Consider the following 65,231-nt stretch of genomic DNA (forward strand, 5'->3'; position numbering starts at 1 on the left):
AAAAAGTATACCTTAGTTTTACGGTAGACCACTGAGCTGATTAACAGCTCTCCTAGGGCTGGCCCGAAGGATTAGACTTATTTTACGTGGCTAAGAACCAATTGGTTACTTAGCAACGGGACCCAGCTTATTGTGGAATCCAACCACATTATAGCGAGAAATTAATTTCTATCACCAGAAATAAATTCCTCTAACTCTTCATCAGCCGGCCGGGGAATTTAACTCCGGCCCATCGAGTGACAGTCCGAAGCTCTACCGACTCTCCCAACGAAGGGCTATCAATGGTAACGGTGGTGGCTTTCGTGACGAGGGATTTCATAGCCATTTTGAGTGCAGAATAAATACACAGCGGATTGAGCTACAATAAATTATAAGTAACTTTGAACGTCGAGTGTTTTGTGGTAGACAACTTTTTTGCTCATTAACTGAATTATGTTCAGGAGAGTTTTATGTGGCCACCTTGTTTATGTATGATGTGATGGAGTAAGATATGCTCTCGGTTTTGTGCTTATTATTATCTAAGAACAGTACTTAGCAGAAATAAAAATTAAACATAATAATTACTGTTTCGAAGAGAAAAGATGGAATTAAAAGAACTTAAATATTTGTACTTCTTGTTTATGATCGTGAGCGAAAAACCTGTACAATATCAAATTTATATAATAAATGTTTCTAGTGATTCTGTTTGATAAATATAGCGGTCCATGCATATTTTTTCCTTTCTACGATAATAATAATAGCAAAATTGTAGGTTTTGGGAACGTAAAAAAATAAACAAAAATATGTTTTCCTCATTTGACAACTTGGTAGGTTCATATCTAAAACTACCAAGATGTGTTACCTCGCCTATCTGAGCAACTGCGGATATTACAGATGAATCACTTCCAAAGTTATTTCCTTTGCAGAATCAGATGTCTCGGATATTAATGTTCAGTAATGGTTGTGAATGAGGGGATTTGGCAGGAGTTTCTCTGTAATATTTTAACTTAATTCTTTGTACATTTAGCAAGTGCAAAAGTCTTTCTCCATGTGGAAGGCAACTTTCTCCTAATAAAAGTCACCTTCTCAAAGAAAGCTCAGTTTTGCTCGAGTTTGTTTGTCTGTCTGTCAGTCTGTCTGTTTGTGTTTTAGCAGGGAGGGTTATGGGAAAACTTACAAACAAATTTGTATCTTGGAGAAAAGACGCCTCGGTTGACTGACGAGAAAGGATTAGCTTAGTGAATATCGATGAAGATTTGAGAGTATTTTGCCACAGAAACCACTCAAACCTGCATCGATATCCACGAAAGGTTAATACTGAAGGAAGTCGTCCTAATGAATGTTTTCACCAGGTTTCACCAAAATCCATTTATCCGTTCTCGTGGTAGTGTCACAGTACAGCAGATCATTATATTTTGGCCATATTAATGAAAATGTGATAATTCGTTCCTAACGAATTCATTCATGATTTTTGTATGTTTATTTTTCCAACCTTTAAAAACCATTACCCTGGCAGGAATTCACCGCAGGTGCGTTAATTAAGTATATTAATAATAGTACAATGCATTTTTTAGTAAAACTTGATTTATTCACGATGCGCTTCCTGGGTGGAGGTATATACTCATTGATTGCTTATGTATATAACTGTAAATCGTCGATTAAAACACCTCAGATTGTAACACTTCCGTATATGTACACTGATGTAGAAGTGTTGCTCTACGAAAAAACCATATGCAAGTAAAACACATAGTGATCATTTAAAAAAAGATTTGTCAAAAATATCTTGAACGAAGTTCATTTCTTTGCCGACGCGACGGGGAAAGGCTTATTGCCTTTGATGAGAAATTTGAACCAGTTCATGACCAACAAGGCAAAATGTCACCAAACTTACATTTGTGGGTGACGAGAAAAAAAATAGAAAGAGAGTGACAAAGGAATGTTATCTTTCTGTCATGAAACCGTATCCTTGTTGGAATAGACAAGATGTTATCACAGATCTCTGCGTTCAACAACAAGCACTTGTCATGTTTTTCATAAATAAAAAAAGTGAAATAAAAAAAACAAAAAAAAAAACTTTAAAAGCGACAAATAAAAATTTCGAAAACTCTATATCTTGCCCTTCCTTACGGGGAGAGTGAGCCTTCGTGTGTGATGGCATATGCATATTCATAAACGTTATTTTCCTTCGGCAGATGAAAGCAGGCCCTTCTTGGCAACACCGGGGACTGGACCTTAATGAAGAGCCAGTTATGGCGATGTGTGGCAGCTCTGGGTTGTGTCCTCTGAGGCGTTTGTCCTTGGAAGTTTCGGCCGCGGGATATTTGTCTTTGGTTCCTTTTTCCTCTCTTCATTTGGTGGCATGGCCTTGTATCCTGTGTTTGTTTATGTTTGCTGTTTCATGTCATTTACTTGTTATTCTCTTCGTCTTATTTACTGTTATCACGCATTGCTCCATTCTGTTCTGTGGGAGCCCGCTTTGCTATTTAATAATAATAATAATAATAATAATAATAATAATAATAATAATAATAGTGCTTAAAAGATATTATTATGACGTTTTCTGTACTTACCTGTTAAACCAAATCAACATGATTATTAGACGAATGAGAACATAATTCAGTCTTTTCATGGTTTAATAATAGAGATTTACTCTATACCCTTGGTGATTGGCTGCTACCTAATTAGCACTGCAAATAATTATCTTTCCTTTGGATGTCAAATGTTATTTAACAGGAGACACTCAGATGATCTGTGACTAGAAATTTTAGAGTTTCCCTCAGTTTTGTTTTTTAGGATCGTCATCTTTTACGTTGTTTACTGATGGTACAAGAATCATCAAATAGAATACAGAAATGATATAATTAATGAGCTGATTAGTTATTCTTCAGCAGCTTGTGGATTTTCCTGTTATCATTCTTTGTCTTGCATCAATGTAAACATAAATACATACACATAAAACTTGTATGCTTGAACACATACATACATACATATTTATATATATTATGTATATATACATTATATATATACACATTATATATATATGTATATATATATATATATATATATATATATATATATATATATATATATATATATATATATATATATATATATATATATATATATATATATGTGTGTGTGTAATATGTGTGTATATGTGTGTGTGTGTTGTATTTATAACAGGGGTGGCACCAGAGAAAAAATGTTGCAATGGTCACTGCCACATTCATATCTTAACTGCTGAAGAATCGCTAGGATAAACCCCCTTCCCACTAAAACTACAACTCCTTTTTCATACGCCTACACAGGAGGCTTATCAGCAATGTGTCAAACCTTTTACATACACTGCGCCATTCATCTTCACTTTCTAAGCCTTCTGGTACTTCTTGGATATTAAATCCCATCCCTTCCAGTATATATATATATATATATATATATATATATATATATATATATATATATATATATATATATATATATATATATATATATATATATATATATATATATATGTGTGTGTATTTGTATGTGTGTGTGTGTGTGTATAAAAATGTTGCATGTGTGTGTGGGCGTGATATCGTAAACTGGTTAATGACTGAAAATTATTAAACATCAATGTTAGTGATGGCATTAAACAAATTAATATTTTACACCAACGTCAAATGAAAAGCGAATAAACAAAGAGTTCGCCTTCCATTCTGTAAAAAATATTTTAAACTCACTGGAAATGAAACATTAGTATTCGTTATAATATAGTAAATATAATCATCGGATATTCTTCCAGTTAATATATCTGTTTCCTTCAGAAACGGCCCTCATTCTGAGTCATTAAACATCCAATATTAGTCTTGCATATAAACAAATTAATATTTTACACCAACGTGCAAATGAATTTTCCAATAAGATAAAGATGCTCATATTCCTCTGTAAAAGTATTTTAAACAAATCGGAGAAATGAAACGTTAGTATGTGTTATATATATATAAATAATCATCGGATATTATATAGTTAATATGTATATTTCCTTAGAAAAACATTACATATACATTGGTTTAATACATACACACACACACATTACACAGCACACACACACACACAGACATATATTAGATATATATATAAGATATATATATATTATATATATATAACGGGACCTATATATATATACATATATAACCATATATATATATATATATATATATATATATATATATATATCGCCATATATATATGTATATAATACTTCATTTACGGCGGCCGTGGCTCCCTGTTCTCGACAATTTTTTAAAGATAGGGTTGCTGCTAACTGCTCTTTTACACAATTCTGTGACCCATCTTACTCATTTAATTACCAGGTGAATATACTACAGAGGTCAACTAAGGCTCAAAGAGTCTATGAAAATGTACTTACTGTCATCATAGTGGCCCTGTTCTGGATCAGAACACCCACTCACTGGTGAGGCAAATACTTCTGCTGTGTATATATATATATATATATATATATATATATATATATATATATATATATATATATATATATATATATATATATATATGTATATATATATATATATATATATATATATATATATATATATATATATATATATATATATATATATATATATATATATATATATATATATATATATATATATAAACAAAGTCTTACATACCTTGATAGATTGATCGATGTTTGCAAACTGGTAGTACAAAATTCTAGTTCAAATTAACCCCTTCAAAGTTGGAATATTTAAACAATTCTGGACCAGAAATTTTTCAAAATATTATATAACATGCTTACACAAATGGTTTTTACCTGATACAAGTTTTTATTTATGGGAAAAAATGGTATTATGCCTCCATAGAGCATGCCCATACGTTCATAAGTATTGATTTCAAGAGATACAATATAGTTTTGTGAGTAATTATTGTTTCCTCTGTCTAGTTTGGATTAGTTAAGGAACCAACTGTTGTATGGACGAGAAAGTTAGATAAAAATGCTCCATAGTTTTGGGTTTAACTCCAAACCAAGTTTGGATCTCTCTCTCTCTCTCTCTCTCTCTCTCTCTCTCTCTCTCTCTCTCTCTCTCTCTCTGACATAATTGTTAACTGGCTTGTCTCTGAAATTAGTAGACCAGCGTTCGATCCCCTACTCGACAGTGGAAAAGAACAGTTTGGGAACATTTCCATAAAACCCCAGTATGTTTATTTTGACTCAAGCTGTCAATTATGTATAATTGTATATGGTTATCCTATATATGATGAAGGTCGTAGCTTAGAGAGAGAGAGAGAGAGATAGAGAAGATCAAGAAGAATAGAGAGAGAGAGAGAGAAATAATAGCCGTGAGATATTAGTATTCCACCATCAAATACTTTTACATTATTACATTTAAAAACGGAAGATTTCACCCAGAATTTTAATCAGCGAGAGGGGAGAGTAAGTGAGATGAGATGTGATGCTGGAAACCTTGCCTACTTTCGTTCTAGTCATAGGAGACTTTTGTTATTCTCTCTCTCTCTCTCTCTCTCTCTCTCTCTCTCTCTCTCTCTCTCTCTCTCTCTCTGGCTTCGTCGCAGAAATGTTGTCTGTCGGGCTCATTCTGCAAATGAGTCGACCCGCTGAATGTTACAGACTTACTGAGACAAACCAGACACAAAAAATATTAGGGTCATTCGACCAAGATGTCGGTATATATCAACTAAACATTTCATTAATCAATAAGCTAAAATGAGCGATGATGAGGTTACTTTCTTCTTCATAAGGAATATTATAAAAAAGGGGAAATATATAAGGAAGATATATATTTTACAGAGAACTGGCTGAATTAAAAAGAAACAAGGGACAGCAATTAACGTGAATAGCCTGCAGATTACTTACCAACGTAACACTGCATTACATCAAAATTTATTGCATTAATGAAAACTCCCTTATTTGGAGTAAGCAACAGGACTCTTACTGAGTAAAAATTCCTCCAAGACAAACTGTTCTTGCGGTGAGATTATAACAAATTCTCCGGCTAACAGTAAGATGATAATGGCTATCATCTGTAGTTTTCTGTAAAAGAAAACTATTGAGATATATTTGTCTGTCCGTCCGCACTTTTCTGTCGCCCTCAGATCTTAAGAACTACTGAGGCTAGGGTTTGCAAATTGGTATGTTGATCACCCACCCTCAATCATCAAACATAACAAATTGCAGCCCTCTTCACTCAGTAGTTTTTATTTCATTTAAAGTTAAAGTTAGCCATAATCGTGCGTCGTTCACCGCTATTATGCCAACAACACAGGCTACCACCGGCAGTGACTGAAAGTTTCGTGGGACGCGGCTGAAAATGGACCGTGGCTGAGAGTTTCATACAGCATTATACGCTGTACAGAAAACTCGATTGCGCCGAAGAGACTTCGGCCCATTTTTTGTGAGTATATTGAGAGATGAGGGCATCACCGGTTTGTAACCGTTAGGAACTTCTCTGTTATAGCTTTCAACACACCGGTTTTTCTTTTTGATATATTATCGGTATTCAGTTTTTAAATGTATCGAATGTACACCCGGCAAGAAAAGTGAAGATACAGTTTTCTTTAGATTTCGTTCATCGAATTTTAATTTTTCTTACAGAAAACACATAATCTCAGTAAATTTACTCTAGAATATGAAAATACAATGCAAATTATATCATATATTGTTAAATCTGCAAAACAAAAACTTTCAGATTGTCTTAAAAAGACCATGTTGTCCCCTAATCAGAATTTCTCAAATGACTTCAGTTCATAGAATCTAAAAGATAGTTTGTATATCTCCTGTAGTGCTGTTTTTCAGAACGGCAATCTGGTTTTCCGTTATGAACAGGCTTATTATTGCATCATCATACTTAGGTAATGATAATTTCTTTAATTTTTACAGATTCATATTTGTATTTCACGGTGTTAAAAGTCAGCTGGAATTAATGGCACCATCAAATGTTTGACAGCTATTTGATTCAATCTATTTAAATCCGAAAAGCGTTCTCTATGATGTGCGGAACCGCGATAACTTCAGCGGGATCGGCGGGAAAACACAAGTAACTGGACGTTTCTTAACGTTGTTTTTCTCTCTCTCTCTCTCTCTCTCTCTCTCTCTCTCTCTCTCCTCCAATGCTAAAACATACTGTACAAATATAGTATCGCCCAGTCTCTAAAAGAAAAAATAATGAAATGTGCTCTACATGTCGGCCTACATCAACAAATGAGTCTCTCTCTCTCTCTCTCTCTCTCTCTCTCTCTCTCTCTCTATCTCTCTCTCTCCATGCTAAAACATACTATACAAATATATTATCGCTCAGTCTCTAAAAGAAAAAATAACGAAATGGTAGCTCAACATATTGGCCTATCCGTCCGCACTCTTTCTCTCTCACTCTCTCTCTCTCTCTCTACTCTCTCTCTCTCTCTGCTCTCTCTGTCTCTCTTGACATCACACACCATAACATTGCATTCATTCCTTTATTGTTCCCCAAGTTTTTCTTGGACATAGCTCAAATTTAACTCTTGATTTCATTATGGAAGATCGCGTTTCCATGATTATGCAAGCATTCCGTTCATTGTGGCGCCAAAATTCATATACAAGACTTCCACCAGGCAGTTATGTGAAAAATGTTTCTTTTGCTCAGAACTGTCGCTGCAAATTACAACTTGAACCGTACTGAAAGCTTATACTGCATTTAAGTATCAATGATTTCAGAACCGTAGAATATGACTGAAAGTTATTTTTTCAAGCAAAAATAAACATAATAAGACTGAAGCTCCTCCCTTTCTAAAAAGTTGCCAGATGTCTCATTATTTAAATATATGGTTTTTCTTTTAAAAAATCTGTATCCTCACTTTTAAATGCCAAGTGTACATTAAGAACATGATATCCACCGAGACCGGCTGGTCATTACTTTTGTATTTTCTACTGATTTTGACTTTGACTGTCCGCTAAGGTGATTTTTGAGGAAAACAGCACTACCCCCTTAGAGGGGAGAGTATCGTCAGTGTACCTCATGCGGGGCACTGTAGGCATTGCATAAAGTTCCATGCAGTGTGCCTTTGGCCCTAGCTGCAACCCTTTCATTCCTTTTACTGTACCTACCTTCATATTCTCTTCCTTCATCTTACTTTCCACCCTAACAATTGTTTCTACATTATTTTCAGCGCTGAATGGCCTCAAAGGCCCAAGCGTTTGGCCTTTGGCCTAAATTTTATATTACAGTTCCAATTCCGAAAAATAGCACTAGACCTAGTAGTACGATGTACAGTCATGTTAATTAATGACTGAACCAGATAAGCTAACAGACGAAAGACTTTAAAAACAAATAAACAGAAAGCAAACGGTACATGGTAGAGAAATGCTTGAGGAAAAGCCTCAGAAGAGAGAAAACCACAATGCCACACGCCACCATAATTGGCAGTTCATTAAGGTGCAACCCCAGGTTGGCGATTAAGGGGAGACCTTTATCTAGGACCGGAAAATAGGAGATTGAGAATATGCAAATGTCATCATATTGCGAAGGCTCACACCCTCTCTGTAAGGGAGAACAAAAGATAGCACTTTCAGACATTTCTTAGATTTCGGGAACAAATAAGAAACTCTGATAGTTATATTTAGGTTTCAAAACCGAACAGTATATAAGAAGGTCATTCCAGGATTTCTCTTTTTCTTCTGTTCTTCCTTTCTTACGTCATATCGTCGTCATTGGCCATAAACCAGTTAGTGCTGCATATTTATTAAGAGACATCGACGCTATTTTTTGGAACGGAAAATGATTCAGACCTCAAATACGGAAGCAGCAAAACTTTTACTGATTGTAGAAAAACTGAAAAAAAATGAAATGAATAAATGTCTGTTGCACCCGGTGTCGATTCTGACCACTGGGATGATTTATGAGCTGCACGAACAGCTTCATCAATCCTGTCGGTATTGAAGGAAAGTTACGCAAATAAAATATAAAACCAACGGCATTTTTGGGCAGACAGTTTCAATCCGTTCAGACGTGATCGGATTCCGATTCATATTGCAGGTTCCTCATTTATACGTAGATACTTTTTCACAGCACAAAAGAGAGGCTCGAAAATCTAACACAGTAACAGTTATTATAAAGTGAAGATTTTTTTTTTTTTTTTTTTGTCGTCGAAGAAAGCTTTTCTCTCTTTGTTATGAAATTGTTCTGAAGTTTGTTTGTGAATTTTACTGAAAGAGCCGTTTGATAATGAATATGAAAGACCACTTGCTTTATTATAGATTCTTCTATTCTGCGTACGTAACTGCTGATCAGCATTATGTCGACAGGCATAAGAAGTAAACGTTAATATATGTATGTATGTATATATATATATATATATATATATATATATATATATATATATATATATATATATATATATATATATATATATATATATATAAATTTTTATCATACCGTGATTTATATATAATCATGAAGCTATAAATGTCGTTTATATATCAAATTCATATATATTCTCCGATGGATATTCCTCACACGACGTTTATATGTGATAAATGAAAAGTAAAACTGGGACGCGAACCGAAGTAATTAACCCATAAGGCGAATTTGGTATGATTCCACCGCGCCAAGAAATTCGGCGCGGTGGTAAATCTCTCTCACTGGACTCGTTGAATGGGTCCAGAACCCTTTCCCAGTCCCTTTCATTTATCCAAAGTGCTGTCGGAAATTCCATCGGAAATACTCGAGGTAGCGGAATTTGATATTAAACGACAATCGTCGCCCATGATTGTATATAGGGATATATATATATATATATATATATATATATTTTGATTTTGAAACCACGTATATATAGTATATATATGGATAGAGCGATCAAACGCCACCAGGAAGTGAAAGCTGTAAGTTCCGATATATATAAATATCCTGGACGATATGCTATGATTACGGGCTATATATATATATATATATATATATATATACAAGGCCAGCCATAATATAAAACAACAACGATATATGCCTCAGAATCACTTTTGTACGTGATTCATTTATCACAGACTATAAGAGGTGAAAAATAAGAAACTTGTGGTCCTGATCCACTGACTTTATTTCAAGCCACGTGGCTGGCAGAGTAAAAAAATAACTTTTGATGTACTGACGAACATAACAACCGTTAGAGACTCCATTCACCCACTCAGGCCGGTGTCATAAGAAGAAACTGGCACCTTAAAAACTCATTTGGCTAAAAATCACAATAGACTCTCAGGGGACATTGCTGATAAACAGACCACGTTCCACCTCAGATTTCACCTGACAGGTGTTCATGGAGTGCGGAAACTCATTAACAGTACTACCTGTCGTTGTGTTTATAAATTGATAATCTAATTTGCAAAGCATCTTATGAGAAGAGTAACGTTTAAACAATTTACAAATTTCTTTGGAATTAAAGGATCAGTTTATACATCCCTATGACTGATATTCCTATTATGATTCCTTTCATTTATAAAGCTAGATTCAATGATGTTCTTTCCAGTGCATTATTAGAATATACAATACTTTTTGCCCAACTTCCCAGTTGATAGCATGATTGTTCTCCCTCCTGAAAATTACCACTGTTCCTTTGCGCTCGCCATTACTCACAGAAATTATGTTATTCAATTCTTTTTCCAGTGTTTTCCAGTTTGTAAATATAAAATTGTCACAAGACTTAAACCCCAGAGTTTATCTAATCACACCCCTTTAGTATTGTCTGCCCTTCTTGATAAATATTTTGTTGTTGTATTGTTCTTAAGCTGTCCCTAACAAAAATTCTTAGAGATCCTGGATATCTTTCATATTATTATATAAGGTAAAACAAGTTTTTTTGTGTTGTATTCTTTCTGGTTTTATAAATAGTCTTTTTTTTTTTTTTTGCAACCCAAATGCAGCTTTTAATATTATAACAATATATAATTTTTATGCATTCCTAATCTTATCTATTTATCATATAATATATTCAGGGCTACATACCCGTAATGCTCTTAAAAACATATATATATATATATTTAACCTTATATATATATAGAATATAAATACATATAAGAAATATTAGTGGGTTTTCTATATACATATATTTAAACCCACTACTATTTCTTCGTATAGGACATCCAAAAACGGTAAGTCATTTTCCATTTCCATCGTGAATTTAATTTTTGTATGTTAAATGAATTAGTATATCAATTAAATTCACGATGGAAAAAAATAATGAGGCTGGTTGTTGGATGACCTAGAAATAGTAGTGGGTTTAAATACTTTTTATAGAAAACCCAAAAATAAACTTTTCCTATGTGCATGCGCTAAACAATTAAAAAAAAAAGTGTTGTTTTCAAATTGTTTTAACAGCAACAATGAATAAAATAGTATAATGTTGATTGATGATGAAAGTCATAAGTTAGGAATGCAGGCAAAAATTGAAATAAAGTGTATTGAGTGATTTGAGTTTATATGTATAAAGACTATATCAAATAGAAAGAACCTACAACACAAAAAATTTGCTATTTTGCCTATAATAATAATATGAAAGATATCCTATCTTCTTAAGAATTTATATATATAACCGCATTTAAGAACAATACACCAATGAAAAAAATGTATATATATATATATAAAGGGTATATATATATATATATATATCTTATTTACAATTTTATATTGGCCATATATATATATAAAAGAATAACAACATATAGATATATATATATATATATATATGGTATATTTGTATATATGAGAACAATATATCAACTGGAAGGGGCAAAAGGATTGTATATAATAATGCACTGGATATATATATAATATATATAAAAGAAAGTATATATATATATATTATATATATAAATATATCCTTTAATATATAAATAAATATATAAATTGTTTAAACTTTAAGGTATATAGAGATGTATGAAATATATTATATATTTATAAACACATATATATATAATATTAAAAGGACAAGATTTGCCCATACACCTGGCAGGTGTGGATCTGAAGAACTTTGTAAGAATCGCAGATTATGGCCAAAAAGAATTTTAAAGGCCATACACCGGCCTGAGTGGGTTATGGAGTCTCTAACGGTTGTGTATGTCTATGTTCTTGTAGTTACTGTATTTGTCTTCTCACACTCTGTTTCCTACCAATGAGCTTGAAATAAAGTCGAAAACCGTTCATTTACACCGGAATTTTTTTTCACCTGATAAAAATAATATATATATATATATATATATATTTATATATATAATTTATATATATATATATATATATATTATAAATATTTATATGTATATATGACATCACCACAGTTTGAAACAATGTGAGGCTTTGTAATCACCTACAGCCAGTCTCTTATTTTCACCTTAGAAATAAACTTTTTAAAAGTGCACTAAACAATTAAAAAGTTTATCAGTGTTGTCATTCAAATTGCAATAGCAATAATAACGGCAATGAATAGAATAGTATAATGTTGATTGACATTGCACGGAAATTACATCGTGATTCATAAACCCTGAATGATCAGTTTGATTTTTTACCTCAAATCAAGTAGGTATTTTACAACTAAATTGTTCAGCAGTTTTCAGGTTATGCAAATTTCGTTCACTTCACAAGTGATGTTCAGTGTAATTAAAGGTGAGGAGAATTAAAAGTGAATTGAAGCAAAGTCACTTACTAATTAGAACTTCCCTGTAGAGGGTAATTGCCGTCAGGCACCTCTTGTGGAAATTACTGTTCTTATTTACTTGAGGTTCTTTGCAGCGTGCCTTCGGCCTCTAGCTGCAACCCTTTCAAGTCCCTTTAAAATAACCCCTTCCAGTATTCTCTTTCTGCCATCTTACTTGCAGCCTCTCCTAGCAACCGATTCATAGTGCAACTGCAAGATTTTCTCCTGTTACACCTTTCAAATCTTTTATGTCATTTTCCGTTTCAGCGCTGAATGACCTGATCCCAGTGCCTGGCCTTGGCTAAATTCTATATTCATTTCAACTAAGCAGCAATTAGTGAAGAAATATCTAGAAATGGTATAAAAGCCTTCCCAGAAATCATCCCATATGATATCGGATCTTTTCTAGATAGTGACCCCAAGGGTTTTCTCAGGGTCGTTATCTAGGACTAATATTAAATTGGGGTTAGAGTTTATGATATTTACAGTCTTTTGTTTGTGTTTTTAATCCCCAATGGGCTTGTAAACACGCTGCAATGGTGGATGCATTATCAACCCTGACGGGTCACTGTCTAGAAAATATGCAATATCCAACCTAGATACACTCTTGCCATGACAGAATGATTGCACCAACTGACTTTTTAAAGGATAACAGATGTCTGTGAACTGGACTTTTTAAAGGATAACAGAAATGTTGTAACTGGACTTTTTAAAAGATAACAGAGATGTCCTGAACTGAAAATTTTAAAGGATAACAGAGATGTCTGTGAACTGGACTTTTATAGGATAACAGAGATGTCTCATGAACTGAAATTTTTAAAGGATAACAGAAATGTCTGTGAACTGGACTTTTAAAGGATAAGAGAATGTCTGTGAACTGTACTTTTTAAATGATAACAGAGATGTCTGTGAACTGGACTTTTTAAAGGATAACAGAAATGTCTGTCACTGGACTTTTAAAGGATAAAAGATGTCTGTGAACTGGAAGTTTTAAAGGACAGCAGAGATGTCTGTGAGCTGGGCTTTTTAAAGGATAACAGAGATGTCTGTGGACTGGACTTTTAAAGGGTACCAGAGATGTTTGTGAGCTGGACTTTTTAAAGGATAACAGAGATGTCTGTTAACTGGACTTTTGAAGGAAACAGAGATGTCTGTGAACTGGACTTTTAAAGGATAACAGAGATGTCTGCATCTGGACTTTTAAAGGATAACAGAGATGTCTGTGAACTGGACTTTAAAGAATAGCAGAGATGTCTGTGAACTGGACTTTTTAAAGGATAACAGAGATGTCTGTGAACTGGACTTTTTAAAGGATAACAGAGATGTTTGTGAACTGGACTTTTTAAAGGATAGCAGAGATGTCTGTGAACTGGACTTTTTAAAGGATAACAGAGATGTCTGTGAACTGGACTTTTTAAAGGATAACAGAGATGTCTGTTAAAGACTTTTAAAGGATAACAGAGATGTCTGTGAACTGCAAACGATTGACAGTACTTGAAACTTCAAAAAAAAAGTCGCGTTCATCCTGCCAGAGAAAAAATCACATCAAAATTGGATACTGTTGTGGAAAAAACTTGTACAAGATTTCTTCCTCTTCTCCCTCCAGTTTCTTTATTGTGAAACCATTACGGCTACTGAATTTTTAGTGCAGCTAAATCTAATAAACTGTGAAATATTTTAGATTAGCAATGATTGGCACCTCTTTGAAATTAGGATTTTGCAGATAAGAATTCTTATTTCTTTGCTCGAACTGTTGTTCTTTTATTCAGATACCAGTGGGATACAGAGACTTAGCCCATTTAAACACACACACACACAACACACACACACACACACACACACACACACACACATTTTATATCACACATTACTGGTGAAAAATAAGAAACAGGGTGTAGGTCTGACTGGTTTCCGACTTTATTTCCAAGCCATTGACGAAGGACTGATACAGAGTGTGAGAAGTCACAAATATATATACTACAAGAACAGTACTGACGAACATACACAACCGTTAGAGGCTCCATATCACCACTCAGGCCGGTGTCGAGATCATGGACTTTAAAACTCATTTGACTAAAAATCTGCATAAGTCTTGTAAACTTATATTATCTTAAGCACTAAAAAGAATTGAACAACATAAGAAATGTGTGAGATATGCACAAGGGAACAGTGGTATATTTGTACATGATAGGAGAACAATCATGCTATCAACTGGGAAGGGGCAAAAGGATTGTAAATTCTATAATGCACTGGAAAGGAACATCATTGAATCTAGCTTCATAAAAGAAAGTTACAAAGATATATGAATATCAGTCAAGGGATGTATAAACTGATCCTTTAATATCAAAGAAATTTGAAATTGTTTAAACTTTAAACTAGGCAGTAGAGATATATGAAAATAGGATTATCATATTTGTAAACACAGTCGGGGGTTAATGTTAATGAGTTTTATGACACCTGTCAGGTGGGATCTGAGGTGGGGTATGGTGTGTTTATCAGCAATGTCCCCTGAGAGTCTATTGTGATTTTTAGCCAAATTAGTTTTAAAGGCCATTTACCTCGACACCGGCCTGAGTGGTGATATGGAGCCTCTAACGTTTTAGTGTATGTTCGTCAGTACTTTCTTGTAGTATATATATTTGTGACTTCTCACACTCTGTATCAGTCCTTCGTCAATGGCTTGGAAATAAAGTCGAAACCGGTCAGGACCTAAACCCCTGTTTCTTATTTTTCACCTGTGAAATGTGTGATAAATGAATCACGTACAAAAGTGATAAAATCAATAATATATATATTATATATATTATATATATATATATATATATATATATATATATATATATATATATATATATATATATATATATAAATATATATATATATATATATATATATATATATATATATATATATAAATATATATATATATATATATATATATATATAATATATATATATATATATATAATATATATATATATATATTCTATATAGATATATATATAGAAAATATATATATATATATATATATATATATATATATATATATATATATATATATATATAAATATATATAAATATATATCATATCATATATATATATATATATATATATATATATATATATATATATATATATATATATATATATATATATATATATATATATATATATATATATATATATATATATATATATATAATGTTTAAAAGAACAAGGTTTGACCTAGCACTCGAAGGCAAGAACGTTATACTATAGGAATCGCAGATTATGGAGGCAGGAAAAAATTCCTCTTATCGGTAGTTGCTAAACAAGTGGTTGGTGCCATGTCTATGTACTGCTTACTGTATATCCTACCAGCTTCCCTAGAGATAGGACCTGCCGAAGTTCATTTCCCAAATTATGATAAAAATAATTGCAATACTATGACAATTAGTTTTCTACCTCAATTTTGCTATGACAATTAGTTTTCTACCTCAATTTTGCATCATAAAAAATGAATATATTCCTAAATATTTTCACTGCACAGAACATTCACGAACCCGTTTTATGATTTCAGTCTTACAATTCATATACAGTTTGTAATCTCTGACAATGGGCTGCATGTTAACTCTTGTTATAACCTCAATAAAATTTAATTTCAGTGCGTTTTTTACTACTTTTAGCAGACAATTGCTTGTACCGCAATAAATAACCTTTTAATGACACCTACTTTGTTCTGCATAAAAATAGGAGGAAATGTTTTCAATTTCCGACTTTGGAATCGGGTCGTCAATTAATTATGGTGAAATCAGTCAATCAAAGGCCATAAATTCTTAAACTGGAATAATTGCTGTGAAGCGTCTCGAGTGAAATTACATATTCTCATTATCACTGCGGGTCGCTTAGAGCCTACACTCCTACAGCATAACAGATTCAAGTAATAGCTGGATTAACATAAGTGTTATTATTCCTCTTTAGAACCTGTAGGTAGGGAAGAGTAAACCGGATAGACATGGCCGTCAGATGTCGTTATCGACGCTATTCAGACAGTGAATGAAAGGCATGTCATTAACTTGATAAAACTGAATTAAACATGGATAACGAAATAACAGACTGATTGTTTGCCGACGATAAGGCTTGAAGTAGTGGAAATCATAATAAAGAATTCATAATTTAATAAAGGAAGTTTTGATCTGCTAACTGGTAATATTAAATTGGCAACGAAGAGTTTGTCGCTGGGACAGTTTTTATTGACTGAATCGGCGTCGTTCCGCTTGCCTGAGCGTCATCAACATGACGATGACCTTTCTTCTGCCAAAGAAAGAAGCGAACCACAAATGAAGTTCAAACATCGGCTAATGAATTCGCCCTTTGGGAAAATATTTATAATTGAAGGGACAACAGACGCCCTGATGGAACTGAAGATGTAACTCATACCTTGGTAATACTACCATTTCTGAAGTCGAAGACAGACAGACAGACAGACAGAGCTAATACCACTAATCTGCTTACCACCAAGAATTGGATCAGAGAGGGATAGTGAACAGCATCACATAAATCTAGTTCATAATAGAGGTGTGTGTTTTCATACTGGAGGACGTGTCCTATGGTATGGACGGAAGGATGATGGGAATCTAGTATTATTTATATCGTGTTTTCCGCAAAGGATACAGAGGAAGGCTAGTAGAGAAAAAATCCACAGAGAATTAAGGCAGGAATGGCTGTTGCATCAAATGGGAAAACAAGAGCTAGAATAATCTAGTTATCTGATCTAATTTCATGCTCTAGAACAGTTGTCTTCATCATTTTTAAGACCATGGTCCACTTCTGGCATTCCCAAATACTCATAGCCCACTGCCCTTCAGTTTTAGACTAAAGGATTGTAATAAGTAAAAAAATGTTGCAGTCTATCTTTTATTAAAGAAATTAACCACTACACTGCAATCCCTGTAAATAAAACTCATGTACAGCACTTAAAACGTGAAAAAACAGTACTTTTAGGGCCAGAAAACGAATACACACAAAATTACTCTGTTCTTTTACATGTAACTGCTAACAAGGTCTAGCAGCTAATGCGATGGCTGAACTTGCTTTTCCATTAGGCTGCTACCCTTCAGATTTAAACGAAAGGATTTCACAAATTTAGAATACATGATTTTTATAAGTTCCCGAGTAAAACGTACTTATGAAATTGTACTACACTTTATTTTTTGTCTGTAAAAGAAAACTATTGCGACGGCTTTGTCCGTCCGTCCGCACTTTTTTTTGTCCGCACTTTTTCTGTCCGCCCTCAGATCTTATAAACTACTGAGGCTAGAGGGCTGCAAATTGGTATGTTGATCATCCACCTTCCAGTCATTAAACATACCAAATTGCAACCCTCTAGCCTTAGTAGTTTTTGTTTTAATGAAGGTTAAAGTTTGCCATAATCGTGCGTCTGGCAACGATATAGGACAGGCCACCACCGGGCTGTGGTTAAAGTTTCATGGGCCGCGTCTAATACAGCATTACCGTATACCGAGACCACCGAAAGACAGATCTATTTTCGGTGGCCTTGATTTACACTGTACAGAAAACTCGATTGCTCTGAAGAAACTTCGGCACATTTTTTTACTTGTTATTAAAGAAATTAACCAATTTACTCTCATCCCTTCGTCGGGTTCCTCTAGTTTTATGCCCTGTTTTCAATGTTGATTTTATCTAGGTAATATAACAATAATTATATTAATAATTCTCATAAATTATGATCAAAATTCACGTAAATTCTTATAGAAAATTGATGTTTTAGGGGATTTGGATTTATTGTTGTAGGTTAATCATACCTCTGGCAGGGCCAGGAGAAAAGGTGAAACGTCAGGTGAAAAATAATAATAAACCCAGAAAACTGAAGGAAAAGATGACGTAAAAACAAAAATTTCATTTGCTTTGTCTGTGTTTGTATGTCTGTCACGGGGTAGGGGTTTTATTTTTAGTTATAAACCTTTCTGGGGTGACATACAGGCCGTGTGGAAAATTTTGTCCAGGTCTGTCAAGCGGTTGGGATTTCTATAGTGAACAAACAAATATACAAATATGCACTTTTATATATATATATATATATATATATATATATATATATATATATATATATATATATATATATATATATATATATATATATATATATATCTGATGGGCCATGATCATTTAGTATATATATTTAAAAATATATTATTTTTCTATTATTTTTTTATATTTTAGTTTTTAGTCATGTTCCACCTTTTTTTCATTAGATTTCTCCGTGGCCCACCTGAGAACCAACCCATGGCCCACAAGTTGAAAACCACTGCTCTAAAAAATGGTCGAGTAAGGGCAAGAAGGTTATATGTTACAAGTCGTATAAAATTTGGATGATATACAAGCAGTGAAAATCATTAATCTGTAACACAGAGCCAGCCTTATGTAACATAGTTGCTAGTAGACATTCCATCCCTGCTCAGGCTCTAAGTAATGGACATTTTTACATCTAGATATGTCTGACGACAAGAAACAATTTAGTACTGCTTGACAATACGCACAACCAGCTACAAAATCTTGGCGTGATCAAATGATCTTGCAAAGAAACCACATTGATGTAACCAGCCTCTTGTCTGAGTCAGGAATGGGCCTAAAGAAAGTTAAAGATCAAACTTAACAGCCACGCGGCAGCAGCAGCTATGCAGACCTCACGAATGGTTAAAAGTGATATCATCAGGTGACATGACTCATTTCTGTTGGGTGGAAGGGTTTGGAGATCCACACTAGGCTTTGTATTCCACTTGACACCTTACCATATTTACGGAGCAATTGATCAAATTGAGCTCCAGCCACCAGTCACTCAACCATCACGGTTAGTTAGAATGATTCCTAAGGTCCATAGGCTTTTAGGGACACTGCATGCAAAAGGAATCAGCAGGGATATCAACTGAAGGGGGTCAGGTTTTAGTAATTATTGCATTTTAAATAGCCTAAGTGTTAAGTGGTTGTGTGATGAAGTGATTTTGAGTGCCGGAACACTGAGTGTCCAGATATGTACACCGAATTTAGGTTGTAAGATAGCTACTGTAAATGGTTTGAAGCGCTTTCAAGAGCTTAAGAGATGCTGTAAAGTTGCTTTAACGCTTGAAAACAGGCTGAAAAACTGCTTTGGAAGGTTATAAGAAAGGCATTAAAGCTACTTTAAAGTAACTGAAAAGAGGATGCAATGTTTCTTTAAAGCATTGGCATACAGACCCTAAACTTACTTTAAAGCACTGAAGAGAGGCTTTAAAGGTACAACTTGAGTGTTTAAGGTAAACTGTAAACAGTAAACATACTTTAATTCATTAACTTGGAAGGCTGTAAAGCATCTAGAAAGACAGGCTTTAAAGCTACACAAATGTGTTGTATAAAGTCTGTATAGCTACTTTCAGATGTTTAAATTTAAAGCTTTTAAGGTGCACTGTAAAGGCACCTCAAGAGAACTTAAGATTGGCTGGTAAGCTAATTTACAACATTTAAGAGGGGCTGTAAAGTTAAAAATAGCTGTAAAGCTACCTTAAATCATTTAAGAAAGGCTGTAAAATTGCTCTAAAGCCCTAAACGACCTTGTACTTTATTTTAAAAACGTTTAAGGCAGGATGGCAAATTTATGTTAAAGATTTAAATTTACAGCAGAATGTAAAGCTACATAAAACCTGTAAGCCAACTGTAAAACTATTTGAAACCATTTCAGAGATCAGGAAAGCTAAAAGAAAGTATCTTATATAAGCTGTAACGCTACTGGAAACAATTAAGAAAACTGTCAGCATCCTTCAGAGCATCTCATAGAAGCTATGACAGTCAGGAGCTGTGCAAGCTACTTTGTAGTTTTTATTATATGCTGCAGATCTTGAAAACGTTTAGGACAACCGTGAAGCTACTTTAAAGTATTGAAGAGAAGCATAAAGCTACTCTAAAGTGTTTAACAGAGGATGTAAAGTTACTTTATTTCATTATGCTACTTTTAAGGATTTAAGGAGGGCTCTAAAGCCTTTATAAAGCGTTAAGACAGTCAGTAAACCATGAGAGGCTGGAAAGCTACTCATAAACGTTGAAGAGTGGATATAACGCTACTTTCAAGCGTTTGGAGCCGTTGTAAATCTGCTGCAAGAGCCTCCATTTTGCAGATGTTTCTTAATCGATGTTTATGCTTCTGTATATCTTAGTCTCTGCTGATCTGTTTTCTTTTTTAATTTTGCTTTTTCCATATTTTATTTACAACACTGTTCTTGTTCTGCTTTTTTTCTCTTCATATAAATAAGCATATCCCATATTGTGAAAGCTCGCTCATCAAGGTAATGGTCATTTAGGAAGGTTCCAAAGAAACGTTTGAGCATTTTGAATGATATATAACAACCTCACTTTATAGTAATCTTGGCGCTAAAAGGGAACATAGTCCCTGAAATAACTTGGCAGTCTGTTCTCACTGTTTCTACATTTACGCTTGGTATTTTGTCCTTCCTTTACCAAAATACTGATCTCCGGTGTGGATGCCTGCCTCTGCTAGAGATTTGTCTCTTTTAGATAGAGTGGTTCTTGGTGTTAGGTTTCTGTTTCCTAACTTCAGCAGTTATGACTTGGACCGTCGGCGGATGATCGTCTGTTTGTCAGTTTTTCATAAGTAGTATTTTAACAGAGATCATTCACATTCACAATTGATCCCTGATCCTCTTTTTCTGCCGTGAGCGACCAGATTTGCTGAATAGCTACACCATTATGCAGTAAATGTGGCTCACTGTCGCACTTCTCAGTTCCTGAGGTCCTTTATTCCTCACACCGGTAGACTGTGGAACAGTCTCCTTGAGCATGTTGTGACACTGGAACCTCAAAAGTGCAGGCGAAGATGCAGCGCATTACTGCCCTAGGGAAATTCTTGTATTTTGCAGTTCACTTACATTTTTATCTATTTGTTCATTAACTGGTTCATTTATTTTTTTCTTTTCTAATAACTGACCTCTTCTGTCTGTTTTTCATGTCACCTTCTTTCTGTTACTTCTTTCAAATGAACACCATATTCTATGGAACCTTGAATTTCAAGTCAGCGGCTTCTATGAGCTTGTTCAATATGAATAGGATTCATCTTCTGGATAATAATAATAATAATAATAATAATAATAATAATAATAATAATAATAATAATAATAATAATAATAATGCATAAATAACGAGACAGGCGAACCGCAATTTATTATTTCGGCGCTTAACCGGAGTTTATCTTGTCTTTAACTGGTAATTAGTAGGAAAAAGTACACAATCTAATTATAGTGTTAAAACAGCTTTTGATTCGCGTTAGAGAAGGCCCACCCCTTAGCTTCATGAGTAGTTCTCTCTCTCTCTCTCTCTCTCTCTCTCTCTCTCTCTCTCTCTCTCTCTCTCTCTGTCCAGTGAAGAGCAATCCTTAATAGTTGAATCATCATCCTCACTTATAGAGCACCGAATGATAATACAAGATTTAAGTCTTAAGTCTTTCAGTTCATGTTCCTATTTTCTTTTGGTTCTTGGAAGCAAAAAAGTTACCTCACTGTTTCCTTTCTTTGTATAATATACCGTTTGCACTGGACCTCTAACGGTTTGACAGGCCTCCTGATTAACTGGGAATTCGAAACCTGAATTATACTAGATCTGTGTATGAGGATCACATTGCCGTGCCGACGAAGATGAAGAAATTTACAAAGCTTGTTTATTTAACCAAAGTGGAATGGCCATATTTTTTTTTGAAGGAAATCCTGTTGACCTTAAAAATTACAGACGGGGAAATACTACGGAATTATTTAGGTTGAACACTGTAAAGAACAGTTACATTCTTTATTTTATCCCCATTACCTAAGTTATCGGTTACTGAAAGTTTTTCTTTTGTGGTCTGAAGAAGTTCGTACGAGTAAGGTAACGTAAATAAACAACAGGTCTATTGACACCTTGCATTGATTTGGTTCTTTCTCGATAATCTCCGTCAAAAAAAAGGAAGATTTTAAATAAAAGGTTACATACTCTTTGATAACTTTGGTTGGTGATGCGGTAATAATAATTTTGTTTAATTAAGCAAAATGAAGATGTAATCTCGCGCGATCAAACACAGTTCATACTGTGTTACAGTTTCACAAAATTACAAAATTGAAATAAATGACATGTACAGCAAATATTACAAAACATAATGAAAAACAAATATTAATATTAAAGAACACGCACATCTGAGTATATCTCCATTTGTTGTAAAAAATGAGGTCTGGCAGAATCTAGTCAGTCCTAAATTAGTCTTTGCCTCACGGCTATAGAAATCATTGAACAACGCAGTTTCGTAGATTAGACTCTCCCCGGAAAGAATCGACATCAAACTGGTTCTTCCGTCTTTTCCGATGTTTCATTCTCTCCTTGTCACCATAGGCCACAAAGACCATTATTCTCTCTCTCTCTCTCTCTCTCTCTCTCTCTCTCTCTCTCTCTCTCTCTCTCTCTTGCAGCGGTGGCCGTGCTGAAGTTTAGGCCTTATTCCCCCTGGCGTTTCTGCAATACAGAGAATGTTTCATTATACAGATAAACAGCAAGAAAAAGGTGAGAAAAAAGGAATGATAAATACGACCTTGGCATTTTATAGACACTAAGTGGAACATAACAGTGCGTAAAGTAAAAACTCAGTTGCATCAGTAAAATCTCTTCAGAGTAATACCCAAATCGATTTGAAAACTGTTTTAACCCAAAACTGCATTTTTTGCAAAGAGGAATTTCCTGCATAATACGAATAACCTTAATTTTAATGTTTAAAGTGTCAAATCTTGTGAATTTCCTTAGATGTTATACAGATTCGGACGTCTTTGATCAATCAGGATGCCTTACCGGCAGCCCTATTCTCAGTTCAGAGTCAACAAAGTTGAACTTCACAGATCTGGGGCCCAGACAGAAAGAATTCCAACCATTTCACAGTTTCATTAAATTAATGATTCCTGGATCCTATTCCGAGAGGCAATCACGTTTCTGCTTTCTTTGTAAATCTTAGAATAAAATTCTATTCTTGGCCATTTTTGGGAGGCCTCAAACAACAGATTTTCCCCAAAACTTTTGATATGTGACCAGATAACCATAACACACTCTTATTCAAGCTTTGTTGTCATCATTTTAGGCTTTTTCAGTTTTCTGTAAAGGAAAATTATTATGCCGGCTTTGTCTGTCCGTCCGCACGTTATTCTGTCCTCACTTTTTCTGTCCGCCCTCAGATCTTAAAAACTACTGAGGCTGGAGGGCTGCAAATTGGTATGTTGATCATACAGCATTATACCGAGACCACCGAAAGATGATCTAATTTCGGTGGCCTTGATTATACACTGTAGCGGCTGTACAGAAAACTTGATTGCGCCGAAGAAACTTCGACGCATTTTTTACTTGTTATATTTTTTTTCACATTTGCTCCGCACACAGATCATTTCATCACCAGCACTTTTAGTCAAGACCCTTTTTTCGATCAAACTTTACTTCAGCCAGTGCTTCTTATCACAACAATCCCTTAATTCATTGCAGCTTCTGCTATGTCTTTCATGACAACGATGGCAACAGTAATAACAGTACAACAAGAATGAGAAGGGCAATAATGTATTCATGGGCTTCAGCCCATTCACACTTGGATAATTGGCTTGCGGTAATAGCTTCCACCGGAGAGATCAACATTCCGCCCCCTTCCCCTGCTTTGTGGAGGCCTCGATAAAATACATTAATTCCTTGGATTGCTGTCCATTTACATTAAAAAAATTAATGGAATTGATTTGAAAAATGTCAGTTCTTTTTTATCGCTTCGTTGTTTTTGTCATATTCTTCACCATTATGCGAGGAATATGTGGTTGGTCTTCTCTAAGAAGTCCCTTCAGTAATCCAAGAGAAAGCCGTTTCAACATCCATCCTTCATTTGCTGTGTGAAGGAAGAACCTCTGCGTGGAAAACCCTCAGACCATCAGTGGCATCATGTACCCACCTGAACCTCCTGAACACTTCGCGAAATTCACTTCTACCTGTCATGCCCTCTTTCACTTCCTTGATATTTATCACTTCTTTTGTAGTGTCTCTTCTCAAGATAACCTATTCAGCACTTTATGGGTTCTTTATATTTATGCACGCCGTTCTTTGCGTTGTAAAGAACTGAAAATACTGCTTTTGTTATGTATTACTTTTATTGGTTCATCATTATATTCGTAGTCCGTTTCTTTGACTTTATAAAATTTCTGTTAAAACAACTTAAATTATTAATCACTCACCCTAGGTAAGGAAAATGTTTTACAGTTTAGATTAAAGTTTAAATTGAACGTCTACCATAAGTTTTTGAAATCAATATCTAGATATTTAAATGATGACTATGTTTATCAAGAATTGTTCGCGATTTACATTTTTCTTTTGTAGTAATTGAAATCTCCTTCGTTTTACTATCTGTTCTCTTATTCTCCTTCAAAATCTAGCAGCCTAAAACAGCACGCTGAGCGAGTATTTGATTATCACATACAGTGTCTAACTTCGTCCACTTCACCATCTCCGATGGTAATAGCTTGCACATGCTTATAATAAACAGAGACCATGTACTGAGGTCGGGGGTCGTTAAGGCAATATTTGGCCGTCCTAACGCAGGAGCAGAAGGCACAAATGCATGCTTGATTCCTACTAAAAGTCAGCTTTAAGTTTTTATCATTGCCTGCAAGCTCCCAACTGCCATGAACTTGATTTATTTCAGTCCGAATATTGGACACATTTATGACGTGTGGTGTTTATGGGTCCTCCTGGTACACTGTAATTCTCGTTTATCAATTTTCTGAATATTATGGACATGTATTTTGGAAAATATACCTCGTTATACCGGTTATTTTCTTGCCATGGCAGTGTGACAGCACCAACAAAAAAACATAAACACAAGCTTTCACTTCGACTTTTCCGTTCGATCGGTGAAATTAAGCAACTTGCGTCTGGTTAGTACTTGAATGCGCATCATTCGGAAAAGACCAGATTCCATCAGTAATCCCCTAAATATCGTCATCCCAGAAGGCGAAAGCGAAATGGGTAACGACTTTCTATTGTTAAGTCTTTTGAATATAAATTATATACACATATATATATACATACATATATATATATATATATATATATATATATATATATATATATATTTTATATATATATATATATATATATATGTGTATATATATATATATATATATATATATATATATATATATATATATATATATATATATATATATATATATATATATATATATATATATATATATATATATATATATATATATATATATATATATATATATATATATATATATATATATATATATATATATAGTCACCATACACGTGTACCTTTTTACAAGGTTGGTTGTTGAGCCATAAATATCTGTTCATATCGAATTTTTTTGTTTTTTGCGTTGCTAATAGCTTACACCTAAGAAGGAATCATTACCAATAAAACAGAAAATTATGGGCGGTTTATCATTCTGTGAGAGCACAAGATGCAGATAAGGGGCATCGCCATTACTGAGAGAAGAGTTACTGAAAAGGAGGGATCATCAGAGTGTCCTAGATTCCTTTCACCCTTTCAGAGAGGCTGGAGACTCCCGGTTCTCAGCAAGTCTTGGAGGACGAAGTTGCTTTCCCCCTACACTTGATTCCAGAGGAAGCTTGTACCCATTCACTTCTGGGTTAACTGGTGGGTGGTCTGCCAGGATCACGGGCGTTACAAACAGTAGCGCTTTTCATGCAGCTAATGTTGAAGTTTTCTGAGCAGGTGCCTCATGAACGTGTCTGAAGTTGAAGCAATGTGGTAGAGACTATTGTATTGTCAAGGGAAATTGTTTAATGCCAAATTATATATATATATATATATATATATATATATATATATATATATATATATATATATATATATATATATATATATATATATATATATATATATATATATATATATATATATATATATATATATATATATATATATATATATATATATATATATATATATATATATATATATATATATATATATATATATATATATATATATATATACATTGTATATATACTGGGCTGGATTTCCTCATAGTATTACAAAACCCTTCCCTAAGTGTCAAGGAAAATGCAGACGTTCATATTTAAGAGGTATTACCCACCAGCTCACTGAGCTGTATATGTATATACATGAAGAGTAACAAACACACCAAGAGCTTCACAACAAAAGCTGAAGTACTTCTCAGAATAAATCCTGGATGTGAGTTTGGTTCCCGTGTTCCTTTTCCCAACCGGCTTATGCAGAAATCTTAAAATATGCACCTTGCATTAAGTTTAATTTCCCTACATGTATTGGATTGTAATGTTTTAATGTTAATCCCACATAATCCCAAGGAAGTGGCTCCATGCAGCCTCTGCCATGGTGTCAGTGAAACCAACCCTTGACATTTGCGAAACTTTTATGCAAAAATGAGATCGTATGTTATCTAAAAAGAAACCCCCTCTTTTCTCTTTTATAGCCACTGCATTGCTAGCCAGCGTATTAACGCTGACGGTGATTAGCGTTGGTCGGGTAGTAGCCGTCATGTTCCCTCTACATGCCCGAACCTCGCCTGACCGGGCCCATCGGGTCATCGCAGCCGTGTGGATAACGTCCGCCGTGCTTGCCTGCCCTTCTCTCTTCTATCGGGAGCTCTACAGCATCAAGGTAAGACGACCGTGTGGGAATTAATTAAGGAGAAAATCATTTGTTTCAGGCAAAGGCTAAAAGAACGGACAACGGTCGTCCTGATACACTCAAGGCTTATGGAAAAGATCAGATTAATTTTAGGGCAAGAATGGGATCTAACCCTGGAGGAAGTGGCAAACGACTTTTAATACTTTCTTTGATGGTAGGGTTTGGGGAACAGAGAGGCAGGGGGATCATTCTAAAACCTGCCGGGCAAGCAGAGTGATTTTTTTTTTTTTTTTTTTTTGGTATAGATCTATCAATATTATTGCTTCCTCTTAGTGTTTTGAATGTCCATTTTGATAGCTTACACTTTACAAACGTCCAGTTTACATATGCTAGATAATTACGTTTATGTTGATTGGCTTCAATTACAGTGCATAAAATTCAGTGAAAACTGTCTAGATTCACTTGTTATTTCCACAGTGAAATTTGCTTTTGAAGAGAACAATAGTTTCGTTGAAATTATAATAAGTTTGTGCAGCACACTTGAACACATCAGAAACATGAAAATTATGCATATTGTTGTAGAAACGCCTCAGCATCCAAAAAAAAAAACTATAATCGGAAAGCTTTTTGTTTCTCCATACAGTTTTTACTTTTTTCGGTTTTTATTTTTTCGGTAGCATGCGAGGGCTTCCCGTTCTTGCGTAAGTGGTTTTATGACGTTCTGTTTCATTGAGAATTGGGAATTTATAGCTCTCGGAAGTTTTTTTAGGTGGAAATTAACTTTTCCAGCCACTGACCTTCCTAACTTAGTGGCATATGAAGCGGTCCATTAGGCGATTCTTTTTTAAAAACATAGAAGACGCCGAAATGCCATTTTACACTTAAAAGATTGTTGAGCGAGGTTTCCTTGAAAGTTAATGATGTCAATTGTGTTGTTTTCCATGAATTGTTTCTTGAGAAATTTGTTCGTGGTTGGCTTCACATTTATTCTCTCTAAATCTACATCCCCTTAGGGGGATAGTGCCATCATTGCACCTCACTTGGTGCACTGTAGGCATTACTTGAGATTCTTGGCAGCGTCTCTTCGGCCCTTAGCTGCAACCCCTTTCATTCCTTATATTGCACCTCCGTTCATATTCTCTTTCTTCTGTCTTACTTTCCACCCTCTCCTAACAATGGTTTTCTTCTGGTTATACCTTTAAAACCTTTTTACTCTCAGTTTCCCTGTCAGCGCTGAATGACCTCATAGGTTCCAGCGCTTGGCCTTTGTTTGGCGTAAATTTTATATTTCATTCCATTCTATTCTAAATCTACGTGATTTTATTAGATATGGTATAGCACTTGCATGCTAAAGAATTCTGTCCCATCATTTATAAACCAAACGCCTAGAGGAAGTGATGGAGAAATGGGCACAGAATCGTTTAGAAGGAACAACAAAGATCAAAATAGCAGTATCAGACAAAATGACAACTGAATAATTTTTTGAATAAGATAAAATAAAGTGTGGCAGAACAATTACGAAGGCTTATGTATGGTTGCCAAATGTCCAGTAAATAGAAACTCATATCAATTTCTCTCAAAGTAGTTGGATAACCAGTCAGAATTAGTCAGTGACGATAATATTTCTATTTAATCAGTAAGGAACAGAAAACTTTTAACTTATGGAAATTTATTTTCAAGAAATGAAGTTAAACGGCCGGAGGTACTTACCTTGATTTCCATAAGTGTTTTCAAGTTTCTGGAATGTGCATCTGTGGACTAATTTCTTTTCCTGAAGGCACTCTACGCGGGAAGTCTAAAACCCCATAACTTTCGTGAGTGAGCTGACTTTCCTTCATGAATCCAAACACCTTTAAATAGCTGGCCCAAGGAGATCTGTATCCTTGACATATATGGCTTAAGGTTTCAACATTCAGCAGTGGAATAAAACAATTTAATGAAAACCAATTCCTCTCCAAATGCAGTTGCTAGAGATTGATTCCAAGGGAATCTGATCCTCATCAGGAATAGCCAAACAAGCGCTGTAGTGAACATCTTTATTACATACGGACGTTTCGGCTTCAACTGTTAAGCCATTTTCAACCTAAATAGAGGCAAAGCACCCAAAGCATAAGATTACTGTATATACTAGTAAAATACAATCCAAAGGAAGTTAACACTCGAGAATAAAATAAGTATTGAAAAAACTTTTAAACTATGTTACCATCAATAAAAACACTAATCAGAAAGAAACAAAAATGGATTAAACTAACACAATTAAATTAATTACAACAGTCATTAAAACTAAGTCAAATAAAATGAAATTCAAGACGAATAAAAAATTAATAAAAATTCACATAGGCCAAATTAAAACAGATCTAAGAAACATCCATAAAACCAAACACGAAAAAAACGAAGAAAAACAAAGAAAACTTAGAGACAAATTAACCAGATGACTGGAAAGTGAGAGCGGTTGGCAAATCAGTATATTATGGGTAAAGGAAGGAAAGATTGATATCATCGATTCTAAAATTCTTAAATCTGACAATTGTATATTCTTATTCAAATTTGGCAGATTTAAGGATTTTAGAATATATATATTCACAAACTTAAGCCACAACTTAACGAAGATCAGTCTTCCATAATGTACTGATTTTTCAGCCCCTCTTGCTTTCCCATTTATTTATTTATTTATTTATTTATTTATTTTTTTTGTATTTGGTTGTATGGATATGCTTTATTTTTGCTTAATTGAATTTTTATTTTTTTCCTCATCTTGAATTTTATTTTATTTGGCTTATTTTTAATGACTACAGCAATTCATTGAATGGTATTAGTTTAATCCATTTTTTTTTTACTTTACGATCAGTATGATTTTATTGACGGTAACGTAGTTTAAGTAAACCATTTTGTAAATATTCTCTTAATTCTCGAGCATGAAATTTCTTTGGATTAAACTTTACTAGTATATAATCTTATGTTTTGGTGTTTTGTCTCTATTCAGATTGAAAATGGCTTTATGTGTTCAAGCCGAAATATCTCTATGTAATAAAGACGTTCGCTATAGAGCTTTGTATGGTTGTTCCTTTCCGTATTCAGTGTAACTTCACTCCACAAAAGCCTTCTCTTTCTTCTCTTTCATGCTTGTGACCTTCAACCTTTTGCCTTCTTGAAACGGCTGATTTCGTTTCAATTTCAAAGCCTTCTCCATATATGACTTAAGTCCCAACTTCTCCCAGTGACCAAGCTTCATTTCGTGAAAACCTTCACGGGACTAACTTTTCTTCATGAAAGGCTACTGCTTTATACTTCCCTTTCAGTTTATTACTTTTCTCAGTACACTAACTAAACGTCAGGAAAGGCTTTGTAACCTATGGCCCTCAGTGTTATGATTTGACTTCATGAAGGCCTATGATACGGGTAACCTAAAGTCTCTTCACTTTCTCAGTGGACTGATTTTATTTCATGAAAGCTGGTTTCTTTACATGTGACCCAAGTCTCTTACTTCTCTTAGGGGTTTGAATTCACATTACGAAAGCCTACTGTATACAATGTGACCTAGAGTTTCTTACTTTCCTCAGTGAGCTATTTCTTACTTTCCTCAGTGAGCTAACTGTATTTTGCAAAAGCCTACTCCTTTACAACTGTTCTAAAGGGTTTTACTTTTTTCAGTGGTCGTACTTCACTTCATGAAAGCTGCTCCTTTGCCCAATGACCTAAATTCTCTTACTGTTGCGAGTGCACGGTCTTCCGTTCATGAAAGTGTAGTCCTACATTTATAAAGTAATTTCTCTTATTATCTTCATTTTACAATCTTTGACCTCCCTCATAGGATTATCTCTACTTGGTGAAAGCCTGCAGCTGACCTGAAGTCTCTTGCTTTCCTCAGTGGGCCAACTTCACTTCATGGCAGTGCGACGAATTCTGGCCGACAGAGAAGCACTTCGACCCAAAACTCGAGCAGTGTGTGATCACTTACGATGCACGTAAGGTCTTCTACGTGGCCCTTACCATCGCTCTCTATTTCCTACCTGTGGCAGTGATGTTCATCAACTATAGGTGAGGTCCCAACCTGGTGATTTCATTTAATTTCTCGTGAAGAATTTATTCAGCTGATGTTAATAGATGCTTTCTAGTGGCTTACTGTTGTATACACCTATATTTCCAGGTATTTTTAGTAAGCATAGAGTCCTGTTGCAAACTTATGATTATTGTGTAAATTCAGCAGCATTGTCACAAAGCTCATGGCCTTTTGTCTTGTTCGAAACTAAATTATGCATTGATTATAATTGTAATAAGTAACATTTATAATAAGTGATAGTAATAATTATTAGTAAAGAACTTGATTAATGATAAAATAAACAGGTAAATAAATGAGTATAGAAAAATTTGTAGGTCTTCTATCCCAGAAGACCCGCGTGGGTTAAAATGCATCCACTGTAGTCCTGAGTTCTTGTCTTCGCTGGTTCGAGCCCACGAGACGACGAACTTATTATCAACTAAAAAATTCCCCTTCGGTAACATATATGAAAATATATTATTTCCGGAGAGCGAATATTAAAGGACGTTTGTAGCTTACTGATTGAATATGAATCACGGTGATTTGATAAAAAAAGTCATAAATGTAAGGAATACATTTTTAATCTCCTCCATCAAATCTCTTTTTGGGAGATTACCATCTTTCTGTCTCCTGCCTAGAGAACTTTTAGGCTGTTAGTTTCTCTCTCTCTCTCTCTCTCTCTCTCTCTCTCTCTCTCTCTCTCTCTCTCTCTCTCTCTCTCTGCTTAGTACTCCTTTCCTCGTCAGCTTGGTTGTGTGGAGGCTGTGGATGTCGCGGCTGCCAGGGGAGCACTCAGCACCCGCCCGTCACACAGCCACCAGAGCGAAGAAGAAAGTGGTCAAAATGGTGTCAGTGGTTTTGATCATCTTCGTGCTGTGTTGGACACCTCTTCAGACCATCATTCTCTACGATTTTGTGCGTGCTAATAACAATTCGGTAAGTAATGATGATACCGTGTATGTTTTTTTTATTTGCGGGTGGAATGCCTATACACACGCACTCATGTGTGTACGTATGCATGTATGTATGTATATATACATACATACATATATATATATATATATATATATATATATATATATATATATATATATATATATATATATATATATATATATATATATATATATATATATATATATATATATATATAAATGTGTGTGAATTTTTTACGTAGGTCGTGACATTTTTTATATTCATAAATATTAAGCCACAAATATCGTTTAACATCAAATTCACTATGCCTTGAGAATAACTTATTCTCAAGAGGAATTATGATTGATAAGTGCTTCGTCACAAGTGGGTTTTGAACCGTTTCCTGATTTAGAAACAAGCATTTACAGTGATTTCCCAATATTGGTGGCGAAGCTCTTATCAATTATGATTTCCCTTGGGTGTAAGTTATTCCTGAGGTATAGTGAATTGGATATTAAACTATAATTGTGACTTAATGTTTATGTATGCATATATATATATATATATATATATATATATATATATATATATATATATATATATATATATATATATATATATATATATATATATATATATATATATATATGTGGTGTGTGTGTGTGTGTGTATATATTATGATTTAACCTGGGGAAATGCTTATCATGAGCCAGTTATAGACTCTAAATGAATGATTGCGTTACTTACCTCTTTTTTTTGTATTAAAGCTGACTGCTGTTGATTCAGGAAATCGTAAAAACAAGAAAAAAAGGAGGAATTTATCTGAACTGAGGACTCTACTCACAAGGTATTTGTAAGTAAACACGTTAGGGTAAGTTTAAAATTGTGTGTATTTACATGAAATGAACTATCAGAAGATGAAATGGACTAATCAGGCAGGCAGAGCCTGAGGGGTTAATTATAACTGGGAAAACTTGAAGGTATATCTGTCGGTGTGTCGATGCTGATACAAGGCACAGTCAAGAGAGATTTCCAAGGCTAACAAACCCTCTGTAAACGGAGAGATTCACGAATTAAAAGCCAGTAAGGACGCAGTAAATTGTGCATAGGACAAGGCGAGCACAGAGGGTGCCAAAGAATCCTTGAACACACGATTTTATGTAATTATTTAAACATAGGCATTTACCTAACACTGCCCTAACAAGGCAAGGTTGATATGGAAATACTGGCACTTAGAAATGGAAATAGGAAGTTTAGTATGAGAATTAAAATAGTGTGACTGGCTGGAAGAACCTTTGCAACAGATCACTTTACCTTGTAGAAGAGGTGGCTTCAGCAAGGGTAATGGCGGCGGAGGAAGGGCTAAGGGCTTCACTGGTAATAATACTAAAGGTCCCTACAAAATAGGACCACGTGGTAGGGCATGGCTCTCTGAAGGGGGAGATGTGTCTCGCTCGCGTCCAGCAATGTCTCTCTCGCTTGTTCCTTCAGTGAGGCCCTTATATGACTTCAATCAGGGGTCAGGGGTTACCCACAGGTAGATGGGGTCGGTGTCGTTTCCCTGTGTGCAGGCATCATTTATGACTCAAGGTCCAGGTGTTCATTCTCTTAATCCGTGTCGCCAGCTCTATTCTGCCTCCGGCCAGGCTTAGGCTCTTCACAACCTCGTATCTGTGTAAACAAAAGTTTCCCGCAGCGTCACATTTGAGAAGAGAAAGTTGAAAGGGATATACAGAGTGCAATTAACAGAGTAAGGGAAGGGCCAACATTCCTTTCGCCCTTCCTTGTCAGGCAGTGCCAAAATGCACTGTTGTATTTTCTAGCTTTAAATTAAGCATTTGGTGGCTGGGATGCTTGGGTAGATATAGAAATATATATATATATATATATATATATATATATATATATATATATATATATATATATATATATATATATATATATATATATATATATATATATATATATATATATATATATATATATATATATATATATATATATATATATATATATATATATATATATATATATATATATATATATATATATATATATATATATATATATATATATATATATATATATATATATATATATATATATATATATATATATATATATATATATATATATATATATATATATATATATATATATATATATATATATATATATATATATATATATATATATATATATATATATATAAATGATGTAAGTTTTCCATTTATTATATAATATCATATAAAAATGGATGTATGTATGTATGTATGTATGTATGTATGTGTGTGTGTATGTTCCAGCATAACTGAAAGGCAATGAGCAATTTCAACCAAACTTGGTATACACATGACTTACTCTCTGGGGAAAGAATGCTGTGGGGTTAAGACATCACTGATACCAAAGGGGATGGGGGTGAGAAGGGGGTGACATGTAAAAATAACCAAAATCGACAGATATGAGTGTCCAGTCTATAGTTTTCAAGGTCACTGAGATGAATAGTGACACTCCCGATGCCCTTTAAGTCCAAGTTCAACCCCAATAGGAATGGGGGGTTGAGAAGGGGTGAAATATAAAATGTCAACAGTGACAGAAATTAGTGTCTAATCCATAGTTTTCTAGATCACTGAGATGAATAGTGTCACCCCGATGCCCTTAAGTCCAAGTTCAGCCCCAATAGGAATGGGGGGTTGAGAAGGGGTGAAATATAAAATGTCAAAAATGATGGGCAATGTATTTGAAGCAACTATGTTAAAAGAAAAGAGAGAGAGAGAGAGAGAGAGAGAGAGAGAGAGAGAGAGAGAGAGAGAGAGAGAGGAGAGACTAGGTATTAGGGAGGAGAAAGAGGAAAGAGAGAGAGCATAAGGGAAAGAGAGAGATTTTATCAGTTGTCATTCAGAGTTCTCCCGGGCAGTGCTGGGTTGGTGAGTTAGTGTGTATATGTATATATATATATATATATATATATATATATATATATATATATATATATATATATATATATATATGCATATAATGCATGTGCTTGATTCTGCTGCAAGAATGCTGACTCAGGAAATATACGTTGTACATTAATAACTAGTCTGAAGACGCCTCCTTAAATGAAAGAGGGCTGAAGTCTTTAATGAAGTAAAGATATTTTCATCCTAAAAGTTCTTTCCAAATTGGGCAAAAGCCTCTGTCTCTCGTATTTCTTTTTTATCCCACAAGTTTTCCAATTACAAAGGCTTTTATGCATTCTAATTATAACTACGACTGAACATCGATTATGCCTCTTTAAAATGAGCAGAAAGACACAGGTTTACGAATCCTTTAAATTAGCCAGTAACAAACGCTATCAAAAATGTTTTACGCTATATATTCTTTCAAAACAAATGTTTTCTGTATAGCCTATCTAAATTAACCCCAGTTAAGCATTTTTGTTTCTACATTTCTTGCATTTTCAAAACGGATTTAGAAAGCCATACTTGGAGTCAGATGGATTGACCTCGAATCTGGGCTATAACCTTCAGATTAGGGATGCTGGCGCATCTTTCATTTCATGTTCCTGGATAGCTAAATACATTTAAAGAGATGAATCCTTTGTTAAAAGAAACTAGAACAAAAATCCATATGACTGTTATCGCAAAAGAGTGAGAATCTTGGAAGGCCTGAAGTCCTTTCTCAGGAGTCAAAAGAATCATAGCTGACAGTGGGTAGACCATCTTTACGTAAATGGCACTTGAACTAGAAACAAAAAGGGAAAGAAGAAAGTTATAGTGTTGTATATTGGGAGTTGAAAAAATCTATCAAGCCATTTCATGTTATCAGCAAGCAACATCACTCAGCAACAGAAAAGACCGTGCATGGTTTTGCGGTTCATTTCTTAAAGATTTGAACTGGCTTTCTCCATGTTGCAGATGAATTCTTCATTTACACAGTCAGAATAAAAATGACATCATTTGGGATGCAAAGTTAGATAATATCAACAATGACGTGCGCTATTGCCAAGTTGTGAAATTTCCTGAATGTTTGGGAAATTTTCTCTGTTTCACAGCCAAACGGTTAATGTGGATCATCAAAGAAAAAGGACAGTCATAGAGTGGAGAATACTTCAGAAAAACTGTGCTTGCTGGTGGAGTATTTGCTTTCCTCAAATATCCTGAAAATGTGTTATCTGTTGAAGAAGTCACATTTTTGCATGATAAGGTACCATGTTTCAAGGCTCTTCAGACACAGGAGCTGCTTCGAAACAGTGGTAATTTCTTGTCATCAAGTGATTTCAGGTAGCTCCTGACCTTAATGTGTGTGAAAACATTGGTATTATCTTAAAGGATTGTGTTGAAAACAGTGAACTATGATAATATACCAAGCCGCAACGACCTGCCGAAGAGAGGTGACCGTTTCTCAGGAAATGGAGTTTGAGTCTCAGCTTTTTGCGGTTTGCTGAAATCATACCCCTCAAGAATGCAGGCTGTGGTACAGGCAGATGGAACACAAAATATTAAATACTCAGAGAGAAACTTAAATAAATACCTGTTCTGAATTACTTTTGTTTTTGTCCATATCAATTTTAGTTTATGCTGTAGAGCCACTTTCAAAAACCCTGTGTAATAACCCCCATGATTGTTTCCATTTAAAAAATGAAATTAATTTGTGTTCTTGCTCGAAATAGATTATTCATCTCAGAGTTCATCCTGTCGAGAGCAAATCATCACGCACTGAGAGCCTCTTGGATTAAGATTTCGTCCGCAAACAGAAAAAAAGGACTCAATTTTTAAATGTCCTCCCTGAACCCTACAGATGTACCGAAAGAATATTGAGAAAATATTTTGTATCATTTTCATTTGAACAGCGAAACTAAGGCAACAACGATCAGTACTACATCTGTTACTGGATTAAATATTGTTCTTCCTAACTTTCTAGTAGCGTATAGTTATAATAATGCTGAAATATACCAACTCATCATTTGAAGCATTCCGTGGCAACACGTTGGGGGAAAATGCTGAAATATCTTAAAAATATATTATTGACAGATTTTGCCTTGAAATGGGAAATATCGTCCTCCTTTATTAGTTCCACACCACACGCAAACTTTGCTGCAATTCGGCAAAGGCAAAAACAGGTCATTGATAATTTTTAGGTTTCCACATATACCAGGGCTAAAACTCCGGCTTTTGCGTCAGAGATTTTAATCTTTTATCTCCTGGTTTCATCGCTGAAGGCACTTTCATGTTCAAATAATCCGTTACACTTTACTCTCGTAGATTTGTAGCTTTTTTTTTTTATTGAAAGCAGATTTCATCAAAGCGCTGAATGTCTGAAATGTTGCGTCAGTAGGAATGAGACAGAATCTGTGAAAATTAAATTGCCTTAATTGGAAGAATCAGGTTATACTTTAAACCTCTCTCTCTCTCTCTCTCTCTCTCTCTCTCTCTCTCTCTCTCTCTCTCTCTCTCTCTCTCTCTCTCTGCAGAGGTAATCACTGTACACATCCAAGAAGACCTACGTTCAATTCTGCCAAGAACGGAACGAGTTGGGCATTTCTTGAGAAAGTCATTGTGCCTCTTTCGACCTCATCATCGAGGCGTGCACTTGGTGGTTAGTTGACTGCTGGAGGTTTCATCAAAGTGCTGCGTATCTGAAAGGTTCCTTTATTAGGAATGAGACAGAATCTGTGATAATTAAATTGGAAAAAATAGTTTTGCTTTTAAATATACTCTCTCTCTCTCTCTCTCTCTCTCTCTCTCTCTCTCTCTCTCTCTCTCTCTCTCTCTTGAAGGCGCGCATTGAAATTACTCCTTGCTGAAATCAAGCTCCATACTTCAAGTTTCGGATTGTGGGTTGCAATGGGGGAAAGTTTGGAGCAGCGCGTGTTGCCTTGGTTTGCAAGATGAGATGCCTTTTATGTCACGCTCTGTAAAGGAACGTAATTTTGTGAAAGTTTAAATTTATTAGTTTTTCCTCTTTGTATGACTTGTGGTTGCTTACCCTCTTTTATCCTCTTTTATGGCAACGCTTTGTAAGAAGGTTTTTTAGCCATTGCAGCCCTTAAAAATGCGACGATAGCAACTGTCGTGAAACGTTGGCATAATAAACTAATAGTAACAATGGTGCCTTTTCCCTCCACCTTCGAGATTATATATATACAGTATATATATATATATATATATATATATATATATATATATATATATATATATATATATATATATATATATATATATATATATATATATATATATATATATATATATATATATATATATATATATATATATATATATGTATATATATGTGTATATACAGCAGGTGTTAGTGCGTGTTCCGGATCTCAAAAACTCTATAGATACGAGGTTGTTTGCTTACCAGGTATCCAATTCACCTTTAGATGAACAGATCGACAACGTTTTTCGTGCATATATTGTTCTTGCACTTGAGTGTGTGACTTTATAAACATGGAAATCATCCTAAAAGAAGCACGCTTGCTGTAGGAATATAAAGAAAATAGAAGTATGTTTAGTAAAGATTAAAAAATAATGCTACGAAAGGCGTACTGAAGTCAGTCATGAAATATTTTATGACGAAAATTCATAAGAAGTCAGCCATCTCTTAACCCCTTAGGCGGTTATGAGGACAACCGTCACATTTTTATGTCAATAGTTTAGTTTTATCTGCCTTCCTTGGCCAAACCTAGCTTTTCCGCATCTTCTTCAAAGAAAATAGCCTATATGAACTCAGAGGAGTGGTCCAAACACTCCTTTGCTTTATATTTTTAAGGAGAGAACGACAGCAATTAAGACCCTTTGGGGGAAGGATTGGTTCCTTCTCCATATTTGGGTTTAAATGTCATATGGAAATAAAAATGCAATCTTGTATTTCAGGGCCTTCAAGAATTCCTATGATAAATAAATCTCTGGTTACATATAAATTAATAGTTCTGCAATGCGTGTCAGCGTCTCAGTGCTTCTCGGTAATATTGTTAATATTGTTTCATATTTGTAAATGTTTGTATGCAGGAAAAATACGTTTTGATAAAGGGTACCCCAGACGAATACCAAAATTGCCCTGCATTTTTCCTCATCCTTTGAATGTATTTTGAAGTGAAAGTGAACGACGGAAGCCTAAAACTTTATTTCTCTTCATTTTTTTTTTATTTCGCAGTTGCCGGAGTGGTTTTCGGTTGTGGAGTTCTCAGCCTATTTCGTGGCCTATTCCAACTCGGCTTTGAACCCAATTATATATTGCGGCTTCAACGCCAATTTCAGGCAGGGTCTCGTTTCTCTCCTGACGTGCAGACGTTCTTCCACCGGCAGAATATACCACCAACGTGAGTATAGATATATACCGATATTGTGTGTGTGTGTGTGTGAGAGAGAGAGAGAGAGAGAGAGAAACTTTAGAGGATTAGGCGAGTGTGAGAGTGGTGATAGCAGGAAGTTAATACCTTCGTGTTGCCTTGGCAAGCTCTTCGTTCCCGCAAAATAAATATATATACATATATAAAAATAACATATATATATATATATATATATATATATATATATATATATATATATATATATATATATATATATATATATATATATATATATATATATATATTATAGATATTTTTTTCTTTTATGTGTGTGTGTGTGTGTGTGTTGCAGGGGGGGGTTGTTGAACCTTTTTTTTATGACCAGTTATTTTAGAGCAGACACTGTTAACCATAAGTATCTTTAAAGATTATATAATTTCTTATGCCACAAATATTTAAACAGACTATTTACAAATGGCCTAGGTGCTTTAAGAGGGGTACCAAACAAAAAAGTGCAGCAGAACGGTCATTCCCAGTTTTCCACACAGCAGGACTGAAGTCTATGAAAAATGAGAAAAGGATTTTTTTAGATAAATAAGCAAAAAAATGACAGTTTAGGAATAATAAAATTAATCCAGTAAAATCTTGGGAACAGAGCTTAGCAGTTTCATTAATCTATACAGTTTACCTTTAATTCACAAACACCAGCATCCATGAAAATGCTATTAAGACCAGAGGTTTACAGTGAAAGGGATTTAATCGTTTTTATAGGATGTACACAGTTCAGGCCACTTATTCCCCTCGGTATTCCACCACACTTACAAGGGCACCTTGCGGGCAAAAGGCCTGCCTAATCTAGACCAACCAACCAACCAGAGAATTAACGACTTCTGGAAGTGGGCAGTTCGACATCGCAGTTACTGTACTTGTGTTCTGCCTTTGCGCTACAGTGAACACTATTTTACTCTTACTTTTGCAGGTTGGACAACCAAATGGACCGTTGGCCATGACAGGATGGATCTCCCAGGTAAGCGGAAAAGGAGCAACGTTGCACAGGGTTTCAGTAAAGGTAGCATTGCTTGATTGGTGTGCAACGGGGGAAAAAACAGCAAAAAAGTTACAGGCAAGATCAGTAATGATATAATTTTTTGTGATTCAGTGATATCTAGAAGGCAGGATAAAGGTAAAAAAAAAATCCCAGAAATGAAAACCGTATTCCAAACTGGAATGAACAGTGTACAGACATTAAAAGCAATTATGAAGACTAGAACTTATGACATCTCAACAAATGCTTGTAATTTCTGAAAAATATTGAGCAGTTTAAACTGTTGTTTTTGTACAAGTACTTCGACTTAATGAAATAATGAGATGGGAGAAGAAGCAGAAAGTGGTAAGCACTCTTGAAGGCGCTGTATTCTACTTACTTATGGGATCCTAAGCTACAAACGATCTAATTTAGAGATAAAGAAAAATCATTTCGAGAATAAGTCCGAACAGTATAATAGAGGGAATAGGTAAAGATAGAAGAAATGTGGAGGGCTCAATTATCACCAAATGGATAAATAGGGGAGAGTTTAACTGGTGAAAGTTTTTCATAAGGAGGAGGGAGTGAGAGGAAGGAGCCCCTAGAAACAACACCAGAGTTGAAAATAGGTGCAGGTGTTGCGCCATCAACAACTGCAGATACAAAGCACTTGGATGAAAAGATAATGATAAATTTTCCATGAGATAGAATAAAGACATCGGGAGGATTTTTGGCTCAATGGAAATTATACCTTATCTTGTCAGATGCCTTTGAGATACCCCAAGACTCCAGAGGGATGCAAGAATTGTGTAGTAGAAGAGTTTGAGGTAGAGAAATGATCAATTTTATTTGCTGCATAACTGATGCTTTGAAACACGTGTTAGATGTTGAATAATTTATTCCATGCCGTTTGTAATAAAAATTGGAGGGACCTCATCTCCTCCCAATTTGGTGTGGTTGTGTATTAAAGTCTCCTTAGTAGAAAACTGTGGTGTGTGGGTGAGCAAAGACTATTTGCCAAAGTAAGGTGGCCGTAGCAAGAAATAGTGACAAATTAAAAAATACTGTTAGAAACTAAAAAAAAAAAAAAATAAATAAATAAAAAAAAAAACCTAAATGGTATCATAGAGAAGAGGTTCTAAGAGCAAGAGTCTTTCTGAATGTGTGTTTATGTTGAAATGATTGCAGAAGTAGACTGTTGTGAGTTTTATATAGGATCTTAGGATATGCTTTTGCACATTCAGTTTTCGGAGGCTAGGAGAAGACTGGGGGAAATTCACGTTAAGTGGTTTTCAAGATAGGGAGTGAGAGGGGCCTGACTGATGAGAAAAGGAGATAGGCTTCTGCAACAATGCATTGGAACCAGTACTAGTTCCTGTCATTAAAAAAAAAAATATATATATATATATATATATATATATATATATATATATATATATATATATATATATATATATATATATATATATATATATACATATATATATTTGCACACACAGGCAGAATGTTGGAATGTATGAAGGCGAAATTGATGAAAGAAAGGAGGTGAATGCTTAAGAACTGGTTTATGTAGCACTTTGTGGTTTGAAAAGAATTCCAGGGCGAGAAATCTGGATTATATGTAGGAATGATTAAAGGGTTGGCGTAGGTAAAATAATGGATGAGTATTTTTTTAAGATGGCTCAATCATGTCGAAAGAATGGAAGTGCGCATTTTGGATGTGTTGAAAGGAAGGAGAGGATGACCTGGATGGGGAATGGATAGATGGAATGAAAGAGGTATCTGGTGAGGGAAACTTAATATTCAGGAAGTGAGAAAGAGCGTGCGAGAAAGAGGTGGATGGCGTGCAGGAGAGTTCAGCACCTTTCTCGTGAGCTTTCAACATAGTTGTATGAGGCGTCTTTTACGTGGAACTTTTCAGCCCAGAGATTCGTCCACGACTCACCAGTTTGAGTGTGACTGTCGTTATTATCTTTTTTTTTACTGGGAAGCCATCCACCCTTAGGGAAAACGGCTTCATGATGAAAAAATGTTCATAGGTCATCTTTTGTTCTCTTTTTCAAGATTCTTAATCAACCAGTGATTCTAATTTTATTTTTCTTCTATTTCAAAAGGGAGCAACTGCAAAGGCATGACCATAGGGACCAGAGAAACGACCGTAGGGCTCTCCGGCCCAGAACCTGCTGTCCTGCTAGAATTCAACTCCCTTCGGAACAGCAGGTGAGTAGAAAGAACAACTTGAATAGTTGTAATTAAGAGTAATTGGACAGCTCAGTAAAAAAAAAAAAGGGGGGGTTCATTTTGAAAGATCAACTCATTAAAATTATTCATATTAGGCTGAAAATATGTTTTGTATGCATGTTTCGGAGATAGCTTTATTAAAAGTGAACATTGTAGGTCAAAATGAAATAGTATTTATGTGTTCATGAGAGATCGGGGATTAAGTGTGCATTTGAGGGACAGAAAGTGCACTAGTGCATGTATTCAAAGTGTACAGATTATTTCTTAGTCAAAGAAAGATTGTTGTTATGCTGCATGCGGAGCAGAACGCTGTAATTAGTCAAATTGCGAAAAAGTCTATATTTAAGGAAATGACGTTATACGTTGATATACAAGACAAACTCGCTTGTTATTTTCGGTATTCCAGAAATCAGAGCTTCAATAGTGGTCCTGGGGATTTTAGTGGCACCTGAGCATTTAAGTGGACATTTCAGACACGGTATTAGGATGGTAATTATATTTTAAATGAGCATTTCAGAACAACAGCTGACTGTTATGTATTTTTGCAAGAGATCGAAACTTTATGAGAGCATTTCATGCAAATTATGTTGTAAACTGCCTCCATTTTAAGTAAAAATTTAGTCATTGATGTTTAACGTTCTGAAACAAAAATTAGAATTCACCTTTGGATCCTTTCAGCTAAATGATTTCTGAACAGAATATTAATCTAAAAAAAAAAAAAAAAAGCTTGTGCTCTTGATAGTGTGAAATAAATTTTCACTGTAATCTTTAGTTATTACTGGTATGTACTTTATCTAAAAGTTCCAAAATATTTTATGGATTTGAGAATGAAGCTTTAAGAAGACTTAGGAGTCAGATGGTAGGGTAAAGTGAGAAATGATATAAAGCTGAGATAATGATGAATGAGAGATGGAGGTGGCTTGGACTTGTCCTTCGCATTACCCCCGCCAGAATAGCACGTGGTAGTGCCAGCGCCAGAAGCTATGAGACGGAAGGCTGGAGATAAGTGGAGATTTATGTGGAAGGTCAAACACAGGAAACACATGAATGGCGGATTTTCACAGAGGCGTCGGAAGCAATGATGATGAGCTTGTACTTATTTCATCCGCATTGCTTTCGAGAGAGCGCGAAAGGGTCAGGATTTAGCCAGAGCCTCTCAAATTTCAAGCCTCTTTAGGCTGCTTGAAGTTAGTAATAGAGTTTGCTCGTGATTTGGCAAAATATATATGTCAGATTAGTTTCACATAAGATTACTTCCAAGGTGTTCAGACCACTGAACTTTCTGGCGGTCTCTGTTTTCCCTGAATCGTTTAATTTATTTTTTGAAGAAAAAAGGAACCCGTGTTATCATGACTTGTGGATGAAGCTCACAGTAACACTTCTCCTGTGAACAAGGTGTATTTAAGCAGCCATACCTTCCTTGGTCTCTACTATGAAGCAAGGCACCAAAATTCCTTCCAACTCCTACAAACCTGAGTCAGGGGTGAAGAGAAATTCACTTTAAGGCAAATAGAAATAATACCTAAGAATTAATTTCCCTTCTGTACTCTACCTCGAAGTCATTTGGGAAATGATGTGCAGCACGAAGGAGATAAAATAGAGGAGAAGAAAAAGCACCAGCCCTTTTACACTGCTGATCTTATTTCCTTGTAAACAGTGTGAACTTGAAAACTGTAGAATAAACTACGAAAGTACTTGTTCAAAGTCCCGGTTTTCACTCACCTTCTGACGTGGATTTAGTGATATTCTCAAGCGCGCATTCCTTCGTGTTGCATTGGATATATATATATATATATATATATATACATATATACATATATATATATATATATATATATATATATATATATATATATATATATATATATATATATATATATATGTATGTATGTATATATGTATGTATGTATATATATGTATGTATATATATATATATGTATATATATATATATATATATATATATATATATATATATATATATATATATATATATATATATATATATATATATATATATATATATATATATATATATATACATATATATGGGTGTGTGCATGTGCGCACGCGCGCCTATATGTCAGTGACTTAAAATACTGTTTTCCGCACATCTTTTTAACATGTTCATCGTAATAAGAATCGACATGAGATTAGGAACATATGAAGAAACTCCACCTCCTTCAATGGGATTCGGATCCATGTACCATAGTTCAGGATAATGTTAACCTAAACCAATTTACTATGAAAAAAAACTTCATCTCTCACATATGAATATAAAAGTATCGATTTCACTTATATACTTCACTACAGCTGGAAATGACCCTTCATTGTCATCGTGTCATTGTGTTTTTAGCTTTTATGTCTAGAATGCTGGTAACTTTTACCAGATAAATGTCTTCCTAACAGCCACAATGCTTCTTGATCATTCACACAGTTTTATATGATTTCCCCAACAACCATTAAATATAGATGGATAGGTTATATATATATATATATATATATATATATATATATATATATATATATATATATATATATATATATATATATATATATATATATATATATATATATATATATATATATATATATATATACATGTGTGTGTGTGTGTGTATATGTATATATATATATATATATATATATATATATATATATATATATATATATATATATATATATATATATAGATCTGTGTTTCTGTATTTATATTGTCCATTTTGAATCATCTCGCACAAACCAAAGATCCTTTGACCTGACGCCATATCTTTGGAGTCACATTCATCGATGTGAATTTAACGAGAGAGTGCAAGATTCTTTTGTTTTGCAAATTCGTGTTTCAGGGCCTTATGCCAGTTCGAACATTCTGCCACACTTGAAGTTCATAATCTGATGTGAAGCAAAAATTGACCTTTCCGAAAGACACTCAGTAACCCAGGTCGAAAGAGTTATAAATAGTTCATATGCTGTAGCGACGCAGGGATGTTTTAGAGGCCGTTATAAAATCGCTAGATGTTGTCTGCTGGACATGTAATGGTATGCCGCATTTTTTAAAAGTTTAGGATGGTTCTTTTGACTGCTGTGGATCGTAGGATGGAAGAGAGAGAGAGAGAGAGAGAGAGAGAGAGAGAGAGAGAGAGAGAGAGAGAGAGAGAGAAGCTAACGTGGGTAACTAGCTCTATGTTCAAATATATATACCATCGTATAATTAGGAGTGGAAGGACCATGAAGAAAATACCCTTATTTATAGGGGGGAGGAGGGAAGCTTCCATTATTCATTAGCTATAGTCTTCGTTGTTCTCTCAACAATGGCAGTTCGATGTCGTCACGCATTCAGAGGAAGTTGCCTCACAAGAATATCGTATGTTGTTCCATGGTCACTATTTTTAGATTTGCTTCTTGCAAGTGTGGCGCAATATCATATTTTAATGCCCAGACTTCTCCTTTATCACAAAACAGTTTGCAAAGTCGAGTGTCATCTTATCCATTAAGAACTTCATCTGATTTCCCTCTAGACTAGAATTCTATCCTCGTCAGTTTGGAACTTGAGATGTTCAAGCGAAGATACAATGCATTACAGTTCTTCTTGTATTTTAATAATTACGTACATTTTTATTTAATTATTTTTTATTCGTTAATTTATCTGTTTCTAATAACTGATCTCCTTTTTCTGTATTTCCCATTATCTTCTGTTACTTTTTCGAATGAACACCGTATTCTTTGGAAGCTTGAATTTCAAGTCAGTGGCCCCTGTGGGCTTGTTCCATATGAAGAGGGTTTCCTTCTGAATAATAATAATAATAACAATAACTTTGTTTTAAGGCACAAGTTATGTTTTGGCAGTCATATCCGCCTTACGCTAACCTTGTAAAATAAAAAAAAAATGCTTTTCAAATTTTAGCGCCTACTTAATGCCATTAACGAGGCACTCACCACAACGAGAATATCCTTATTTAAAGACGAAACTCTAAGAAAGGGTAAAAAAAAAATTCCGTTGTCTTCACTTATACTGATTGTTTTATTAAATTGAGCAAATGGCGTCACTCACCCCAAGGGTAAAATGCCTTTGAAAAGAACACAAGCTGCCGCCAGTGACACAGCCTTTATGATTAGATGCTGATCATCCGGTAATCTCTAAAAGGAAAAGATGAGAACTTTGTATCCCAAAGGGAAACTTCCAATGATTCGTTATTTAAACGTTCAGTCAGCCGCGTCGGTTCGAGGCTTCATTTTTCATGAGCTTCTTTTAAATGACTTTCTTCTTTTTATGATACAGCACACCTCATTAAAACGACGACTAGAGATGTGATAAAAGAAGATGCCCAATAAAAAAATGTATAAGCATACTAAAAATATATTATATAAACGTTTACTGAACTTGTGTGTATAAAACAATATTCACTTAGCCTAACACACACACACACACACACACACACACACTTATATATATATATATATATATATATATATATATATATATATATATATATATATATATATATATATATATAAATATATTAATTAATTATTATTTAAATTAATCTCAAGATTAAAAATATACCTCACTTCAGTAAAGATAGATTATCTCATAACATTAATTGTTACGACTAAGTAATTGTGAAAGGTAACAGTGATCCCTTAAGAAAAACTTATTTATCAATCACTTGAAAAATCAAATGGTTCAAAATATGTGTCAATTTTTTAAAAAACAAATAAAATCTTCTAGAGTAAAAGGGCATCACTCCATCAAAAAATTCTAACTGTTTCCCTGGTCTTAATTCAATTTAGCAAAACTAAAAGAAATAAAACATAAAGATCACTTTAATATATTTACATTTCCTATTCACTGGTGATCATAAATGAAATGTTTTTATAAAAAATTTAAATACAAAATTTATTTTTAAATTCAAAGTTTATAATTAAATTTGTCAATTATTTAGAATTCACAATCTGAAAAATTTATGAAATTAGTTGAAAATAACACAAAAACTCAATGAATTCTTGAATTAAATTATGAAACAAATCTAATTCACAAAAATTTATCAGGAACTTAAATTAATAAATGGAAAATTTAAACTATCATTTATAAGATTTAAAAAGAAAATCTCAATAAATTATAAATAATGTTATAATGTAAATTAAGTATGCAAATTTAAATTATATAATATTAAATTGACAGACCATATTTACAATGCTATCCAAAATAAATGTTAATCACAAACATAAAAAATGTGAAAATATGGAAATTGTAAACAGAAAAACACAGTCAAAAATACACATAAGATTTATCAATAATCAATTCACTGTTCAAAATAAATGACATCAACTGAAAAGCAGGAAAACTTATCATACCATGGTATTATAAGTAAAATTCGTTACCTTACACAAACTTGTGAAAACCTCTTAAATCACTTTCGAGCTGCAGCTGTACAAAATAAATAACATAAATTACAAGGCGCCGTTACCAATTAAATAACTTAAGATTCAGATCTCAACAGTTAATGTTAAAAGTGACCAAAAAATTAGTTAAAAGTAATCTCTCTAATTAGGAATGAGGAGAGAGAGAGAAAAAACCAAATAGACTGGTCTCAGAAAAGAATGAAAAAATTTTAGGATTCCAGTAATACGTGAAACAATTGCACATGATGTCATTAAAGCATTTTGGGTAACATGAGATACAAAAGTTCTAGAAGCAGGAGGTGACGTCAACGAAAAACTAAGATGAGCATACAATGGAGAGAACCTTCTAGAAGGAAAGTTACAATCCCAGCAAAACGTTTTGAACGCATCTTACAAAACATGACGTAATTTCAGTTTTTTCTTCCAGTCGCACGTGACTAACATGCAACAATGTGAAATCACTCGTCTGAGCCCGTATGGGACGAATCGGCGTTTGTTTTCGCAATTGTCATTTTTTTTTTAAAACAAAGCGCTTTTCTTATCTCAACTTTACAATTGAAATGAAACAAGCCCTGGTGGACACACACATGTTCATACTACGCTTTTACCAAGAAAGATATTCGTTCTAAATTACGTTACTATTAAAATTATAATTTAACAATTTAAATTACGCTTTATCAAGTAATTTAGTTTTTTGAGATCTGATGTCCAAAAAATGACACTTTAACAACCATTATCATTAAACATAAACATGAAAAAGTAAATATGTCAAAATTTAGGAGGATTTATAGCCAACATCATGAAAATTATATTATATATTTTGTACAGCCCTATAAATGTAACGAATATATATATATATATATATATATATATATATATATATATATATATATATATATATATATATATATATATATATATACATATACACACATATATATATATATATTATACACTGTGTGTGTGTTTGTGTACAGATGGGATCAATTATCTGGCAATATATATTGAGACATGGAAATCATATTTATATAAACAAATATATATATATATATATATATATATATATATATATATATATACTAAATACATAAATACATACATTGATATTACTCACATACATTTTACATAATGGAGGATACATAGATACAAAACAAACTGGATAACATTTTTTCCATTTAATAGAGTATGCTAAATTTTAAACTACAGTCATAGCTGTTCAATGATATGCGAATTCACTGGGAGAAAATTGTTTGGTAATCAAGGCTGTAAATACATTATTTTATCTTTTGACTGGTATATAACCTTTTGATTGAATCTGTTCATATAGATTGAATCAAAACCGACGTATATGTATTTTTGAGATTTATGTTTTCTTGAATTTATGTATTTTGATTTGACTTTGTATACATATTTACAACAAAACAAGCTGGATTAATTTTTTCCATTGACTGTGTTTAAATATTTTAAAAAGCAATTAACCTGCTACTGACTATGTAAAAATATTTTCAAAAAAATTTTTGCAATCAAGATTAACCTATTTTACTGACTGGTATAAATATTTTTGAATGTGTTCATGTAGATTGAATCTTTACTGACTGTCTTGTAATATTTTCTTAATGCAAATTTTGATTTGACATTGTAAAACATTTTCAACAGAAATTTTAGTTTATTTTAATGCAAATAAAGAGAATTCACATTGTTTTGAACTTTGTAACCTTTCGAGGATTTTGTGCCGACATCAGAGGTGGGCATAAATGTGTGTACCTATTACTTTCACAGAAATAAATACCCCTTTTCATCTTTATGCTAGTTACCGTAATCATTAAAGTGTCTCAGTTGTATATAAAATTTCTTTTTATTCCTGTCGCAGCAGATATCCTCAGAGATGCTCAGTGACTGCTCAGAGTGGCCGCATGCTGATGTCAGCATCCGCAACTGATATCAGGAACATCGCTTTCACGGACCTGCATCCAGATTACCCTTCTAAGGTCAGTATGATCACTTTCAAATGGTTCTGGTTCTTATCTTCCTTCTGATTTTTCAAATTATCTTACAGAGATATTATGTCTGCTAAATTTTATATAGATGAATAAGAATTGTCTTTTCTCGAAACCAGAACTATTATGCCAATTTTAGCCACCTTTTTTTTTTAGGGTGATTGATTGTCGATCATGTCTGAGTATTTTTCATGCCCATTTGAATTATTGATAGAATTTCAATCTATGGATAGATATCTTTCAGCTTGAGTTTGAGACGAATGATATGTCATTTCTGTTCTGCGGCTAATTTCTTGTCAGTACCCTTGTTCTTTTATTTAGCGACCGATTTCCTGATGTTGCTTTGTCCCTAGGCCAGTGGTTAATTTCTTGTCATTATCCTTTTAGTAGATAACTAATTCCTTTTTTATTGCTTTAGCACTTTTCAGTGACTCTTTCCAGTAGTTTATCCCTTTTCCCATGATTAGTTGTTGTCATTCCTTTATTTCAGGAACCAATTTCTTGTCGTTATTTAGTGCTTACTTTATATACCAGTTTTCCTCATTTATTTTTCTCTTTTTCATCAGGTGATTTCTTGTCTGTTCTTTTTCACTTTTTCTGTGGTTATACTCCCAGTCAGTGATCTTATGATTTTTTCAGCGACTATTTGCTCATCATTTCCTTATCCCTTTTTGTGACAAATATCTTGTTCGTGATCCTTATTTTAGTAGCTAATTTCCTGCCATTACCTTATGCTAATTTCTAATTGTTGCTTCATATCTATTTCCACAATTAATTTCTGGAAGCCAAAGTTCATCAATTTTGTCAACTAATTCCCTATCATTTTCTTACTTATTTAAACTGATCTCCAGTCATTACTTTATAGAATATCATGAAATAACTTCTTGCCATTGATTTATTCCAATTTCGTGAACTAATATCTTCTCATTCTTTTTACTGTAGTTTCATCAACTCATTTCTATATCATCAACTAATATCGACATAATGTCCTAATTACTTGTCGCTGCTTGAAATCTGGTGCAGCGATTTGGTGGCGGCGTCTGTCGGTCCGAGAGCCAGTGCGCCTCACCAGCCATCACCTCGACCGTCTTCCCGGACGACCAGCCCCACCACGCCCCCACGAGGCCAGCGAAAGTGGGATATTCGACTCTCGCAGCCTCCCGCGTCAGAATGGCAACAGGCTGAGTAGGTTCGCCTCGACCTCCTCCTTCAGCAGCGAAGGAGGCACTCCATGCAGCTGCTGTCCGAGGAAGAAGAAGAGGAGCCACAGGAATCTAGGTCCCCGAGAGGACACCTACGATCCAACCGAAGCCAAAGAGACCCTCAGCAATGGAACCAGCGAGGAGGTGCTGTGAGCGATAATTCAGGTGGGTCGGAGATTTTTCATAATAGCCGACGCTGTTATTTTCATTCTTGCTTGACGGCTCATACTGGCTTATTATTACCATTATTATTATACAAATGTATAAGAGAACAATAATCTATGGCTTTTAAAAAGACCACACTAAGAAAAACTTCCGAATTCTTGAGAAAATGTTTCCGAATTCTTGAGAAAATGCATCATTTCACCGCCTGCTAATCAGTCTTTAATGTTAAGATAGATGTGGATATTATGGTGCAAATTAATATAAAATTCGTACTTATAAATGTGAATATGTTTAAGGAGTTGTGAAGACGAAGAGTTTGGGTCATTTCGCCAGAATCAACACTAACTCTTGTTATTGAAGTGGCATAGCATTATATAAATAAGATAATATATATATATATTTTGCACAACATTCAATAGCTTGTATATAGGTACAGCCATTTCATACGTATATATATAACACACATATATATAAATATTATATTGGAAGTTGATATATATGATAATATATATATATATTATATATATTAACATTATATATATATATATATATATATATATATATATATATATATATATATATATATATATATATATATATATATATATATATATATATATATATATATATATATATATATATATATATATATATTAATATAATGTTAAAATTTTCATTAACTGGATGATAATCATACTACCTTAAATTATCACACTCATATCAACTTCCAACTTCTATAATGACTTGTTTTATGTTACCATGCTGTGTGTTACGCGTTTAAGATTACGTCATGTGAAAGTGGCTGGAACTACACTAAAACAAGCCTATTGAATATACGGGTGCAAAAACTACCTAAAATTTTATTATTATCTTATTTGGTTAGAGAGCGATGACAATTATGATACATTGCAGCAAAGGGTGCTTCAATGGACAAGAGTTAGTGTTGATTCTGGCGAAATGACCCAAAATGGTGGACGTCCATATCAGTCTTAAAAAGGGCGAGACATTTGTGTAAGTGTTGTATAAGTCGTGACTTGTCTTTGGGAAATGCAACATTCTCTCTACTATGCCAGACCTTCCTACCTTCCTAATGTTCGTTACGCTGCTGCCCCTGGAGGTATCCTCCTTCTGGAGAGACTAACTAAGTGACATTTCCCCTTCATGAATACCAAAGCATAAAAATCGTGGATGTTTCGTGCAATGTGTCTCTGTGGTTTCTCAGATTCTTCCGTAGCGTCAAATTTCGGTTTCCTGTGAAAACAAGTGTTTATAGTGGTGTGGAAAGATGTAAACCTAGATTTCCGAAAATAATAAAAGAAATCCAAATATACTTTTTGATGTAAGGGACACGAAAATCTTATCAGAAGCAACATGATTGTGTTCTTGGTAATGTTGTCATAACCTACTTAGGTGTAATTACCATTTCGAGATTGCATTTTGGTTCTGTGATCTTCAGGAGGATAGAGACTTGGCAGACTGACAGATTCCGTGTTCTCAAGCAGAGATCGGGTGAAATTGCTTATCCACATTTTCCATGTTTATGATATATGTAACAATACAGTGTAGACGAGTATTTGTGAAATAAATTCAGTGTCATTGTTTATTTTGGTTTTTTCCCATGTAAAGTACAAAGTGAGTGGTTCTTAACGCATTCGCATAAGCTCTAACGTAAAACTGGGGAACGTTTCGGAACATTGTTTTCAACATGACTTCAGTCACAGTGGGTCCTGGTTTCTGAGGTCTACGGAAACTCAAGGTTAGGTTGTCATAGATGACTTGTTATTATTATGCGATAACAGATTATGTGAATGATTAGAGATGTTACTGAACTTTCTGAAACATTAGTGATTTTAAAATGAGATAGTAATTGAAGCAAAACACACATATCATGCATTTTTTTCTTCCATATTTCCTTTCCACACGTTCTTCCACCTTTAGTCGTATCACCTTTTTCCCCATTTTAACCTCACTTCTGCAACACTTGTATATTGGCCTATTTCTTGATTTTGACAAGCACACGTCTTCACAAGACACGAGGGAGGTCAAATGCTGGAAAATGTTTGCTCAATTCCCAAATCTAATTTCTGTAAATTGAGTCCTCACCTCAGGCATTTTCTTTCGGACACAGGAATGGGGCTAGTTCATTGATGCCGTGCGTTTGTTGGCGTAACAGACGTCCTTAAGACCACTATTATTCCTTGAAAGGCAAGCCACGCCTCCTTGTTTACACTCAGCAGGTGCGGAAACAATGCAGAGGCGAAAGTTACATTTGCTATGCTGTTTTTGGATGCCGCCACTGTTCAGTCTAGCAGCCTAACTAAAGGTCCCCAAGGGTCTAATCCCTCCTACGAAAACGTTTTCAATGGTGGTGCTGGATATAATTAATCCAAGAATGATTTCACAACCTTAAGAGCACCAATAATCGTCGAACCTTTATCTTGCAGCAGTCATAACGCTGCACTGGCAATGAGTGAATAAGGTTAAATATCACCTCTGTAACCAGAAGTCGCAGCCCCTGCACTCCCTAATCCATGCCTTAATTAAATGACCCCTTTCAAACGAACCCCAAGTGTCTGTCTCGCCGTATTCCCCTTTTGTTTTTCTCTCCATGTGAAAATGTGCAGATTTTCAAAGCAAAAGTGCCATTCTTAACCTCGTGATAACCAGAGTACAAATTTTATTATTTGGTTATTACAAATATAATTTATACATGTAGTATTGTCAAAAGAAAATCTCTTCAGAATTCATGATTATTGTTCTTATATTATATGAGAAACATTGGCATCCAGTCTTCAAGAATCAAGAGTAAGAAAAGGCTCAGGTAAGTGAGCGGTAAAAACCCGCGCCTGTTTCACATTTTTGTTCCTTTAAAACTGTTTCTGATTGATGCAACACAGTTTCTTTCTTTGGGAAAATGGTAAAAGACAATAAAAAATCATTATGTTCTTGTCTGAACCAGAATTTCTGAGATTTAATATCTGATGTCCAGTTGATGTTATTTTCACCACAGTGGATTCTAGCGTTAAGCTTCGCAGTTTCAGCTTAAAATTATATTGGTTGTACTTATCCTATTTTGTTTCTCAGGATTTAGGCAGATGAATAGCCACAGATAACCTTCAAATGTTTCAGTAACGTATCTGAAATTTTGTAGTTGTCATTTTTGACCATTTTAATTTTGCTTCGTATTGAACACAGTTTTTTTTTATAAATAACACCTGAAAAAATGCTGCTGATAAAAATTTTATTCATCACTTCCATTAGACAATAGTAAAATTCGATTAGTACAAACAGTAATAGATTTAAAAAAAAAAGGGGGATATTAATGTTTTTTTTTTGCCGAGAATAACTACAATGAAACAGAAAACAAGTGACAATGTAGGTTTAAACAATCTGCATTTATCACATACCTGACTTAGCAAGAATGATTTGTGAACAATTGCGGATGTGAGAGTTTTGCATCAAGTGCATCCTGGATACAGGTTCTTCAGGGTCTTTCTGGCCCGAGACATTTCCCTGATTGCCTGATATCCGGTGTCGTTTAGTGCGAAAGCAGCTTTGGTACGTGACGCCAGACCTTATGCAACATTCTTGCTCTATGACGATGGACGTCAGAGACTGATGGAGAGGCAAAATGACGGAGAAGATAAAGACGGACAGGAGCCAAACAGACAGCAAAAGACAAAGAAGTTAAGTCCGTTCATGACTGCACACTTCATTTGTGCTCCTGTTGAATTAAGCAGTATATTATTTACTTAGTGGCTAGTTGACTGTGGTGAATTACAGCCATGGTAGACGACTACATAAACCTATCAACGCATATGTGTGTGTGTATGTATATAATATATATATATATATATATATATATATATATATATATATATATATATATATACGATTATATTCATTTATTGGTTACATAACTTTGATTAGGTCTTGCTTCATGTCTATTTTTCAAAACCCTTCCATTTTATTCTTGTTCCAGCAGTAGCAGGCTTTTCAAGAGAAGCAATTGAGAATCCCCAAATTAAAAGAAGAATACGATCTTCTCGCTGAAAGGAGGAAGGAATTCGGCTCATTATTTCGCAAGCAACAGCTTTTGAACCTTTGTTCCTGCTAGCAGCTGCCTCCAGGAATCTGGTGGTATTGTTATTCCAAAGGGTTGGTAAGACCTGGAAAATATTATCAGCAATATAAGCAATCAGGTTAATTTGTAAACACTGTTGTATGTACCTACACGCATCATGTTCTTGTAAGTGGAATTAGAGATTGTATCATTTGTAAATTAAAAAGAAATAGATTGATTAACCCAAATAATTAAATAACCCCATCTTTCAAAGCGTTTGAGACTCTCTCCTACCTATAATTTACTGAGTATATGAGGCACAATACAAACATCTAATTACACGTTATAAACGAGGCAGTTTGAGTTGTCCCGCCCAGCAGTGTCCGGGTGGTTAACAGAGAAGTAGCTCAGTAAAGACTTGCGTAGTGACTGAGCTGCCGTTCGTCTTTTGTCCGGTGTTCTTGTGTTGAGTGCATTGTTGTTTTATTGAGTGATCCGTTTATTCTTGTGTTATTGTTACCGAGAAGGGGTACTTGTAAGCCTACAATACTTCATGGTGTTGTAAAAGGCTCTGTATTGTGTTGAGACGATGATAGAATGGTCAAGGGTACGGTGGAAATCCCAAAACTGTGTAAACATTGTGATAAAGCGTAAACCAGGTCGAAGGGTAAGGCAAAGAAGGAAACCACCTCACGAACCAGGAATTCCGTGCAATCACGACCATTCCATGAGGGATAGCAGCAAACTGGAGACTGGTGAGTGTTCCCCAGATGTCATAGGAATAATCAGTAATTTTAATTATTTTTTATTTTTTTTTATTTCTACTTTGACATTATTAATTAATGCTCTTTTTTTCGCGATGGAGTTCGAACTACAGTTCATCGAAAAGTAAATCAAAGATGTTTGGAGCTTGCAGGGAAACATAAAATATTGATCTATATATTAAGTGTAGGTTTTGACGATGGATTATAAGTTCACGGGTTATATTAGGTTATGTTAACATGTTATATTTTATTCCGGTACGTAACAGATTGAAGTTCATCTTGTGGCTGAAAGGAAAAAACCATACATGCATATATATATATATATATATATATATATATATATATATATATATATATATATATATAATTTATAGTAGGCTATTTGTGGGCATCCAGACAGTTTTATGCCACGATGCTTTTAACGTTCTGTTATTGGGGAATTAATTTCAACTTAATTTTATAGGGAAACTTGAATATTTATTTCAGTGTCAATGTTTCGACTGTAGTCGGTGATATTGAAAATGACAATAAATGTGCGCAGCCGGTATCACTGAAGCTTCTCGCGAGTAGCGGATTGCAAACGCCGCTGAAATTGAATGCTTATGAAACAATGTTTTTATGCAAGGTGCTAGGATGACATTTTCAGTTAACTTTTCTACAGTAACAGTGTATGAAAATCTGTAGATATGACAATAAATTAAAGTTAGATAGAAGTGTCAAATATGTCAGTTGCTGATTATACCATCAGCTTCTTCTTAAGAAAAAAAAAAATATTGAATGAAAACTCATATCTCGTTGTTGGTAACCTTTTGAGATTGTAATGCGTGCTTTTTAGTAAACGTCAGATGTGACAAAATTTTTATTTACTGTTGGATGTTGGTATAAATTAGGTAAACATTTCTGCTGTAAGGAAAACTATAAAATATAAAATTGCTTACTTAGCCCAGCCCAAACAAATGATAGCAGTTTTCCTTTGTAATTACTACCGCTGTATTTTGTTACAACAGGGAAGTTGACGTGTCTTTGAAGACGAAAGACGTACGTAATCCGAGATTCTTTGCTTCATGCCATGTAATAAGAAGAGGGAGGTTTTATAGGCTTACCGGGAGGAAATGCCGAGAGCGAGAATAGAAAGAACTGGATGTTGAACCACTCCAATTCCGTCCCTTTTAAAGAGCGTATTGTGAACTATGAAATAAAACAGGAGATAGTTTTACAGGAAACTACGTAATTTTATACATAAACGCAGGAATACTTGCCGCAGGAACTGGAGCTATTAAATGAATGTATCACGCCAAACCGGAAATTACAAGTAATAGTGTATCACACAGTAGAGATAGCAAGAAAGACTATATCTGTTAAGCCGCCACTTTCTTTTGGGCGTCTCTGTGATTGCGAGTTGAAGAATTGAGTAAATCCGCAACTTTCTTCGCTGCCTCTGGAAGGAGCTGAAAGAATTTCTGGATAAACAATACCTGTGTTGAAGAAGTGAGGCGGAAGATCCAGTCGTTCAGGCTGAAGGTTCTGACAAGCTCTTGGTAAAAGGATTACGGTCCCCTCCTCGGTACCTATTGCAGAAATGAAAGGCGAAATGCGCAAATAACAGTTTCATATGCATGTATATGTGTATATATATATATATATATATATATATATATATATATATATATTTTTTACGTTTTTCCGTGGTTTTAGTTTGAAATATACTCTGTGAGACAGGTAGCAACAATTTAAGTTAATTTAGCCTTGTGATTCTGACTTCGTGGGTACGGGAAAACGTAAAAAGAGGAAAACAAAGGAGAATTTCATATGAGCATAGGGCTCTGGTTACTGAGGGAAACATTACGTAAAACACGTGGGCACATTTAAAGTAGTGTATTTACATAAATGACATTAGTACGGGAAAGAGGAACTCCGTAGATTGAATGAAACTGGGGAATTCCAGCCACAGCCCGAGAAGCTTCCACGATAGGATCCTCTGAAATGAGAGATATGCACATTATACGCCAGTAATGAAAATAGACAAAAGAATAATGAATTGAAGCTGCACTGAGGGTGCCAAAGGAGTAATAAAGAATTAATACTGCCGATGCAAGAGGCGCACGGACATTAGACAAGGGAGATTTCTGGCTTTCTTTTAAGAAAATATTACGAGACAAAAGCGTGACTGAAATGGGGCTCTTCCAGGGCACTTTACCTTAGCAGATTTTCCGAGGGCGCGTAGAAGGCGGTCCGTGGATGACTTGCGATTTCCGAGGACGAGTTTCTTCCACGTGGTGAGATGCAAGGGCTTCCGTAAAGCGGCAAGGCGATGGGGACTCCTCGAAACTCCAAGCAATGGCGTGGGCTCGAGGAATACGGTCGAAGGGCACGAGGAGAAGTATACTTTGAAAGGGCCACGTGGTTAGGATGCAAGGGCATCGATGGGGCCAGGTGTTGAGGACGTCTTCACAAGTTCACTCCATATCTTCCAGCCCGCGTGTGTGTCTGGGACCTCGTGGGCTTTTTGCCTTTATCCCCTCCTTTGGGGCAGGGGTGCGCCAACACAGATGCTTTGACTCATTGCACCTGCTGCCCGCAGGGGAGGTTTTGGCCTGTAGGAGAAACGCCCAAGCCAGATTACTTTTGCCTCGAAGGAAAGATCTTTATCAAAAATGGGAGCGCCTTTAATCTTTTAAACCCCTGTTTTTAAGTCGATAGACAGATGGTCTATCGATCGGCCGGCTGGCAGTAAATGAAACACAACAACAACCAACCACAACAAAGGAGGGGGAGGCAATTTGCTAGCGAATTCTTGCTAATCATAATACCTCCCCATACAAGATGATGTACATACCTCCTTCGGGTGTGTACATCGATATTCAAGAATGAGCGGCAAATGCTTTACGTTACTCTACATTCTACCTTGCAATGAACTTTACTCCTAAGGGTCTTATGAAGCTGAGAAATTACTTTTAATAACATATTGGGACAATTTTCGTTAACAGAACGCAAAGTGATTTAAACACTTGCAAAAGAATAATTACTATTTAGATTTGGTTACCCACTGTAACTTTATGAGGTGACTCGAACAATTGTGAGTTAATTAAGATTATAGGACCACGTATATGAGGCTATGGCCAACAAATGAAAAGAAATGGTTATTGTTCAAGAATTAAAATACACGGTTACTTAATTTTAGATAAAATGCATGCGGTTAGTACAATCTGCCTTGAAGAGGCTGTGTAAATGAAAAACAGCGTTTATTTTTGTAAATGACATCCCCTTTTTCACGATACTGTAATGACTATACATATTCGCATTGATAATTTATCTTCGTTTTAACGTACTTGGCTCAGCTATCGTTCAACGCGAGCTGAGGGATGACCCACACACCGGGAATTTGACAGTCGTGCGCGGGCGAGAGTATTCGCGAGGTTTTAATTCGCCAACCTTAAACTACGCTAATTTTATGCGTCCACTGCCTACTCAATGTTATGACGGGCGAGCAGACAAAAGAGGTGGGGTAGGACAAACAGAGATCTTGGAAGGGGATGGAAGGGGAAAAGGGATAATAATAACAAAAGGATAATTACCAAGACGTTACGAATGAAAACTTGACCAAGATATGAACGGCGGGACACGTCCCTCAGAGCTTACAAAAGGGGCATTTAAATCACAAGGGCAAGAGTTTATGACTCGCGATTCATTAAAATTAAAGATAAATAAATGACTAAAAGAAAGTAAATGATATTGGCAGAGGAGCTAAGGGAAAAAGAGTGAGGGTTTTATTGTGTTAGGCGGGAATTTATTTTCCTTCGCCTATAAATTACGGCCCGGACTATCACTTAAGTCCCAGGGCGAGAAAAGGACACCCGGCGGCGACTCCTTCAGGAGGGGCTGACACGCGCGCCCGGTGCCAAGGTATGGGCGCAAGGGCGTGCCACTTCTCACTCTGTTATTCTTAATGATTTATACATTGTGTGGGGGAATGGTATCCCAGTATTTAATTGCCTCTTGTGGGGATAATTTAAGGGAAGATTAGTAGAGGATGGTAAGAGATAGCAGTTCTGAGGAACGGAAGAAGATAGAGGAGGGTCTGACATCCCCTTCTGGATTAGTGCCAAGACCTTCGAAAATGAAATGGTGGCACAGGTGCCATGGGAGCTCTAGAGCTCTTTGTAAATTACCTGGAATGTCCCACGCCCGTGGTAATTTCGCCTCGAGTCTTTCTTAATGGGACAGTCGTCCTCGGCCGGGAAGCGGAGGGCCCGCGACCGGAGGGCGGCACGGAGTACCACCTGGGCCTGCTGATGCGACAGCTGACGCAGGAGTGTTCCGTGCGGGTTCTACCATGATCCGTCGCGGCTCTTGTAGTTCATCGCCAAGTGAGATATGGCAGAATCCTGACTTGCAAATTGCGTCGGCGACGGGCCGAGGCAGAGAGGAGGCGGTCGGGGGTGGCGTGAGCGGCTCGCAGGTAACGCTGACCAGCTCAGGCACGGGTTGCGAGGCCGCACCTGCAGGTGAGCTTCCGCGGTGGTCGGGAGGAACCGTCTCTCTGACCGACGCTGGTAGCGGTGCCAGGCCGGGGGAAGAGAGGGGGGTCCTGAGTTGGATCCCGTGAATGGAGATCGGCGTAGCGCTCTGGCGCTGGCACTAGGGCAGAGTCAGGCGCTATCAGAGGTTTCTTGGGCTCGTCGGTCAGGACGGACGAAGCTTGGCCCTGCTCGGGCATGCAAGTGGCACCGCAGGAATTTGGCATCTCCTGAGGGGAGATTTGATTGGGGCCCTGGCACTGGCACTGAGGCAGGGCCGGGCACTGGAATGGGATCGGGAACCGATCGGGGGGGCCACTGTACATTGTACTCAGGTGGCACTGGTGGGGACTGCACGTCCTCCTGGTACCCAGGGGGCGCCAGTCTTGGCTGAGGGAGAAGCGGGGGAGGATTACTGCGCCAAGGAATGATTCGGGGAATGTGGACCCCTAGATTGTCGTGATTTCGGTGGGGACTGAAAGTCCTGTCCCAGGATGACGTCATAGCCTCCAGGGAGATGGCTTGCTACTGCAAGATTGCAAATTTTGGATTGGTGAGGTCTTGTGACTCTCAATTGGACCGTAGGGAGTATCATTTTGAACTGATTTATTCCCTCGATCGTGACGAGTTTTCGTCTATTGACGATAGCTCCGTAGGGAACTCTGTCCTTCGGATGAGGGGACGGCGCGCCCGAGTCCTCGAGCAGTGACTCGGCGCGCGGGCTCGCTACCTCGTGGAGGGGCCACGTATACAGGCCCTTCGGCGGGAGGGCCTAATGACTGGGGATCTGTGACGGCCAAGGCGACGGTGGGAGTATTTACTTTATTATTGCGTGGGCATTTTGCCCATGCGGGAGAATGGCCATAGACCTTGCACGCCGTGCAAAAGGTCTGGCTAAAGTCTTTCCGCGCTGCCCTGTGGAGGGCGCGAGGCGAGTTATTTGTCGGTTTTCCGAGAGAGGAGCCGGTTTCTTGTTCCGCACTGTTCGGAGGAATGCCCGTTTTCTTGCAATAATGGCAAGTTAGGGGCTTGCCCGAGTTCCCATTTTTGTGGGAATTTGAACCTCCGAGGAGGGACGGGGATTTATCTTCCGCCCCATGGATCCTTCTTGAGGGTGGTGAGTTTCCCACATGTTCAGCATTCGGCAACACTCGGTGAGTGTTGCTGGGGCTTTTTCCACTATATGAGTGGCGAGGGGCAGGAGGGGCGAGCGCAGGAAATGCTCGACTTAAACCGCTCGAGTACCTCGGCGGTGTTAGTGGCTCCTTCGGAATCGAGCCATTTTGTCAGCGCCCGCTCAATGGTACGCCCAATCGGACCAAGTCTGGCCTGCTTCTCTGGGCTGCTTCTCCAACGTCTCTCCACCGCTTGGGGTAATCTCGTACGCCTTCGTAACTGCTTGGCGTGCGGGCTTCCCAGTTTCCCGATCGTCTGCGGGAAGGGCGTGGTAGGCAACGAGGGCCTTTCCAGGAATTTAGTGAGAACAAGGGAGAGTTCCGCGGGGAGAGATCGCAGCACTCCAGGACTCGTTCGCGGCCTTTTCAAGCCATACTGGTTCGGACTCGGTCCATTTTGGCATGAACGAGTGAGCTTGGCTGAGGGCACTCATCCCCGCGGCAGGGGGCGGGGGTGGGCGGGCTGTCGTTCTAGCATCTGGAGCTCGTGGGCGCGCTGTCGCTCTCGATCTTCCCATTCTCGTTCCTCCCTTTCTCTCTTGGGCGATTCTGTCTCTCTCCTCTCGTTGTTCTTGGGCCTCTGTTCTTGGGCAATTCTGTTCCCTCTCTCTGCACGTTCTTTATCCTTCTCCTGCTCTTGGGCAATTCTTGCCCCTCTCTCCTCACGTTCTTTATCCTTCTCCTGCTCTTGGGCAATTCTCTCTCTCTCCTCACGTTCTCTCTCTCTGCACGTTCTTTTGCCTCTCTTGCTCTGGGCAACTCGTCCTCTCTCTTCACGTTCTCTTGCTCTCTCCGCCTTGGCATGAAACCCATGCTCTCAGATCTTGCCTCGATAGTCCCATGTCCTTCCCAGGACATGTAGAATTTGAAATCCTCGTTTTGTTGGGCTCTGGTATTAGCCATCTTGAAATAATGGGGATATGATATGTCTGAAAAGACTCAGGTTGCAAAGAATCTGAAACACTCAATTGTTCAGACTGCAGGAGAATGGATCTGTCCGAATAAGACAGTTGATTAGTAAGTCTGAGGAGACTTTTGTTAAAATTGGATGTGTCTTGAAAGACGTGGTTGTTCTTGGCGAACGAATTTCAATGTGTGTCTCGAAGACGAAGTTGGATTTTGTCACGCTCGGACTTGGCCGGCTGTAGCGTGAAGTTAAGGAGTTGTTCTAACGAACTAGAATGATCAGTCCCGTAAGGGCTTAGAGGTGTGTGAACTACACTATAAATGTCTCAAAAGGACTTGATTTTGGGTTCCCAGGAATGAGAAATTCTCGCCACGCAAGACGTAGAATTTTTGTATGAGTCTCTGAGGACTGAATTTGGAGAAATTCTCGCACACGTGACGTAGAATTTAGGAGTCTCTGAGGACTGGAGTTTGAGGAATTCTCGCCACGTACGATGTAGAATTTTAGGAGTCTCTGAGGACTGAATTTGAGAAATTCTCGCCACGTGCGACGTAGAATTTTAGGAGTCTCTAAGGACTGGAATTTGGAGAAATTCTGCCACGTGCGACGTAGAATTTTAGGAGTCTCTGAGGACTGGAATTTGAGAAATTTCACCACGTGCGACGAGAATTTTAGGAGTCTCTGAGGACTGGAATTTGAGAAATTCTGCCACGTGCGACGTAGAATTTTAGGGAGTCACTGAGGACTGAATTTGGAGAAATTCTCCCACTTACGACGTAGAATTTTAGGAGTCACTTAGGACTTGAATTACGATTCATCCCAGGACTTAGAAATTACTAACGGAAACCCAAAGAGAAATGAATGGGGAAAAAAAATGCTACACACGCGGGCATGGGCGGGGGTGGGGGTGCAGGTCGTTTGGCCAACACCGGAGGTATTTTTAGATTCTGGGTGAATGAACCCGTATATTTATATACCGTCTGGGATTCCGGAGAATTTCCCAGTCATCTGAGAGGATAACAGTACAACGGCCTAGTAATTTTCCCCTATAAGCGGAGTTTAAAATTTCGCTTTCCTAACACCTAACTCGAATTCTAACTACACTGAGAGAATTTTCAGCAATGCAAGCTGACTTCGTCGTGTCCCACGTGGAATTTTATTCGCGCCAAATAACAGTTCGCTAATTCAAAATGCGAAGTAAAAGTTATCACAGAGGAATTTATTTCGCACTATTCCTCGAAGCAAGAATATGGCAAGGATTTTAACACAGAGGAATTTCGCACTATTCCTCGAAGCAAAGGATGGTTAGCACTGGTTATTTCCTAACTACCTATCCTGAAAGGCATGCATTAACGAATCTAATACGGCGGTTCTTTCTCTCAGTGATTACATGCGTCCCTATTTCTAATTCCTAGGAACAGTCACGATTGTAAAAAGGTTTTGCTAAGATTAACACATTACTTACGTGGAATTTTCTGGATCTGTGTGCTGGTTTTACACAAAAGGTTCGTAATTGTCTCGTACCCAGCTTAGCTTTGCTAATAGCTGATCTGGCAAGTTGCAAAATGCAATAAAGCAACACTAGGGGAACTGCAACTGCAAAACGAGATCTATGGCCAGGTCGCCATTTTTACGTTTTTCCGTGGTTTTAGTTTGAAATATACTCTGTGAGACAGGTAGCAACAATTTAAGTTAATTTAGCCTTGTGATTCTGACTTCGTGGGTACGGGAAAACGTAAAAAGAGGAAAACAAAGGAGAATTTCATATGAGCATAGGGCTCTGGTTACTGAGGGAAATATTACGTAAAACACGTGGCACATTTAAAGTAGTGTATTTACATAAATGACATTAGTACGGGAAAGAGGAACCTGCAGGATTGAATGAAACTGGGGAATTCCAGCCACAGCCCGAGAAGCTTCCACGATAGGATCCTCTGAAATGAGAGATATGCACATTATACGCCAGTAATGAAAATAGACAAAAGAATAATGAATTCGGAGCTGCACTGAGGGTGCCAAAGGAGTAATAAAGAATTAATACTGCCGATGCAAGAGGCGCACGGACATTAGACAAGGGAGATTTCTGGCTCTCTTTAAGAAAATATTACGAGACAAAAGCGTGACTGAAATGGGGCTCTTCCAGGGCACTTTACCTTAGCAGATTTTCCGAGGGCGTGTAGAAGGCGTCCGTGGATGAC

At 35.8% G+C, this 65,231-nt stretch overlaps 1 protein-coding gene across 4 annotated transcripts; it reads left to right on the plus strand.

Moving 5' to 3' along the window:
- Positions 1-27,187: 27,187 nt before the first annotated feature.
- Positions 27,188-51,591, plus strand: LOC136835078 (substance-P receptor-like). 4 transcript variants are annotated; one of them, XM_067098256.1, is made up of 8 exons: positions 27,188-27,371; positions 31,210-31,379; positions 32,127-32,316; positions 39,442-39,607; positions 40,557-40,604; positions 42,716-42,821; positions 50,114-50,231; positions 51,264-51,589. In XM_067098256.1, exons 1-8 carry the CDS (start codon positions 27,249-27,251, stop codon positions 51,423-51,425), a joined length of 1,083 nt encoding a protein of 360 aa, XP_066954357.1. In that variant the 5' UTR covers positions 27,188-27,248; the 3' UTR covers positions 51,426-51,589. The 4 variants fall into 4 exon arrangements, with proteins under 4 accessions (XP_066954357.1, XP_066954358.1, XP_066954359.1 ...); XM_067098257.1 differs by having other exon boundaries at positions 50,117-50,231; XM_067098258.1 differs by lacking the exon at positions 40,557-40,604 and having other exon boundaries at positions 51,264-51,591.
- Positions 51,592-65,231: the final 13,640 nt, after the last annotated feature.

This window comes from Macrobrachium rosenbergii, chromosome 54 (assembly GCF_040412425.1).
Source record: "Macrobrachium rosenbergii isolate ZJJX-2024 chromosome 54, ASM4041242v1, whole genome shotgun sequence".
In the NCBI taxonomy this organism is placed as follows: domain Eukaryota; kingdom Metazoa; phylum Arthropoda; class Malacostraca; order Decapoda; family Palaemonidae; genus Macrobrachium; species Macrobrachium rosenbergii.

Bases quoted from the DNA above. Each gene is read 5' to 3' on its own strand.
- LOC136835078 (XM_067098256.1), top strand. From the start codon at position 27,249: ATGTTCCCTCTACATGCCCGAACCTCGCCTGACCGGGCCCATCGGGTC. The intron at 27,372-31,209 runs GTAAGACGACCG...TGCTTTCCTCAG, and splicing joins GGGAGCTCTACAGCATCAAG to TGGGCCAACTTCACTTCATG. The intron at 42,822-50,113 runs GTGAGTAGAAAG...TTCCTGTCGCAG, and splicing joins AACTCCCTTCGGAACAGCAG to CAGATATCCTCAGAGATGCT.